This window comes from Rhinolophus ferrumequinum, chromosome X (genome assembly GCF_004115265.2).
Source record: "Rhinolophus ferrumequinum isolate MPI-CBG mRhiFer1 chromosome X, mRhiFer1_v1.p, whole genome shotgun sequence".
Classification (NCBI taxonomy): Eukaryota; Metazoa; Chordata; class Mammalia; order Chiroptera; family Rhinolophidae; genus Rhinolophus; species Rhinolophus ferrumequinum.
The window spans coordinates 20,813,001-20,873,948 of record NC_046284.1 but is presented as its reverse complement, the minus strand read 5'-3'; the positions used below and the strand labels follow the sequence as shown (position 1 = coordinate 20,873,948).

General features: G+C 38.9%; 1 protein-coding gene across 4 annotated transcripts; it reads right to left on the bottom strand.

Annotated features, from left to right (window-relative positions):
• Positions 1 to 15,415: 15,415 nt before the first annotated feature.
• MOSPD1 (motile sperm domain containing 1) lies at positions 15,416 to 35,538 on the bottom strand. Of its 4 annotated transcripts, XM_033119213.1 has the most exons (7): positions 35,399 to 35,479; positions 30,180 to 30,284; positions 26,724 to 26,978; positions 26,533 to 26,608; positions 24,854 to 25,071; positions 18,918 to 19,079; positions 15,416 to 17,296 (listed from the first exon to the last, which is right to left on the bottom strand). In XM_033119213.1, the coding sequence occupies exons 3-7, from the start codon at positions 26,875 to 26,877 to the stop codon at positions 17,265 to 17,267; spliced, it is 642 nt and encodes a 213-aa protein (XP_032975104.1). In that variant the 5' UTR covers positions 26,878 to 26,978; positions 30,180 to 30,284; positions 35,399 to 35,479; the 3' UTR covers positions 15,416 to 17,264. The 4 variants fall into 4 exon arrangements, with proteins under 4 accessions (XP_032975104.1, XP_032975111.1, XP_032975095.1 ...); XM_033119220.1 differs by lacking the exons at positions 30,180 to 30,284; positions 35,399 to 35,479 and adding an exon at positions 35,236 to 35,373; XM_033119204.1 differs by lacking the exon at positions 30,180 to 30,284 and having other exon boundaries at positions 15,725 to 17,296; positions 35,399 to 35,538.
• Positions 35,539 to 60,948: the final 25,410 nt, after the last annotated feature.

Sequence of the window (60,948 nt, the reverse complement as noted above, 5' to 3'; positions counted from 1 at the left end):
GCAGGAAAATGCGCATGATAAAAGGGCAAAGATAGCATTAAAATAACTCCTACCTGATAGAGGGCAATTTGGCAATATCAAAGTTACAAATGCACATTCCCTTTCATCCAGCAGCCTGGCTTTGAGGAGTTTCTCCTACTGATATACTTACTTGCTTTTGTGTAACATGAATGTGTAAGGTGAGTCACTGCAGCATTTTCTGTAATGGCAACAGATTGGAAACAGCCTAAAAGTCCATCAATAGTGATTTTATTAGTTCAATAAAGTGTGGCTCAAAAAATGAAATCCTAGGTAGCTGGAAAAAAAGGAGGGAGCTCTTCATGTGATGATATGGAATGATCTCCAAAATGTTTTGTTAAGTGAAAGAAGGAAGGTACATGCAGATCAACATGACTAGTTTGCAATCTATTTGCTGACTTAGTGCCTAAAACATCTCCAGAAGGATACATAAAAAACTGTTGCCACCGAGGAGGGAGAGCTACTGACTAGGTGACAAGGTTTGGAGGATGACTTTTCACTTGTCCTTTTGTTTTGTACCTTTTCTTTTTACTTTATGGAAGTATATTGACAAATAAAAACTGTATACATTAAATGTGTACACCATGACGTGCCTTTTGAATTTTGAGCCATGTAAATACATGAGTTACTGAGAAAACAAAGTAAAACATATATATGTATGTATATTATATAATTTGAATCTCTTTTATAAATATTAAATCATGAAACAAAAGCACAACAAAAACTCCCACGATGATTTGCTTTAAACCAGCCTGGTGGGGATTTGGATGGCGTTAAATTGACCATGTGTCAATAATTGCTGAAGCTTGGTGATGGGTTTATGGGGGTTTATTTGCATTTGAAACATGAAATTGGCATTTTTATAGGTCAAAAATGCATATTGGCAGTTTCATGTGATGTAAGCTAATGCTGTTCTCATTATTTTTGTACAATTTCCATAATATCAAAGTTTCAAAGAAAGGGAAAAAAATGAGCTCCTACCAGGCCCTTGCTAGGAACATTCGTATACTTTCTCATCGTGGCTCTTGTATTTCCTAATTGAGTGGAAATTCCCATTCCCCAATTGACTTCTCAGACAGCAGTACCGCCTCACTGATTTCCCTTTATTATGGAACCCGGTACTGTTCTCAGAATTTTTCCTATTAACAACAGTCTCTCCCCATCCTGTTGTGTGTTAATTGGGTACTACCTTATCCTTATTGCTGGTGAAGCTCATCCTGTTCTTGATAAATAACTTCTTTAGTTTCTTATGATCACCTGATGCTCTCTTCCTACCTCACAGTCTATTATTAGCAATCCTAACTAATTTGGGGTCATGTCCTTATCCAAGTTACTTATATTTATCAATCTGGGGGCTGATGTCTCTGAGGCATTCAGTATACAGCACCACCAAGTTCCTCCCTAGCCATCAGTAAAGCACACTTGTGTTCAACCTTTCAGCCTCCAGTTGTTTTGCTTATGTCTGTGCTTCTTATGTTACCTTAGAGGCTATGGTGGCATTGGCCTGGCCCCTGACACTTGCTAATGCATGCCTTTTTGTGTGTGCCCCGGAGGCAGGTGGCTTCCTCTTCCTGCCTACAGGCCCCGGGCATTATCTCTATATCCCATAGTCTGTTGGTCAGCTGTGTCTGCACGTCCCACTGGTACCCCAAACTTAATTAGTTCCCCCAACTTTAAGCCTCCCCTTTACCTCATCTGTAAAGAGCCTCCTCTGATCCCCTTCCCCTGGCAACTCTGAGTGTAGCATACGGCCTCTGTGCTCTCCCAGCATCCTTTATCACACTGAATTGTGCCGACCTCTTTATTTGTCCTGCCCATGCCAGGCTGTGAACTCGTGGGTTAAGGACAGAGACCGTGTCTTCTCCCTTGAATGTCTCACACCACGCATGACATCGGGCACATGGTTAAATGCTCAAAATAATCTATTTTTAAAATTTTAATTTCAAATACATTCAATTTATAGAAATTATATACAGAAGTAGCAAAATAATACCCTTTATCAAGATTCATCTGTTAGCATTTTGTTACATCTCTCTCTCTTTGTGTCTCGCTCTCTCACCACACACACACACACACACACACACACATTTCTTTTGTGAAACACTTGAGAGTAGCTTATAGACATCATTTCCCTTTGCCCTTTAAAACTTCAATGTGTGTTCCCTAAGAACAGGGACATTCTGTTATATAAACACAGTAAAGTTAGCAAATTCAAGAAATATAACATTGTTACAGCATACTATAATATATGGGTCATATTCAAATTTTGTTAGTTGTCCCAATAATGTCTTTCATAGCTAATTTTTTTTCTTATCCATGATCATACTCTAGGATCACACATTGTATTTAGTTGTCATTTCTCTTAATTCTCTGAAGTCTCTTTAAATCTGGAACAGTCCTCAACCTTTCTTTGATATTTTAGAAGAGCACATGCCAGTTATTTTGTAGAATGTCCCACAATTTGGGTTTGCCTGATGTGTCCTCATGATAAGAGGTTATGCATCTCTGGCAGGAGTAAAACATAAAAAGACACATAATTGTTGGTCATATTAACTTTGATTACTTGTTTAAGATGACGTCTGCCAGGTCTGTCCACTGTAAAGATACTATTTTTCATTTGTACTTAATCACTAATGTATGAGAAGATACTTTGAGACTACATAAATAATATGTTTCTCATAAAATTTTCCCTACTAGTTTTAGGATCCATTTATGACTCTTGCCTGAATCAGTTATTACTATGGTGGTTGCCAAATAGCAGATTTTCAGAATAATACATATACATTGATTAAATGAATCACTCATTTGTCCTACAGAAGGGATGCCTCCTTCACTAGGACAGCAGCTTCTGGTTGGCTGCAAGAGACAAGTCTAGGCAGAGAAGAGCTGGCAGCTTGGTTCTAAAGCACAATGATATTTTGCAGTGCTTGAAAACCTTAGATGAGGTCGGTTCTGCAAGCCCTGCTGGCCTTTATCGGGACCCAAAATGGACTCCATGGCTTTCCCAAGATAGTCTCCATGCTGAGGACTAGCAGCAGTGGCTGGTTGCTCGGTAGGCCCCATGCCTGCCTGCTCTTATTATTTTCCATCAAATTTCAGAGCAGAGGGTGTAAAGGAGGTGGGACACTCTTGCCTTCCATTTTGACTTATTTGAAAAACATAAAATGGAATTCATTATTCCACATAAGCTCCTTTGCCATTCTAGAGACCCACATTTTTAGGCATTGGGATCAGGGCATCATTTTTTGTGTGTATCCGTGTATAGAAAAGGAGGGGATGCTGTGACTACATGAAGGGCAGAGTACGTGGTGGGACTGTTTCTGTTTGGGGACTGTATTAGTTTCCTTGGGCTGCCAATAACAAATTACCACCAACTGTGTGGCTCAAAACAACAGAAATTTATTCTGTCACAGTTCCAGAAACTAGGAGTTTGAAATCAAGGTGTGGCAGGGCCATGCTCCCTCTGAAGCCTCTTAAGGGAGGGTCCTTCCTTGACTCTTCCAGCTTCTGGTAGCCCCAGGCATTCCTTGGCTTGTGGTTGCATAACTCCAATCTCTGCCTCCATCTTCACGTGGCCTTTCTTCTCTGTGTCTCTCTGTGTGTGTGTATGTGTCTGTGTCCAAATTTCCCTGTTCTTATAAGGACATCCGTCATATTGGATTAGGGCCCACCCTAATGACCTCATCTTAACCTATTTCCAAATCAGGTCATATTCACAGGTACCTGGGGCTACGACTTCAATATATCTATTTGAGGGACCGATTCAACCCCTAACAGGAGCCATGTCTGAAATCCAACCCATTTGAGAACACAAGGTAGAGTGCCATTTCCTACAGTACCTCAGCCCAATGTAACAAAGCCCTCTGTCCCTCCTGCTCATTGCAGTCTTGATTCTCTTGCCAACATGTAAGGAAGGAAAATAAGGCAGGCAGAACATGCTCAGGCCCCTTGAAATAGACTTTGGACATAATTTTCAAATGATCACAAGCTATTCATTACAGACAGGACAATAATAGAGAACAATCCACAGGCTGTAAGGCTCTGGCCCCTGCATTCCTCATAGAATTCTCATAATTATGATATAAATAGATTTGTCACCATTTGACAGATGGGGAGCATGAGACCCAGAGAGGTGAAGTGACTCCCCACAGGTCACACTGATAGGAAATTCCATGCAGAGCAGTGTCAGGTCTGTGAAGCACAGAGCTGGCTCTGTGGTAGGCGCTCAGTAAATATTTGTTGGCTGAATGAGTAAATGAATGACTACATCTGGGACCGTAGCTCTGGTCTTCATTTCCTGATCCATTACTCCTTCCACAGTACCCTACAAATGACTGTACACTGAGGTATGGTCTTAAGACAATGACTGGAGCACAGATGTGACTGGGTCATTTTCAGATTCCTTTGCTATATATGATAACCTTCTGAATTCTGTGGTAATGAGCATACCAGTCTGTAATTGTTTTTTTTTTCTGCTCCACACCTGATATACTGATCAAGAAGCCATTTTGTCAAGATACTTAAGCCATTGACTTTCATTTTACTTGAGCTACATAGTATTTGTCTAAAATTGTATTTGTACCCAAAACAGGACTTATCACATGGAAAGTTTTATTATAATAATGTATCAAGGAAGTAAAGAATTCCGCAGATTACATTCATATCTTTGAAATGGAATGTTGATGTTCCTTATGCCCATTTCTCGGTCTTCATGAACATCACTGAGACAGCCAGGAAAGCTCCATTTAGCCTAGCCAATAAGGACTCATTAACAACATGCTGTGTGCCCAACCCTATGCTAAGTACTGCAGGGAAAAATATAAGAAAGAAGCTCTCTCAAGGAGCTTCCAGGCTAGTGAGCGATATGGCATCCACATGGCAAACAATAAACAAAGAGAAAGGTAACATTTGCTAAGCATCTGTGAGGTGCCAGACATTTTACATACAATAATACTTAGGTATTATTCCCATTTAACAGATGAAAAAAGGAGCATAAAGGTTAAGACAACTTGCCCAAGATCACATAGCTAGTAGGTGGTCGAACTAGGATTTGAACCCAGGCCCCTGTGACTCAAGAGAAAAATATGAGACAGCTATAGTCAGGTGCTCGGATGCATGAGCTGGATGAGATATACTGAAGAAGTTTCAGTGAGATGCATGGAATCCACGAAGGTCTCTGGGAGATGGTGTTGGTGCTCCCATCCCAAATCCCTTTATAACTTGCCCATTCCCACCATCTGTCCCCACTGAAGGCTCAGGTTCTGTCTGTCTCCTCTTCTGGTGTACTCGGGGAGGTGGGGTTCCCATTTCCACATTCAACTCAAACTAACCCCTCTCGGAAGCTAGCTGAATTGTTATTCTTCCAAGAGCCAGACCTCCTAGGGCAATTTCTCCACGTTTCTTAACCCTAGAAGCACAGCTCCCTGAGCTGAAATGAGTCTCTGCTTTGTGTGGTAGCCCAATGCCTCTTCAGAACCACAAGACCCCACACCCTCCTGGCCTACCTCTCCCTCCTTCTTACCCTTTTGCTTCTATTCACATGAATAGCATGAAAGGAATTTAACATGTTTCTGCTTTTTTTTTTTTTTTTTTACAGAGAGAAGAGCTAGCTTAGTCAGATATAGAATCTTCCCAATCTGCTCAAGGTATTTACCAATCAAATAGCTCCATCTGAATCAGCAATCTATATATTAAAATAAAAGAACACATTCATTCTCTGACTTTTTTCCCCAATGAAGAAATTAAGATAGAGAAGGAAAATTTTGTTCCTAAGTCTAGTTCTAACTCAAGAATCAGGGAGTTGTGGTATGTGTAGGGGTAGGGAGGTGGGGGTAGAGTTCTCTCAAAAGAAAAATTAGATAAGTGAAGGGTTTTGTAGGGCATTTAAAAGAAATGCAAGATTGTGCTTGATTTTTTTAAACTTTTCATTTTGAAATAATTATAGAGTTACAGGAAGTTGCCCTTCACCCAGTCTCCCTCAGTGATTACATCGCACATAATTATAGTACCATATAAAGGCCAGAAAACTGACCTCGGTACAATGTGTGTATGTAGTTCTATACTATTTTATTGCATGTATAGATTCGTGGAACCACTATCACAATCAAGATACAAAACTATTCTGTCACCACCCACCCCAACACTCCCACCATCCCTAACCTCTGGTAACCATTAATTTGTTCTCCATCTCTATAATTTTTTACTTCAAAAAGTACAGTCTATTTAAGAAAGTAGATTGGCACCTCTAGTTTTCACAGAATCTCAGGCTCAAGGGAGTGAATTCTCCAGCCCAGTCTTCTGTCTCATGCCCAAATTCCCTCTACAACATCTCTTCTAAGTGTCCATCCAGCCCCTACCACAGACCAGAACCTTCTCCAGGATTTAGAAGTGTTGAGGTATTTGATACAAAAATTTTAGAGTACGGACATTGTTTCCTTGCATACACTTACTCATTAATTAGCAAAACTCTGACCTTTAGAGTGAACATTACAAAATGCCCTCTCATGTGTCGATTTTCCCACCACAATTGTTCTGTCCCAAACAGGCATCTTCCTATTCCATTCCTTTTACCTAGTGAGAGGGATGAGATAAAGGAAATCTGGAAGGCTCACAGAAAATCCCAGAAATTCCTTCCTTAACTATAGATTAAATAGTCGCCTTCAGCAATTCGGGCCTTTCAAATGCAAGTGGTTCATGTGTGGAATTTATTTCCTAGGCTGATTGTGAGTGTGTTATCTACAAGATAATCTGGAGCCCAACTCCCCTAGGTCCAACTCCCAGGATTCCCTTGTGGGTAAGAGAGCTTTACAGGGCACTCTATAGCCCATAACATCAAAGAAGAATGACTCAAAGTCATGCTAAGACCAGAAGGGGCTTGCAGAAGTGAAGCCATGGGGGTTCCATGGCTGGGGTTAATTTGACTTCCCCACCTCCTCTCCCCTGGACTGTTTTGCAACCTTTCCACTTTGCACAAACTTAACATGCTCTTCACAAAGAGCACCGTATTCTCCTCAACTGGACAGCAGCACCTGTATAAATCCAGACTCAGACCCATTAAGACGTGCTTTTTGGAAGACATGACTTCAAACTAATGGTTCCCTCCACAGCCGGCCCCAGAGGTAGAGGTAGGGCAGGTGTCTGACTTTGGGTCAGGAGACACTGCAGTCCAGTGAATGTCCTCTTCCTTCTTGAAGTTGGGGCAATAGTGCCCCAGCTCCCTACTTTCTGAGAGTAGGGGTGCCTGCCTTCCAGAAGACTCATCACTCCCCCTTAGGTGAGGAGAGGGTAGTGAGCAGTGAGGGAGGGAAGTAGAGAATGCAGCTAACTACGCCCCCTACTCCAAGTGCTCTTGTTCTCAGTCCACATCACAGCTTACAACCTAAAGGCCTCCGGCTCGCACAATGAATGCAGCTACTCATATCTCAGTGTTTTCCCCTCATCACATAACCCATGGGTGTAATTTGTCATTTGCAAAGTGAAAGGGTATTTCCAACTGATTTAATAATCCTGAGATGTTCTCAGCTGCCTTGGTTGTTTTTTTTTTTTTTTTTTTAGGGGATACTTTTGTGGCTACTCTTGTGTCATCCTTTTCTTCAACTTGTGCTAAGTGGAAAGAAGACAGGGCCAGCTCATGGTCTGGATGTTGATTTTGGCTCTGCCCCTGCCTCACTGTGAGGCCTTCTTGTGGACAGCAAGTAACTTCAACTTTCAGAGCCTCAGTTTCTTCATATGAAAAGAGGGATAAATAATAACTGCCCTCTTAACCTTACAAAGGTGGTCATTTAGATAAACAGATCTTAGAAAAGTCCTTGTGAAAGTTTCAGATGGGAAGTACAGTGACTAAAGCATTCAAATACAATATTAAAAATACTCTGTTTTAAAATGGTTAGAAAAACGTTCTTAAAATAACTTAAAATATTATCTATTTTACCTTAGATGGCTTTGGGGGCCTATTTTGACTAAATTCTTAGTATTGCTCATTATATTTTTTAGCTTGAGGGTAAGGATGGCCATAAAGTGATATGAAATCCATGTTAAAAAACTTCCACGGCTGAAAGCTTTTTTAAAAGAAAGGGTTTAGTGAGCCATACACTATCCAGAAAAGTGCCAGGGCCGGCAACAGCAGGGCTAGGTGGAGAGGCAACATATCCGCCGTCCTGGAGTTGACGGGCAATTTTTATACATTATGTTTTGGGAAAGAAAGAGGTAAGTTATTTGGAAAGAATTTACATTAACTACAGATTAGAGGGGTGGGAAAAGGTGAGGCGGACCGTCTAGAATAGGTGCACAGCCTACTACTTTTGATTGGTTACTGGCAGCAGTCCTGAAAATTCTTGCACATGCAGGATGCAGAGGCATCTAGTGGTCTGCTAATAGATGCCTGGAGGTAAGGTTTCCGGGGTGGGGGTGGGGATTCCCGCCCGTTCTCAGGAATTGTTTTCGCTTTCCCATTCCCGAATCCCGAGAAAAGTTGGTAGGGAAATCGGGAAAATTGGCTCCTTGAACCCAGGTGGTTGGTAGTATCGGCCGTCACTTTGTGGAAATGATTCATCATGGAGAACAGGAAACAGTTTATATCTCGGGATTCGGGAACGGGAAAGCGAAAAAAATTCCTGAGAACAGGCGGGAATTCCCGCCTGGAAACCCTACCTGGAGGTTGATTGAGGCTTCAACAAGCATTCAAGAACGTGAGCAGTCTTTTGTTAGTTGGCCCATGGCTATTAACTACTTAACTATCCCTGTCTTTTTCTCTCACTATGGCTGCTGTAATTTAATTTAGAACACCTCAGAATTTTTCCCTTGTCATCCATTGTAATGTGGGATTTGAAAAAAGAGTGTGGGATAAAGTGATCCAAATAGTTATTTATAAGGCAGAGGAGATACACTAGAAATTTGATTTCATGCGTAAAGACAATTAGCTTTGTTGAGCCAATAGGTTTACTACTTTTCAGTGGGATTACTGTTTCACAACAGCAAGTTGTGACCAAGTCATCTGGTTGCAAAGTAGAAAGTCTGTCATAACCCCTGCAGTGGCCTTATCACCAGCCAGTTTGCGTGCCTTTTCACCTCGTGTGTGTGCGCGCGCGCACGCGCGTGCACACACGCAGATTTTCCTGAACTGGAGCCCTGGGGCTTCGAGCTGAGAACTTCATCAGATTTGTACTAGAGGCTAATTAATCATCAGATCAGTTCACTGCAAAACCAAGTAGCCATGCTGATCCATTAATGCAGGTCCCCAGAGTCATTAGGGCATCAGAAAGAGAAGGAAACGGCTTAATCTCTCGGGATTAGAGGGGAGAAGTTCCTGAAATCTAATGAGTCCCTGCTAATCTGGGGGTATGCTTCAGGAATTATGATTTTTGTACCTTTCCCTGTAACATTCCTTCCAAAAAGCTACCCAGAAAACAAAAGGGCTTATTGCATTGGCCAGCAGTGCTCAGCCATTTGAGGCTCCCTTCTCCATGTAAGGCTTAGACCTACCGACTGGTTGGAAAGTGAAAGAGCAGTCAGCTACCTGCCCTTCCTGTTTATATGTTGTCAAACTGGTCTGATTTTGTTTAATGCACTTACCAGTTATTTTGGTTTACAACAAATCTTTTTGTTCTGGAAGAGCTTGTAACCAGTTTGCAGTTTGGTTCATATTTGGGTCAACTGTCACTTTCAAGGGGGAGTAACTTTGATAATTGCTCCAGTTTTTGTTTTGGTTTTGGTTTCTTACTGACTGCTTTGAAATATTTAGCTGTCTACATGATACCATATTAACTGGTTGAAAAGTGAAAAGGTCTCTCAGTGAAGCAAGTGATTGCTTGCATGACAGCAGTTTGGCTTTCTGTTGTTGTCGTCATCAAATGACTGGTTGTTTTGTGTTATGTAAATACATACTATCTCCTTTTCTGTCTTTTTTTTTCCTTACTGAGTTGCCCCAAAAGTGAACCCCCTAGCTGGGAGACAGCATGCTGTAAATTGTAAAATCCTAAACTCTGAAGCCAGAAAGATCTAAGTTTATTAGCTGTGAGACCTTGTAAAGGCCATATAATAAATATCTCTGAGCTTCAGTTTTCTCATCTATAAATTGGGCATGATACTATCTGCTTTGAAGTGTTGCAGGACTGTTAGGCTATTTGAAGTGTCTACTCTGGGACAGGCAGTCTGTGCTTCCTAACTTTTAATGCACGTATAGATTGCTTGGGGATCTTGTTAAACTGCTGACCCTAATTCAGTAAGTCTATGGTGGGGCTAGAGAGTCTTCATCACCAATAAGCTCCCAAGCGATGCCCCCGCTTCTGATCCACGGGCCACACTTGGAGTCGCAAGGGCCTAGACATCAATTGCAAAGTGCCTAGCACAGTTAGTGCTTAACACATGGTCAACACAAAATAATTCACTCACTTAAAAATTACTGGGAAGAAACCCTTTTTCCACAAAAGTAATACCAGTGTGCCTGGAGGTGTGTTCCCATAGCCTTTGCAAAAATGTCTCATTGAGACTGGCCATGGTTGGTATTTTCTGAAGGTAGATGATGGATACATGGGAGAGCCTCGTTATACTATTCTGTCTGCTTTTGTACATGTTTAACATTTTCCATAATAAATTTTTTAAGTTAAAAAAGAAAACCCCAACAGAGGATTTTTAGGGCAGCGAAACTGTGCTGTATAATATTATGATGGTGGATACATGCCATCATACATTTGTCAAAACCCACTGAATGTACAACACCAAGACTGAAGCCTCATGTATATACGATGGACTTTAGGGGATAATAATGTATCAGTGTAGGTTCATCCATTGTAACAAATGCACCAGTTCAGAATGTGGATAGTGGGGGAGGCTATGCATGTGTTGGGGGGCAGAGGGTATATGGGAACTTTCTGCTCAATTGTGCTGTGAACCCAAAACTTCTCTAAATAATAAAGTATTAAGAAAAACCCCACAAACAGAAAACAGCTGTTTGCTAACAGCCTGAGAACAGCAGAAGATACAGGTTACCTAATATATAGTGAACAACTCCAAACACATGTTCATTAGGAGAGAGAGCTTTCAATTCTCTAAATAAACCCATTCCAAACCTTGCCTCCCATGACACAATTCTGCAAAAGTAATTTACCCATCAATCCCAGGGTTTAACAAATTTTCCCCCTTAACATTAGCACAGTTCACACTTCATTTTGTCAAGATGGATTTTGCATTTTCTTTACCTTGGCGGAGCAAACTCCGTCTACATCCTCGAAATCATTTCATTTATTGAATCAGGGCTTTCCCCAACCTGCCTGGATCGTGTCCTAAACTGCCCAGCTTGTGGGTTCATTAAGTGAATGATTCACAAAGCAATTGCTCAACTAATTGGAAAATGCATTTAGTGAGCTGGACATTCCCCATCATCATCTTCCTTTAACTGGGCCCAGTTTTTATTAGGTACTGAGCTGACAGCCCAGTGTATGTGTCACTTTAAATTTTTGGACATCTTTTGATTAATCAAGTGGCAGGGGCAAATGAGAGAGAAACTAAATGAACAAAATAAAACAACCAGCTTGAGTTTGGTCTCTTTGCCTTTCTTTATTCTTTTGGTCATATAAATCCTCTCCAAACCAGTGTCCTAATTGATTCCTCTTTTTTCCTGCCTATGGCTTACTTAAAGGGTCTTTGATGTGGTAACTGGACAAGGCCTCATCCCAATGGCTGGGTAAGTTCTTTGTCATTTTGTTTGGTATTTAGTCCTGGCAACTGACGTTCCGCTCTGGTATGTTGTTTATCACTTCCAGATTATAGGTGTAGCAAATATTTTCCTAATGAAATAATCACTGACTTGACATTCTGCTACTAGAATAACACAGCTAGGCTCTGCGGGGAATCTTCTGGTGTAGCTATATGGTCTGAGCCCCACCACGTCCACTTTATACAAATTTTTAAAATAGTTTAAATTTTATTTAAATTGTTCCTTTTAGGCAAGTGCTCTCAAATGTCAGGGCTTTAGGTGCCAGTTGAAATCTTCAATCTCTTTCACAATAGCAAAGTTTTGAAACCTCAGCTTTCTATTTCCGTGTTCATGTTAAAACCCTGTAGGTGTCTCCTGGGCAGCTGCTACATGGTTTTTCCACTCAGTTGTTTAGTGAATGAAAATATCTAGGAGATACTCGTTTCCAGAATCCCTTCTAGAGACCTGAAACTTTCCATGCTTACTTTGTACAACTCCTTTAGACGTGAACTCGGGTGGCAGAACTGTGCTGGCCTAACGATTCTGAGGTGGCAAAAACACCTGCAGTGACAGATAATTACAGCTATCACCAGGACTCTTGCTGTGCATTTCCTGTTTGCTGGCTGCTTTTTAGAATGAATCATATTTGTTTTCATGATGACAACTACTTCTTTATCTTGTCCTTGATTAAACTTTGTAATACTTGTGGCCTCTTAGTACCGTGTTCCCCAAAAATAAGACCTAGCCGGATAATCAGCTCTAATACGTCTTTTGGAGCAAAAATTAATATAAGACCCAGTCTTACATTATATTATGTAAGACCCGGTCTTATATAATTATGGTAAAATAAGACCCGGTCTTATATTAATTTTTGCTCCAAAAGATGCATTAGAGCTGATTGTCTGGCTAGGTCTTATTTTGGGGGAAACACGGTAAGCTTGTTCTTTCCTCACCACCCTATATTCAGCCCCTTTAATCATGGCAGGAAAATGTTTTCTTCGTGGTAGACAGGTAATAATGGCATACACATCAATACACATCACAGTCTCAAATATCTCCCTGGAAACTTTCAAAACATCTCCCTTACCTTGTGGCACACTCATCCTTGCCTTTTCTTGTAAACAAAACTGATTTCCGTGTATGAATCAAGCCTAGCCTTTAAGAGACAGCTCAGGTCCCCGCATCTCCTGCAGCATTTGTGGAATATGCAACACACTTGAGCACGGAATTGGATCAAAGGCTGCTTGAGGTCGATTTTCTTTCCCACCCTTACCCCATGCCACCACACACTCAAATGCCGACTGCAAATCCAGACAGTGCAGACACAGTGTATGATCACCTGCCAGGCAGCCAGTTCTCACTGATTGCAGCCTGTCAAAATGCAGCAAGTTTTGAATTAAATGGGGAGACTTGACTTGAATTAAGTAATCTCTAATAAGCAAGACCCAACTGTTTTATGGTTCTGGGAATCTACTTTGGAAATTAAATTTTGTGGGTTTCCTCTTACAAAACTGGGACATTACACTGAGGTGGGGAGGGATACAACTGCCAAGGGAAGACATTGGTTACAAATTTAGTCCTGAGTCATCAAAAATTAACCCCTCCCAAGATTATAAAGGAATTAATTCTCAACATTAATGTTGTTGTCTAGCAACTTTATGGTTTCATTTTTTTACATTTAAATTTTTGATCCATTTGGAGTTTATCCTGGTGAAATGCATCAATCCAACTTCATTTTTTTTTCTAGATGGCTATCCAGTTTTTTTCATGCCATTGATCAACAAATGTTTTTTTCTCTACAGTTTTGAAATGACACCTCTATCATATACTAAATTCCTGGATATACTTGGGTCTGTTTCTGTACTTCCAGTTCTTTTCCATTGGTCTATTCATGAGCCAGTGCTACACTGTTGAAATTATTGGGATTATATGTTTTATTTCTGGGGGAAAAATTCTCCCTTTACTCCTCTTTTGAAGTTTTCCTAGCTGTGCCTAGTTCTCCATATGAACTCTAGAATCAACTTGCCTAGGTTAAAAAAAAAAAAAGATACCAAAAATTTGGTATCCTTATTGGAATCAGGTTAAATTTATGTAACTTATGAAAAAGGGGAATCATTTTTTAAGAGTTTCAAATGGAATATTTTATTCACGTTAGTTATCTTTTTAAACAAAGGTAAATCTTTATGTCAGGAATGCACCCACACACAAGAATATTCCAGATTCTTTCCATTTGTTCAAGTCTAATTTTGTGTTTATCAGGACTGTCTTATAAAGGTTTGGGGACGTTATTAAAAGTTGAAGCCTAGGGTTTTTTAGTTTAATTTTTTGCTATTGTATCATTAAATGTCCTAATTGATGTTTATATTGTGTATGTATGTATATATATATATATATATATATATATATATATATCCATGATTTGTAACCTTGGGGTGGGGTAGGGTTTTCTAAGCTATGATTTAAAACCCAGAGGCTATAAAAGATTAATAAATTCCACTATCCCAGAATAAATTTGACATGCTAAACACATTATAAGCCAAGTCAAGAGAAAAATGATAAACTGAAACATTTGCAACTCATATCATAAACAGCTCCTATAAGTCAATAAGAAAAAACCCACCCACCCACCAGAAAGAGGGGGGTGGTGTCAAAGGATGTGAATAAATAGTTCTATGAAAAGATGCTCAACCTCACTTATAAGTTAATAAAAATTAAAACTACACTGAGATACCATTTCTCATCTATCAGATTGGCAAAACACATGGCTGATGAGACTGCGGAAGAACACACACTCATGCATTGCTGAAAGAACTGGTCGGGAAGGGCCTGGTAAAATGAATTATGGTACACGCTCCACAAGAAAATGCTGTGCAGCTGTAACAAAAAGAATGAAGATACTCTTCATTAATATACAAAGTTCTCCTGGATATAGTGTTAAGCAGAAAAAAAGCTAGGTGCAGTATAATATATAACATGTTACCATTTTTCTATAAAAGCATAAAAAATAAGGTTCCCCCCACTATCCTATTCTTATTTTTATGCTTTTATAAGGAATTGCATCCCTATGAAACTTTTCATAAGCTGAAATGGTGTAAAGCAAAGAAGCAATTACCTTAGGACACATCTTGCTAATGGATACAAGATAAAGCACACATGTTCACAGACACAATTCAAACCTATGGCAGCTTGAGTGTAGTTCCCGGGGAAGGAGCTTGGTGGGGCCTTTCGCTGCTCGGAGTACATGCTGCAAAAGAAACATTGAACGCTATGTTTGCTTTTTGCCTTTTTTCATAAAAGCGAAAATTCTCTTTGGATTTCTTTCGGTTAGGAAAAACATGTACTAAGTAAGCCTTAAATGTGAAGTGGCATAAAGCGAACTTTCAAAAAGCAGGGGATACCTGTATATATGCATTTGGATACAGAAACAATAGAAGCATATTTGATAAAAGTGGCTGAGTGGGTAGGTAACGGGTAGACAGGGATGGACAGCAGTAATTTTTCACTGTATAACTTTTTATTTCCAATGCACTTTTATTTTTTTATAATCATTTTTATTAGTTTCAGGTTTACAAAACAATATAGTGATTAGACATTTCTATACCTCACAAAGTGGTCACCCCAATAAGTCTATTACCCATCTGACACTGTACAGTTATTACAATATTATTGAATATATTCCCTATGCTGTACTTTATATCTCCATGACTATTTTTTTAAAATTATAGTTGACATTCAATATTATTTTATATTAGTTTCAGGTGTACAGCATAGTAGTAAGACTTTACATACCTTTTTATAGTTTTGATTTTTGAAGCATGTGACTGTTACCTATTCAATAAGTTAAAAAGGAACAAATTAACTCCCTTGGTAAATTAAGACATTTCAGACATTTTAACTCACAAATTTCACTTCTTATTTTTCCGATTTAACTCACAGGAACAGGAGACAGCTTCAGGAATTAGGAGAGCTAAAACTTTGAGTTCTTCAGAGCAACACAAAAAGTGTATATCAATGTGAATCTTGGGTTTCCATTCTTTTATTTTTTTTAAGTAATTTCTTTACAATGTGTTTTCACACACACATACACACACATGCGTGCACTTGCACACACACACAACTTGAGATGGACAGAGAAACAAGGATAGCCTCCAAACATAAGATTTTTCTACAAAGTTCAAAATAGATTACATTAATATTTATGTGCTTTTCACTCACTACAGTGTACAGACATGATCCGTTTAATGATTTATGCTCCCCAAATGGTTAAACAATGAGGATTTTCTTTTAAAGAGTGTATGTAAAAGCTTTTAGTTTAGAAGCAAAGTATAGTTTCCTGCAAAAACCAACCTCAAGCATATATTTTGTGTTTACATATATTCCTTGAGAATACTACAGTAGCAGTGCATAAATTCATTCTGTAAAAAGATCTTAAAGATGATTTTCAAGAGACTCTTAATACATTGTGCTCTCAGATAAAAATCTTAAGTCAAAAGATCAATTACTATGACAATAACAGTGAAAACTGCATATATAGGTTAGAGATTAGAAGAGGCTATAACGAAATGTAAATAGTTGTGCTTCGGGGACTTTTTTGGTAAAGTTGTTTTAATAATAAATACAAACTTAAAAAATGTCTCAGTGACTGATACAAAATAGACACAGATATCAAGGATTTTCTATACGTGGCTTAGGGTTTAAAGGTGAAAAAAAATCTCCACATAAACCATCCGGCATTAAGTAATCCCAGTCTGGGCTACTCCCTTACAGTTAGGCAAGAGGCTGGGGAAAAAAGATAAAGTGATTTTTCCTCCTATTAACATGAAGCGTTATCCAGAGGTAAAGCCAGGGTGGACCAACTAACTAAACACATGCCTACTTTCCTTTAGAATTCTTAGACCAAAGGGAGGTCACCCTACTTTTATGAGGTTTAAAAAAACCCACATGCTTGGTATCTGGACCAGAACCTATTCTGTAATTCAGAAGATGAATTATATAGTCCTATCTTCTGTGAGCCCTAGGATAAGCATGATACCTCAGTACTTTATGCATTTTTTAAAAACTCTCTACATATTAACTGTAAAATTCTTATAAACACCATGGCAACTGTTTATAATAATAGAGGACAAGGCGCAATTTACATAGTAACGTTGATGTTCCTAGCTAGGAAATAAATATAATTTTATTTTTAGGCTGGTCAGTTTGGTCTTTTAGGCCTTTAACTTTGAAGGACACATGACCTTAACAAAGTAAATTAGAAAAAAGATGAGAAAATAACAAATGTTTTAAATAAAGACTTTTGCATAATAGGTTTAGATATAAAAAGAATTCCTTCAAATAATTTCCTAGGTGTCACTCAGAAGCATCCTGCTGTCTGTAACATAATGTGCTGGAGTCCTTTGAATAAAATTATAGAGTAATTTAAAATATACATTTATAATTATTGTAAATCATTCAATAGTTTGTAGCATATTAATGGAGTGAAATAAAGATAAAAGGCAGTCCACATTCATATTTTCAAGGTAAATTTACTTCAGAAGTCAATTGGGTTCCCTGCTCATGTTCTAAGTATAGCCATCGTGATAAGACCTGAAAGAAAAAAAGAATGGAGAACAATTAAAGACATGCATTTTACAAAATTTTCCATTCAATATGCAATTGTTTAGCCCTCAATGAGCAAATAAAATACAGCACATAGGCAAACACTCTACCAAGAACTCCAAGTCAATTCAAATTTAGTTCATGTTATACAGAAGAAATCCAATTTACAGCAATGGGCAGTAACTGAATAGATTTAATTAAATCATTAACATCTGGCCATAGCTAATTTTTTAACCATCAAATATACCTCCCACTTTATCCAGTCACATCAGCTATAATAGCAGACATGCTATTTGAAAGTGTCAGTAAAGTCAGTTGACTTCATCAACAAAAACACTTGGAGCCCATTTGTATCCCAGGGCCACAAAGAGGCAGTAGTATAGTATTCCTCCTTGGCTTGTCTCTTTTGAAGAGATTCCATACATAAAACCATAAAAAATTTAATATGCTCTGTCCTAAATGTTTTCAAAAAGTGAGTGATAAAGTACAGAAAAGGAAAATAATCACGTAGGACCGGGACAGTCAGCAAGGATACCCTGAAAGGTAAAGCTGAAATAAGCCTAAAAGATGGACAGGAAAGACAGAGAACAATGAGATGGGCAGGCATTCAGGTGAGGGAAGAGCAAGGACATGGAGGTAGGACTGGGACTCTAGATGAGCTTTTTGGGGATCAATAAATAATCTCACAGCTCTAATCAAGGATTTATGTAGGGCAACAGCTAGACAAGAGTCGCTCAGAGAGGTCTCAAACAGTATGGAGAGTCTTAAATGCCAAACTATGGAATTATACTTCATTCTATGAACTACGGGAAATAACTGAATGTTTTTGAGTACAGAGTGGTGGCGGTGAAACCAAAACAATGGAAATCAATCTGACAGCAATATGATAGATGGTTTTGGGGGAAAAGCAATAGGGGCACAGAAATAGGAAGAGAAGGGACACAGACAGAAGGTAGGGAGGCAATTTAAAAGACAATTTTGAAATTAGCAAAAGAGAGAGCACCAAGAATTACTGGGAGAGAATACAGAAAAGAGTTGGCATCTCAGAAGAGGTGAGAGGAGACTAGGAGAGTCATTCATCATCAGAACCCTAATCCTTGACACATGCTAGGCATTGGACAAATGTGTGTTCAGTTGAACTATTTAAATCTAAGATTTCTAGTCAGAATGACTGATACAATAACTTAACAGGAAGCAAAGGAACTGGTTTGAAGAAAGGTTCACCGTATTAAACAAGGCTGCCTTGTTCATCTTTATCACTATATGCCTTTGTCTAAGTGTTTCCCTAGGATCAATTCCTAGAAGTAGAGATGCCATGTCATGGAATATATGCATTATACACGTTATACCACTGTAAGTCAGCAAAAGGAAAATAATTGAATAAATACAGTATTAGGTATTAGATAAATTAGCTGAGGATTAAATGTGAGCCAAAAAATAAATCTTAAAATGCACTTTTGCTCACCATGCTTTTAAAGCAATCTTTTGTTTTTCTAAAAAATAGTAAACCACCACCATCACCCTATACACACATAAGACCACCACTACCACCTCCAAGCCATAAAAATTGCCTACACATACGCCCCAAGTGCATCTTTAAAACACTTACCTAAGATATAAGCAGCCACTAATTTTTGATTCACACTTAAGTGGAGGTAGAGAGGCACCAGCGATTCCACATCCCCCATTGTAGGAAGCATCAGAGCTGCAATGCACACCACTCCCAGGAAGACAGTTAGTAAACTAGGTCCTGAGGAGACAGTTCTGTTTTCTGTAAGAAGTCAAAAATCCCTCAGCTTGCTTCGAAAAACAACTTACACAAAAGTTTGTTCACATACACTGTTCACCACTCACCAGGATTCCGGTTTTGTCTAACTTCTCTGACTCTTTCCCCATCATGCCCATCATGCCCATAACGCCATGAGGACTTATCTACTGAATTTATCTGGAAGCCCATAACTTCTGAGTTATTATAGAATGGAATGTTGAAATGGCATTGTGAGGTAGGGAGTTCCTACTGAAAGGTAACCATCCTCCCCCCTCCACACACACACACACCTCACCGTAATCAGTAGAAAGTGTTTGAGCAGGTATCATCTGTGTATGTTTATAAATTATATGCATGAATACTGTCCTATTAAGCTTAATATAAAACATACACATAGAATTTTAAAAGAAAGGGCTAAAAGTAGATAGACATTGAAGTTTTGATATTATTTTCCTATACCCCCATGGATTGCTTGTGTGTATGCCATTCTGGCGCCCACTGTACTAGAGCTATGCTACTTTCTGGAAGTATCTCAGATAGGCATCCAGACAGGTTTGGTCATAAAACTGCAGCATCCTGCTACCATTTTTGAACATGTTAAGGCAGCAAAAAGGCACTACTTGAGTGTTTTAAAGCTGCATATGAAAACTCTTGCCCTCTGCTCTACCCCCATTAGCAAAGAAGAAAGCAGCAGAAACAATATTTCACAAATATTATGCTAAGTGAAACAAACCAGTCACAGAAGTACAAACACTGCATGATTTCACTTATATGAGGAATGTAAAATAGTCATACTCATAGAATCAGAGAGTAAAATGGTGGTTGCCAGGGGTTGGGGGTGGTAGGAGATGGCAGTTGCTATTCAACAGGCGTAAAGTCTCAATTATGCAAGATGAATACGTTCTAGAGATCTGTACAACATTGCGTGCCTACAGTTAACATACTGCATTGCACACTGAAATATTTGTGAACAGGGTAAATCTCATGTTGTATTCTTACCACAATAAAAGAAAATTAAAAAAAAAACATGTATTACCAGGCCTGCTATTCTACAGTTCTGGGTATATGTGTACAATATTCATATCCATATTTTTAAGAAACCCAATAACAGCATTTTCTGTCATATGGCTTTTCCTACTACCCTTCCTTTCATTAAAAGGAATAGCCAACAGCAACACAATCTTTGTGTTTTATTAATGAAATAACACTGTTCATTTTATTAAATGCAGCTTTTCTAAATTATTAATACCTTAGCTGTTGTGCAAAGTTTAGTTGAGCCTCGCCAAAACCAGATAGGTGAAAACAAATTCAAATTTTATAGTGATTCTTGCTTGACATGAAACAATAGCATAAATACCTAAAAACAAGTCTTATTTTAGTTAATAAATGAAGTAGCCTTACATTTATATTTGTTGCAATGATAAGTTTTCAAGGAAAGCATTTATTTACAACAATTATGCTGCTCACTGCAAATCCACAATAATGTCAAGGAATTTTTCCTATTTAGAGAAATTCTAAAAACATTTGTATAAATGCTTGAAATTTTTCAAAATGGGAAGAGCTCTTTTTCTGATTGTAAAATTTTTATACAGATACAGAAAACATAAAGGTTCCTATGTAATCCCATCTTCCTGGAAATAACGCTGTTAACAGCTTGGTATAGATCCTTTCAGATTTTAATGCCCGTATAAGCATGTAAAATATTTTTTTACATAATGAGACCATATTATACATAATGTTCTACAGCTTTTTTTCCTCCCCTCACTTAGCAATATATTTGAACCTCTTTCCTGTCAATATACAACCATCTGTCATTCTAGCAGATCCATGTAAATGCCTGCCTGGCATCCCATCTTACAAATACTCATAATTTAAGCAACCCCCATCGATAGACTTTTAGGTAATTTTCAAACTTTTATTATTATAAATAGTAAAAGGACAATTTTCTTAAGCCAGAGAGCACTGACTCAAACACTGCATAGACATAGCAGTTCATTAGTAATGTAATTAAGACAAACCCACTAAGATTCAGCTTCGTCTTTTTAAAACATCTTTTTAATAACCTGGCCTTTGGTATTTTGTAAAAATATGCTTTGTAGGTTTGTCTTAAATTTCTATTAAATGAAAATATATATACATATATATAAATTATATTTATGTGCCTAGGTAAGATCTGGAAAGTAACATGGAACATTTATATAAGCAGATTTGTTAAATGTATGAGATTATATGTGCTGTTTCTTTTTTAATTTATTGCTTTTTTTATACAATAAACTTAAGAAATTTCTCATTCTTATTGCCTTTTTTTAAAGATTTTATTGGGGAAGGGGAACAGGACTTTATTGGGGAACAGTGTGCACTTCCGGCACCTCTCCAAGTCAAGCTGTTGTCCCCCAAATCCTAGTTGTGGAGCGTGCAGCTCAAATCCAGGTCCAGTTGCTGCTGTTAGCTGCAGGGGGCGCAGCCCACCATTCCTTGCTGGAGTCGAGGAGTCGAACCAGCATCCCTGTGGCCGAGAGCCCGCACTCCAACCAACTGAGTCATCTGGCCACCCGGGAGCTGAACGGTAGCTCACCGACCCCTGTCTAGTTGGGGAGGGCGCAGCCCGCCAGCTCATGTGGGAACCGAATCCACTGCCCAGAGCTCGCACTCCAACCAAGTGAGCCACCCGTCCGCCCCCCTTATTGCCTTTTGATACATTTTAAAATCCAAATCTTTCAATGATAGAGCCTTCAACCATTTTCCAGCTAACTCAAAGAGCCTCACAACATTGTTGCACTTGTAATATATCTAATAAACACTTTCTAAGCTAAAGACATGAAAAAATAATGCCATTTCAAAACCTGCCAAAAACCAATCTCAATTTATTTCAATATTTTAGTCCAGAGAAACTTAACAGGCACAGGTAGTGCCTTTTTGCTGTCTTAAACAATATTTTAGTTCAGAAAAACCTTTGAAATCTATATACTATTAGGTTGGTACAAAAGTAATTGTGGTTTAAAAGGTTAAAAATAATTGCAAAACTCTCAATTACTTTTGCACCAACCTAATAGAAAGCACACATGATTTACTACAGTCATGTAGTAAATGACATTTTGGTCAACTACAGATGGCACAGACAACTGTGGTCCCGTAAGATTATAATGGAGCTGAACAATTCCCATTGACTAGTAACATAGTAGCTGTCATGCTGTCGTCACAGCGCAACACATTACTCACATGTTTGTGGTGATGCTGGTATAAACAAATTTGTGCTACCAGTCATATAAAAGTATAGCACCTACACGTATATATAGCATGTAATACTTGATAATGATAACAAATGACTGTTACTGGTTTCTGTATTTACTATATTATACTTTTTATCATTATTTTAGAGTCTACTCTTTCTACTTATAAAAAAAAGTTTGCTGTTAAACAGGATGCCGTGTTACACCAGCAGCAGCCTCATACATCTCATGTTTACTGCATCTCTTGATGGCATCATTTTCTCTTGTGCTCAATTTAATCTCGTGTTGTTTTGTAGAGTAACATGCTGTACAGGCTTGTAGCCTAGGAGCAATAGGCCACACCATATGGCCTAGGTGTGTAATAGGCCGTACCAACTAGGTTTGTGGAAGTGCACTCGATGATGTTCACACAATGACAAAATTGTGTAATGACACATTTCTCAGAACGTATCCCAGTCATTAAGTGGTGCATAACTGTATTAATTTAATAAACAGAAGTGAAAAAGGTCACTTTGTCAACATAGACTAAATTTAACTCAATTAACTCATCTTTAATTGAGTTAGAGATGAGAACTTTACTCAATTTCCTGCCATATTATTGGAAACATAGGAGTAACTACCCACAAACAGGGCATGTTGGCCAAGACTCTATATGGGACTCCCGTGGTATGGCCCTTGCTCTAAAGAGTGGCAATAGCAGTGGAAACCTTGTAAGACAAAGAAAACCAACCCAACAGCCCCTACCAGATAAGTCCAGCCTTCCCAGTGTAGTCCATGCGCACATTTCCTGTGTAACTACAGTCAGCCCTTCATATACTCGGGTTCCGCATCCGCAGATTCAACCAACCATTGATCTGCAGTTGGTTGAACCCAAGGATGCAGAACCCATCCATGGGTACGGAGGGTCAAATAAGGGACTTGAGCATCCGCAGATTTTGCTATCAGACGGGGGGTCCTGGAACCAATCCCCCTCAGACACCAAGGGAGGATTATACTCTGTGCTGAGGACATAATGGTGAACAAGACAAATAAGGTGCCTGCTTTCATTGCGCTTCCTGACATGGATAGCTTAGTTTTTTGTTTTTTTTTTCCTCAAAACAGATCACGTTATTCCAATACCACCTATCTTCATTCATCTGCCTATTCCAATTTTACAATTAGAAGAGTACTTTAATATACTTCAGATACCAAAGGTTCATTATAAAAAGAAGAATAAATGCTCAATACACATTGTAATTATTTAGCCCTTTAGGATGATTTTTTCACCTGAATTCTAATAAATTGAAAAATAAAAGGAAAAATGTATAACTAAACTTTTAACACTTATTTTTCTTGGCTATTAAACTGGTCTGTTAAATACAAAAATGAGCTCCAACACACTTTACTTTAAATTATGAATTTAACATCAAAAAACAAATACTCATTATATGGCCTTTCTTGTCCTAGAGAAAGGATTTTAAAAGGGGAATCTCACCTTTGATAAATATAAGTCAGCTTCATATTGATCTGAGATCTCAAAGTGACATTTGACAGAGGGTCTCTTTCAGCTTCAAAAGATGAAAAGCTGGTCTTGTCAGTCAATAATAGTCGCTGAGAAGAAAACAATCTACTAGCTACTACCCACCCAGTCTCTCGTCTCAGTATCACCAGAAAATCTGGGCACTCCCTACATGGACTGGGAAGCCTCTTGGCTACAGGAAATCAAAGCATTACTCCCCGTGTTATCAAAATAAACATGCTAAGATGAACAAACTGATGGGGATCTATGAATTAATACAATGACAAGTAGACTTTTTAAATTCCTCATATATAAAGTGGCGATTTCAAGGACAGCTGCTATCACATTCACATATCACTATCAAAAAGTTTCCATGTTTTTATATGGAAAATTTTATCTTCCTCCTCTTAGGGTTGGAAGAAGATAATGAGAAGTTAAGAGGGAGGGGGAATGACGTCCAAAGAGTTGAAGATGAGGATAGTGTCAATGTTGAAAGAATATATCATAACACTTCTGAATATCTAAGCTGGAAGGAAATGAGGAATGGAGAGGGAGTCAATTAATGGCCCACAGGGGATATTACAATCTACTTAGTTTAATTAACTTCAACTTTAATGAGATTTTTTTTCAAAATAATATGAACAGTGCACCAAGCGTGGCCTATTGCCAAACACAATCTCTCTCTCCTTCTTTGAACTAATTAAATGAGAAAGGATATAGGAAAGTCACAGAAATGAAAGTATATAATTGCCAAATTGTGCTAGCATTATAAAGTACAGTGCCTGCATCCTCAGGCTTTATAGATTTAAAAAGTTATGGCAACATTAGCCCTCTCCTTACAGCCTCCTCTAGTCTTTTCTCCTCTGAAAGTCCAGCTCTAGGCCAGGGGCTTGACTTTAGGCATCTGATCTCTAGGTTCAGTTTTGAAGTCGTTGATTAGGTTTAAAGCAACAAATTATTTTTCTAGTAATTATTATTAGCTCCCTGAATATTTTAAAGTTAGAAATGCATAAGACCTCACTAGGACTTTAAAAACAACCCAAAATTACCTGGTTGAAATGACTGCTCAAAAAATAAACTTTCACTTAAATGTTCCTTTATTCTTTTTTCCTCTTCTTCCTTTTGTTGCTCTTTTGCAGAAGGGAGAAGAGTAGCCACAACCTCTTTTCTTCCCAAAGCCTTCCTCTGGCTTTGCTCGGAAACTTGGAGACGGAATTTGTCTATTACACCATAGTGACAGGATCGAACATCTCTATGACGAATCACACTGAAAACATTCAAAATAACAAATGCTGTTTAGGCTTCTAGGGCCTGTCAAACAGAATTCAGCAACAGACTTAATACAGTAAAACAATATTAATGGACTACAACCAAATATTCAAATACAGAAATTTGCTAATGATGCTAAAACATAAAAATCACGGTATAACCCCCAAAAATGGCTAATTCTAAAATATTTGATGAAAACACATACTCTAAAACATAGAATAAAAGTCTTAAGTAAAAAAATGATAAAGAAAATTCCTTTGGGCAATGGCATTTTTTTTTCTGGATATCTATGTGCAGCAATACTTACTAAATTAGATATATAAAACTGTTTCTTCCCCACAAAGGTCTCATAAATTTCTTTTGCCACTTATTGCTCAAAGTAACAAACCTTACCCTAGACTTAAAATTGAAGTCCATGCACACAGGTGAAAATAATCAATTGCATTAAGTAAGTAAGCCAGTATGACCAATCCAACAGAAGGCTAACAATACACTTCCGTATCTCTCTGAAGAGAAAAGAGTCTAAAAGCACTTTAGTTTTTATGAGACCTATTCACAATTCCATTTACTTGGTTCTTAGAACACAGAACAAACAGGTCAAAGGTAACGCATTTGTTTAGCAAGAGACTCCATTTCTTTGGAAAATAAGTCCTTGCTTATTTTGTACTGAATGAAAAAAGAAATGGACAAAAGCACATCCTCAGACATACAGCATTTAAGGCTTTGGGATGATGAGAGTGTATTCCAAAAGAGAAGACTTCTGCTTCTCCTTCTCATGGAGGACTTAAACAAATACAGTGTGCTTGGTGGCTTAAATTAAGGGCTGGTCAATGGATCCATCTGGTCACCACCAGTTCTAAAGTGAAAATTAAATATGAACAGCTTGAACAAACAATCATTTATCTGACACTCGAAGACGAAATTATCTGGAAGAGCTCAGATAACCTTTTACAGATGAGTAGTTACACACTTACTTCCTGTTTGTATAGATTAACTTCCAAGTTTATCAGCTGAATCATTTCAGATGAACTTATATTACCATTGTTCTGAGAGTGTAGTATTATTAGTTTCCCAAATGTCACTATAATAGCAAGATGTTCCAAAGAAAGCTAAATTCCCTATTATAGAGAAATTTAAAGGAATAAGTTAGAACTTTAACCTTCATAAATGTCCCTGTTATGATGACTAAAAGCACAACAATGAGGAAATGTTCGTGGAAATATTAACACACACATCAGTTCCAGCATAATGAAATATTAAGTCTTTGGTCGACCTGTTTAGAATCTTTCAGAAACTTCTTAACAAGAATTTTGATCGACTAAAACTTTCAGCAAAAGTTCAACATATACATATAATAAACGCCTATGTGGGGACAGCTTCAAGAAAAGACCTTTTTCAAGTTAAACACATAAATATTAACACACTTAAAACATGTTACCAGGAAGTGATTGGGACTTACATATCCATACAACACTGAGGCTTTACTGCACCTGCAGCATCAACGACAACATACTTATTTGGAGTAGTACACAAAACTGAAAGAAAAAGTCACAACGGCCATTAGTGTTTTTTTTTTTTAAAATTAGTTTCTACAAGTAAAAAATTAGTAGGAACTAGTTAAAATCTATCAAATGGACCTAGGAGACTCACCTTTGAACTTTAAGGCAAACTCATAGGGATTATATAGAGTCAACACTTGCTTATGTGTTGACTGATCATCTGCATAAAATATTAGTTCCGTGGGAAACACAAAAACAGGAAGATTTCCTTCCACTAACTCTGGCTGTCTTTTTTGTTGATGCATTGGCACAAAATCCCCCTTGCTGCAGCTTCTGGTTTTACAGTCTCAAATGTATTTTGGACTTTTCTTAAAGTCAGTTAAAAACTCCAAAGCATTTTGGCAATCTAGAAAGAGAAGAAAAGAGAAAGAAAACTGAACGATACTTGTTTTCATTTGTTGTCCAACCACAAAAACACATGTTCAGCATACATTAAAATGGGTCCCCCAATCATTTAAACGTGCCTTTTGACTTTTCCTCTTGGCTTACTTACACAGCTTTTACCAAACTACACAAAGAAATGTATACATGCTCCTTTCACAGTCAAGATTTCAACCTATGATAAATAATATAAATACTTGAATGAAGGAATAAAGGAGGTTTTCTACCTCAAATTAATCACCCCCTTTCAAAGAGGTGAGATCAAAGCGACATCACTTTTTAAACTTCAGATTTTTTTAAAACGTAGAATTAAGTATTGTCACAATAATTTTGTGAGCCAATCAGAATACTTAAAAACTGAAAAAAATAAAACAAAGTAAGTTTCCATGATTTATGAGAGAAAAACATGAGAATCATTTTTACACTCATTTCAACAATGCTTTAGTTAGTGCCTCCTGGCATCATGGGTGGGAGAGTTCTTTTAATCTTTTTTTCTCCTACCGAAACCCAAGATAAGCAAAAATGTCTGGAAGGGAAGCTGACTATCCGAACGTGCTAAGCAGTCCGTGGAGTTTTCTATGAAAATTCAAAGTCGGTAAGTAGGCCTTGGCATTCCAGTGGCACTGTGCCTCCCCTCCTACGTCAAGTACACAGGCTTCATGAGAACGTTTCCTTCCAACTTCAAAGACCTTTTTTGGATTCCTTCTGGGGTTTTTGAATATGTTCCAGATAGCTGTAACTGGCAGAAGTCTGAGTGTCTGATAAGTGCTATGGTTCTGTATTTATTTCCTAATCTAATTTTAAGCAACAACATTCTCATTTAGCTAGCACCCTAAGTGTGACTTTTTAAAATTCAGCAAAAGCTAAAACATGCAATCACAGAAAATGTCTGATTTTCACCCTGTAGATCACACCTTTAAAATAGGCCATAAAGCATTTAATACTTTGTGTTCGGGTTCTAATACATCCAAAGAAAAATATAACAAATGATTAAACTTGTTTGATTTTACCAGCTATCGGGGCGCATGTGCTGATTCTGATTGAAGGCTTTCCACCTTTTATCAAATCGGATAGTTTCTGTCATGTATGCAAATCTTTATTCTTTTCTTTCAGCTGAGTGCCTGTTACAGGCCTGGAACTATGTCAGGAATTGCACAGAGATACAAAGATGAATAATACACAGGCACTGTCCTCAAGCAACTCAAGTCTCATTGATGAAACAAAATAAATATTTATACTATCCCTGTTGTAATGCATACTGTTGTACATGAAGTACTAGGGAACCAGGAGACTACATGAATAATTTTACCTGGAAGAGTGGCCAGGCATTTGTCGTAGTCCTTAACCTTTTGACTGCATTAACTGATTTCAAGTTTGTTGTCCAAAATGTATCAAAAATCCACAGAAGATAATTACAGTATTTATATTTTTAAGTAAATACAGTTAAGGTGTTACATCTTATTAAAATAAATGATTACTTTAAAGTATAAAAATTTCCTATTGTTATTCATTCTTGAAAAACACAAAAATATAGAAAAATGTACATCTGCTTTCCTAAACTTCCTTTCTGGAACACTGAGCTTGTGGGGTCAAGTCTAACGCCACAGTCAACGGCATGGAAATATCATTCGACTACAGACGAACGTCGCAGCGAAGATGTTAAAAGAAGGGTACACACTTCTATGCTGGGGGTAGGGGAGTGTAGGAACGCAGAAACGTGAAGGGAGAACACTGAGAAGGTTGTAATCCACAGGCTGTCCCAGATCATCATGCTACTTTATATCCATATGTTTTATAGCATGCATGTAGCTCATAACAGTATTTTTTTTTTCTGAGCTGAAAGGGCCTATTGACATTTTTATTTGTAATAGTATTTAGCATTTGTATAATTCATAACAGATTACAAATTTCTCATTAATTACATATAGTGAATGAATTAATATATATAAAGCTTTTAGCACTTACTGCAGGCCAGACAATGTTTTAAGTGTTTCTTGTCATTAAATTAGGAAGAGATCAGACTGAGACAAAAAATATCAGCAGGCCTTCTGCTTCCTAGTCTAGTATCCTTTCCACTATACCAAAGTAACTGTCCGTTTCAATAAAAGAATGTCTAATCATTGTTGTTTTGTACACCTGAAACCAGTAATAAAAAATACTAAATGTAGTCAATAAATCACATTATTGGCAGTACCTGCAATGTTATCACCAATGGAAAGCAAAGATGTTTTCACATCAAGTTACAGTTGTTGCATCTATATCAAAATATCATTTATACTCATAACTACTTCAAACGTATGGTAGTTATTAAACCTTCCCCTCTATCTTATTATTTAACAGTGGATTAATAAAGAAGTATGTATATTAAATTAAAAAAAATAAAAGTAAGATTATTCTGAAAAGCACCTGATTAAATAATTCTAATTTTGACTTTTTATTTGCCACGAATTTCTTTCTTTTCCTAAGAGCCACATACATTTGTATTTGGATAATGTGCTCTCAGAAGTTTGGTATCATTTATTTCAATAGAAAATAATAAACTCTATAATTACTTTCTCAGTAAGCTTGGCTATCAGGAATAGAACATCCAAATTTGGCATCACTAAATAATATTCAACTTCTCATTCTAAAACTGTTAGGATGGATTTATAGAAGCTAGTTTAGTCAATAAATATGGATAAAACTGGATATCCATCTAGGAAAAAAACAGTTGAATTCATCCCTCATTCCTTATAAAATTCCAACATTTTATTATGGTAAATTCCAAATGGATCAAAGATTTAAAGGTAAAGAAATAAAATCATAAAACACTAGAAACCATGGAAAATCTTTTTTTATAATCTTAGGCTTTCTAACAACCAGAAACCAAAAAATATTCATACATTCAATTATATAAAAACTTTTAAAATTCTGCATGGCAAAAAACTTTTTAAGCAAAGCCAAAAGAATATTTTCAATTCACATCATAGGCAATATCTAATTTCCCTACTGTGTATAGAGGACCTACAAATCATTACAAAAAGACAACCCAGTATAAAAATGAGCAAACACTATAATATTTTATAGAAAAGAACATACAGATTGTTTTTAAACTTACAAAAGGTTATGTGACTTCACTCACAAGAGATATACAAACTAAAGCCATACTGAAATAAATGTTTTTCACCTGTCAGATTGGCAAAAAATGAAGAGTTTGATAGCACATGGTGGGAGCAATCAGGCATGTTCTTCACATTGCTGGCAGGGAGCTAAATTGACACATCCAATTTACCTACCAAAATTAAACACACATACCCTCAGATCTAGAGATTCTATTTCTAGGAATTTATCTGATATAAATATTCCCCTATGTGAAATCATGTGTGTGAAAGGTTTTTTTTTTGTTTTTGCTTTTTTTTTCAGCACTGAGAATTAAAATAATGTATGTGAAGCACATGGAACAAAGCTTGGCACTCAGTAAGAGCTAGTTTTTGTCAATAGCAAAAGAATGGAAACAACCCAACTGTCCACTAATAGTGGATTCATTAAATAAAGTATGATATAGCCATTCACTGGGATACCAGGTATCTGGCAAGAAGAGGAAGCTCTTTGTACGGTGTGGATTTGGACTGATGTTCAAGTGTAGCGTTAAGCGAGAAAAGTAAGGTCCAGTGCAGAGTACAGAGTATGCTGCCATTTGCGTGGAAAAGGAAGGTAAGAGAATATTTTGTAAACATATTTTCTTGGATATGGGTATAATATCTCTGAAAGGGCTTCCCCTGGAGAGACAATCTGAGTGGCCGGGGACAGGCGTGCGAGGAGAGTTTTCTCCGGACACTCTTCTGTATCTTTTGAACTTGTTCAAAAGTTTTTTGTTTTTTAAAGGTCGAATTAAACAACTCTGCTAGGGCCTAATTTGGAAAAGATGCCAGTTTTGAAACACAAGCAGGAATTTAGAAACAATGTGTGAAAAATCTGTTACTTGCATTTCCCAATTTATGAATCCTTAATAACATTGAAACCTTTAAACTATGTGTAAAATAGAATGATTTCAATTATTTAAAATAATTGTACGTGCAACAGAAACTCATTACAATGAGAAAAAACAAAGGTTCACTTAAGATGACTTGCAAACTTAGGGAAATATAAAACTTTTTGTTATAAAGGAACGTGAGATGGTTTATAAATCTGACTAGGAAGTCAGAATTAACCACACAAAACAAGTGCCAAACTCTTGGTTCCAACCTTAAGGAGAAGATAGTCATCACAGGTCAGAGTAGAAATTTTACTAGTTTTATATATTGACTTAGTAGGAATTCTTATTCTTTTAACTTTGAAGCTTTCTCTTTATGAGTTGAATATGTACACATTTTCCCACAAATTGTGAATTAAGCGGTCTATCCCCTGGTCATCATAAGTGCTTAATCATTTATGAAGTTTATTATTTCATTTCAGATCCCTGTCCCCATTTCTCACTTATCTTGGCTAAGATACAAATTGCCTCCTTAAGTTCAACCAGTGGAAATTAGGGAGGAATTTGCACCAGGTCACCAGGGCATTATTAGAGACTGCCAACAAACCTAATGACGCCAACACCTGCCTTTAATTGATGGTTTTCCAGAGACTAACACTTTCTCCCTGCTCCAGTCCATATTGCAAAATGATAAGGTGCAAAAACTTCTGGTAAGAGATTATAAACTAAGCCAGTAAAGCCATACTGAAAATTGGTTTATAAGGTTGCTTTCCAAAAGTCAAGCATGCAGAGTCAAAGAATCTTAGCTCCCAACTCTTCTCATTTTACTGCTGAGGAAATCAGGCCCAGGGTGGTTGAAGGATTTACCAGGGTATTCGGTGGAAGGACTCTGGTGTCCAGACTCTCACTTCCCTATCATCTCCTCTGTATCTCAATTCAAAAGTCCTGCCTCCCTGATGCTGACTGCCACACATCTCTCGAAAATGTCCCTGCTTTTCCAGAGTTCTCAAAGGATGATCCAAAATTCAAGTCTTGATACAGGTGTTTCCTTTTCAGTTTTATAAAGAAAAAAAATCAAGAGACAAATCCACTTACTGAGATGTGCACAATTTCTTTTCCTGATTATGAAATAGCTGTGGCTGTCAGGAACTCGTCATTAGGGCATTAATAACCAAGGTTTATCTTCTTCATCCTCTCTGGACACCAAAATGTTCCCCATTCTTCAAAGCTTAGTTCAAATGTCCCCTCTCCTGGCAGCCTTCCTATACTACTCTGATCTATATGGATCTCACTAATTACGTTATTTTTAATGTACTTACTGTATGGATTGACTATTTTGACATTTGTTTGGTGTGGATTAGTTATGACTCCCCAGACTTCAGGCATAATGCTACACTGTTTTCCTGTTTTTGTGTTTTTTTCTTTTTCTGCATCCTTCATAGACCCAAGCTCAGTGTCAGGCACTGAGCAGGTACTGAGCTTATCAATTAACCTACAGGTGTCTCCTAATAATTGTCTCCTTTATCAAGGAACACTCACTTCCCCGTGGTAGCTGGACACAATTTGTCTGAAGACAAGCAAAGGAATCCAATTAGAGGAACAGTAAATCTATAGTGGCTATTTGCCATGGGTTGGGATAAGAACAGACAATAGTACTCCCAGCTGCCTCACCCCCAGCCCTCCCTCTCTGCCTCCCTTCTCCCTCCCATCATCTCCTCAGTGCCCAACTGGGCCAGCAGTGTTTAGAAAGCCAAGGCTCCAACATACCACCATAGCCACAACCTTAACAGGGAGACAGTGCAGCTGGGAGCGGGTGCTATAGGAAACTACCTTGTCTTTTCCCTCCGTACTAAAGGCACAGAAATGCAATCCTTAATGAAATTGGAAAGAAAACCTTATGTGCATACACCACCTTGTGACCAGTTTGCAAACTACTCTCCCACCAAAAAAAAAAAAAAAAGAAAAGCCTAAACACACAAATCCTCATAGACACTTTCCACCATCAGTCCAGGGAAACCAGTACCCAAAGTGGGATTATTTTTCTGTTTCCCTCACTTTGGATTGACCAGAGGAAGGAAAAGGTGAGACTTGGAGATAAACGGGAGTTTCAATATCTTATACCACCATAGATTCAAAATTTGGAGACTGTTAAAGACCATAGAAACCACTTTAACAGCATATTGTCCTCCCCCCCCTTTTTATGAGAAGAGGAAGCTGCAAGAAAAATCAAATGAAACAAGTGAAACTTAGGTATTCCTGTACTGAAGTAGTTCAAAGTTTGAAACAGCTAATGATGATTCTAAGTACAGACTTCCCCAGAAAACTAGTGACCTATCTGCTGGGCTTCAGAGCACCAGCCACTTACTACCTGTCTCTGGTTCTTGTGTTTACTCTGATTAGGATTCCTAACTCCACCTCCAGGCAACCTCCCTTTTATCTAGGCACAGAGGCTATCTCCTTCCTCCATACTTGGTGCAGTCCTTGCCAATAGCCAACTAAATACGAAATAGTGAAGAGCAATTCTTTTGCTTTACTCTCAATGATATTAAAACCTCTCTTTCCTTCCCATTTCATAAACTCAGGTCTCTTCTTTGAATTTCCAGTATTGTCTCTATTAGGAATTTTAATGGCTGCTATGTTCCTAAGGTCAACTCTTTCACAAGCGGTATTATAATATTCACTTTATATTTTTAAATGGTTCAATGATCAGCATTAGGCAATTTTGTTTTTATACATTCCATAGGGTTTTTGGTATAATTTGATATCTCACTAATGGGATTGCTGCTATAAATAATGTGTAGTGACAGGCTATTACATATTCAAGGTGTAAAATTTGAGTAGTGTATACTTGAAGCATTTACAAAAATGAGGATGCCCTCCATTAATGTCTTTTTAAAACATTTCTTTTAAACTAGTTATTCCCAACCTGCGTTACAATATCCCAGTGTCTTCAGTTATTTCAAGATGTATGTGCAATTCCCAAAGCCAAATCCATATGAATTCATTATATGAAATATGTACTCATATGTTGTTACACATAGCATTCTCAGCAGTTTTAGAGTCACAAATTCATTCAACAAACATTTGCTGAGCACTTATTATATGCCAGGAACTGTGCTAAGGAATATGGAGAAAAGATGAAAACATTGTCTCAGCCCTCCAAAAACTACAGCTAGCAAAAAATACATACACACATAGTTAGGATAGGATGTGGCAAATGTTAAAATGCTAGTAGATACAAAATGCTCTGGGAGCATAAGCAAAGTGATGGTGTGCCTTAAATAGTTTTCAGTAGGTGTGGAGAGGAAACGTCCACAAGATTTTCATCATCAAGAATATATTAAACCCCATGCATGCCTTGCCTGAAAAAGTTGAGTTTTCCTTTTGTCTGGAATTCACATTAAGAATGCAATGCATTCTGAAAGAACAGGACTGCTTTTTAGGCAAGATCCAAAGGACCCAATTTTTTAGGTTTGCGTGATCTGTTATTTCCCTGAAAGGTCAAAAATCCGGGACTGTTTTCATCTAATATTTGCCCTCTCGCTCCCCGACAGAGGTCTCTTTGAGTCTACTGGGGCAGAAATGCTACTACAGTCCGGACTGGACATCTGTCAGTTACTTTGTCCAGAGGGGAAACCGCAGAACATAGATCAAGGGCCGGAGGGCAGGAGAGGGAGTATCAAACAGTCCGTCCTAGGACTTCAGCTCCACCTGATTGGGCCCAGCCCAGCCTTTCCAGCCCTAGTCCCCACGCCGGCCGGCTCCATGTGAAACCGGTCATGTGAGCCTGTTTACAGCCGAGCAGCTGGTGCAACCATCAGGATCCGTGCGGAGGTCCAGGAAGGGGGAAGCATACAGGCCACATACCCCCTACACCTTCCACCATTATTGCAAGAATGAGTTCGCTCTCCCTCCCTGCCTCTCCACCCCAATTTCATCCCCCTCCAGCCATCCCAGGACGCCTCGCTCCAGCCTGCCGATTTCTTTCCATTTACTTGCTGCGGGCTGGAGAAAGGGCGAGGACGTTGTCACCCTAAAGAGGGAGTCAATCTCCCTCCCCAGCCCTCCTCAAAACATCCGCGGAAGAGTTGTCCCCGGAGTCGCATCCCCGGGGCAACCGAACTCTGCCGGGCAGGCACCGGGAGGATCCCGAGCCTACTGCCTCCGCCCGGGCACAACACACACACAGACACACGGGCCACCCAGACCCGGAGCTGGGATCTGCAGGCTGATGGGGCAAGAAGGACCCCATCTGATTCCTTCTCCCTACCTCCCACCCGCATCCCGGCGCCGCGAAGCCCTGCTGTCAGTCAACCAGCCAAGCTCGGGGTTTGGCGACTGCTCATTCTTTCCACGGGGTCTCTCGGCAACGTAACTTCCACGTTTTCCCGAAGTCAGAGGAAGTGGGTGACGGGACAGTGGGGGACTCTCACCTCGGCAACACCGGCTCCTCGGAAAGCAGCTGCGACTGCTCCTCCGGTCCTTTGTCAGCGTCTCTAGGCTGCACTGCCTGCTGGGATACCGGAGGACTCAAATGCCACCTCTCTCCGCCCTCGAGGATGAGCTGTGGTTGTGGGGTGGGTGGGAAAAGGCAGAAGAGGTGGAGCCGGGGGCGGGGCTTCGTTACTGCCACCTGGCCTCTCGGGTTTCTTACTCTTCTGTGCTCCAAAACTTCTTCCTTCTCTGTCTCTGACCTGGTCCTTGCCTCCCCTCCCCTTCCTTCCCGCCGTCCCTGAGGAGACTAGAGACTCTTAGAGAGGTGCTGTCTCCCTTTGCACTTATTAAGCAACCACCCTTGACTCCTCCCCTTTCTTACTTCCCTACATACTCACATCCAGTGAGTACCCAAGGCTAGTTGATTCTACCTGAGACATGTCTTACTGACCATCTTTCTCCACTCCATCCTCACTACTACAGGCTCTGTTCAGGCCCCATTACCTTTTGCTTGGGTAGCCTCTGGATGGACTCTCTCCTTCCACACTTGCCTTTGTCTACACCATCTCCCAGACAACAACCAGAGGGATTTATCTAAGATGTATAGGTGACTGTGTTACTCTTCTGCTGAAAACCTTTCAATGTCTCAGCAGTACCTACAACCCCTTAGCATGGTATATAAGGCCCTCTGTAATCCTTTTCTGATGCACCCAATACTCTAGCCCAATAAAATGGCCATCCGTGGAAGACACCGGGGCCTAGAACAACTCAACCGCACTGGCTGCCCCAAATCCTCTCTCTTGAAAGGAGTTCACACAGTCACTAACGTCATAGGCCCCTTGAAATATCATTAAAGATAGAATTTTCAAAATTAAATTTTAATGATTGTCATGCAGGGTCTCAGCTCCCACTCCCTGCAGAAGATCACAGGATATAGTGAGGCCAAAAAGGAACACCCACGGAGCCATGGATAGGGGGTTCATACCACTATATTCTCACTGGCAGCTGGGTTGGAGACACAGGAAGCAGGAGCCATACAATCCGCAATCCGCCCTGTGCTTCTCTGCCAACGCCCGCCAGCATAGCCACGGCAGTTATATCAATGGCTAATGGCTAACCAGTAATAGCTGATGGCCAACTAGTTACAGCTGATGGCCATCTAATAACCGAGCCAGCACCTTTCCACGTGAGGCTGAGAGCCTGGGAACTGTTCTCTGGGACTCCGTCCCTACAATGATGTTCAGAACGGAACAGTAAGATGCAGCTGCCCAGGTCCTCTTCCCATAAGTATAAGGCCCAAAGAATTCTCCCAAGTTGCCCACCTAAGCAGTGGGCTGCCAGCAGATCTCCCTTGGGCTCAGGCTTGTGATGCCTTTGCTCACATATTGCCTCTATTTATAATGCCCTTCTGTCTTTGGAATATACCTACCTATATTTCAAGGCCCAGTGGAAATGCCATGTCTTCCAATAAACCTTCCAGAATTTCCCATGAGGTTAAATTTATTTTTTTTTAATTTAAATATACTCGGTATACAATATTATATTAGTTATATTAGTTTCAGGTGTACAATATTGTGATTCAATGTTTTTATACCTTACAATGTGATCACCCCACTAATTCTAGGAATCATCTGTCACCATGCAAACTTATCACAATATTATTGAGTATATTCCCTGTCACGCAGGGTGGCATGAGGGGTCTCGGGTCCCACTCCCCACACAAGAACACAGGATATGGTGAGGCCAAAAAGGAACACCCATGGAGCCATAGGTAGGGGAGTCATACCACCATAGTCTCGCTGGAGGCTGGGTTTACACGACATGCGACCTGCTGTCCGCTTTGCTGCCAACCGACCGACTCTCCTCCACTCTCCTTCAGTCTCCTCTTCTCTCCTCCACTTCCCTCCGTAGCCGCAGCAGTTATATTAGTGGCCAATGGCTCAATGGTTACAGCTGACGGCCAACTAGCCACAGCTGATGGCTATCTACTACCTGAGCCAGCACCTTTCCACATGAGGCCGAGAGCCTGGAAACTGCTCTCTGGGGCTCTGTCCCCACATTCCCCTTCTCCTTTTTCACCCATTCCTCCCCACCTTCTCCCCTCTGGCAACCATCCCTACGGTCTCTGTTTCTATGAGTCTGTTTTTGTTTTATTTTGTTTTTGTTTTTTTTTTAATTCTACACATAAGTGAAACCATACTGTATTTATCTTTCTCAGTCTGACTTATTTCACTTAGCATAATACTCTCTAGGTCCATCCATGTTGTCACACATGGCAAGATTTCATTCTTTTTTAAATATTATTTTATATTAGTTTCAAGTGTACAGCATAGTGGTTAGCCATTTATATAATTTATGAAGTGATCCTCCAATTAGTCTAGTACCCACCTGGCACTATACATGGTTATTACAATATTATTGACTATATTCCCGATGCTGTACTTTACATCCTCATGACTATTCTGTAACTACCAATTTGTACTTCTTAGTACCTTCCCCTTTTTCACCCAACCCCCTCCCATCTGGCAACCATCAGTTTTTTCTCTGTTATCTCTGAGACTATTTCTGATTAGTTTGCTCATTTATTCAGTTCTTTAGATTCCACAAATAAGTGAGATCATATGGTATTTGTCTTTCTCTGATTTATTTCACTTAGCATAATACCTTCTAGGTCCATTTATGTTGTTACAAATAGTAAGATTTCATTCCTTTTTATGGCTGCATAAAATTGTAAATAATGCTGCAATGAACATAGGGGTGCATGTATCTTTTCGAATTATTGTTTTTGTTTTCTTCAGATAAATACCCAGAAGTGGAATTGCTGGGTTGTATGGTAGATCAATTTTTAGTATTTTGAGGAAGCTCCATACTGTTTTCCATAGCGGCTACACCAATTTGCAGTCCCACCAACAGTGCACAAGGGTTCCCTTTTCTCCACATCCTTGCCAATACGTTATTTGTTGACTTTTTGATAATAGCCATTCTGACACATGTGAGGTGATATCTCATTGTGGTTTTGATTTGTATTTCCCTGATGATTTGATGTTGAGCACCTTTTCACATGCCTGTTGGCCATCTGTATGTCTTCTTTGGAGAAATGTCTCTTCATGTCCTCCGCCCGTTTTTGGATTGGGTTGTTGTTGTTGTTGTTGTTGAGTTGTATGAGTTCCTTTTATATTTTGGACATCAACCCCTTATTGGATATATCATTTGCAAATATATTCTCCCATTCAGTAGGTTGTGGTTTTGGGAAAACTGGACAGATACATGCAAAAAATATCAAACTGGATCACTCTTCTTACACCATATACAAAAATAAACTCAAAATAAATTAAAGACTTAAATGTAAGGCCTGAAACTGTAAAACCCCTAGGAAAAAAAATAGGTAGTAAACTATTTGACTGAGTCTGAGTAATAGCTCTTTGGATATGCCCCTTTGAGAAGGGAAACAAAAGCAAAAATAAGCAAATGGGACTTCCACGAGCACTATTAATTCCTGCTCCAACAGCACAGAACATTGCTTATTCTGTTTTGCAATTCTTCCTGACTTAGGTAATCACTAGTCCCATATATGTCTTCCTTTCTCTCCTACTTCGACTATGAATGCCTCAAAGCTGACACACAGCTGCCAGCACCAATGCCTGATCCAGAAAAGACTTCAATACAATTGGATGAAATGAAATCCTTCAACTCCACAGCATCTGAAGGCCTAAGCAGACCCAGAAAAGACCCTGGGCAAGGCCTCGTACAACAACAACCCTCCCTTCAGTAGGTCATCTCCATCTTCACCCAGCCCCGTGTCATTTTGCAAACACAAACTGGTTAGGCAGCAGAGCATTGCAAAAAGACCAAAGCTTGTACTTCCCTTGCAGGTCGGACTGGTTTGTGGTACAGTATGTGGTTGTGGAAAATACAACTGGTACAGTGCACATGAGAATCCAGTGTAGAAAAATTTCCTGGTGCCATAGAAAATAACTGAGTCTCCAATGCAGACATTATCTCCTACCTTTGGGAGGCTTTGGACTCCCTTTTGCTTCAGGCTACCCTTGGGCTCCATAGCCCTTCAGACCTTGTATTCTGTGTTATAAAGCATTCTTTTACAAAAATAGGCATCTTGCTTTGTGTTGTCCTTGCATCATTTAATGCGTATTTATTTGCTCTCCAATTATATTACAAGATACACTCTGGCAGAGTTTCTTCATCCCTATCATAGAGACAAGAATCCTCGGCCTACCCAGTTTACCAGGCTATTAGGAAGTTCTAATGTGGCAATATTTATAGCATATGTGATAATGTAACTATACGATGCTCTTCAAATGTAAGGTCTGTTTTATTATTACACTTTGTGTATGTGTGTTTGAGATTCCACACTGGGAATTCAAAGCCTTTATTGCAAATTCCTGGGCATGCTTTAAATCATGGCTTCTAAATTTGCCAGAAGATCAGACTCACCAGGAGCCCTTGTTAAAAACACATTCCCAGAACCTACCCCCGTCCTTCTGAATAAATATTTCCAAGTAAGATTCTGCTCCAACAATTCTAAAGTATGGGTTTAAAACAAACAAACAAACAAAACAACAACAAAGTGTGGGCTTGTCCACACCACCAACAAATTCTCTGACACCAGCTGGGTATCCTATAATTCAACTCAATTTTGACAGTATCTACCCGGAGATAACCTCACATCCCACAGGTAAAGGGTTCAGTCCCACAAGACTACCCTCTACTTCGGATGCCAGTTGCAAGACCAGATTGTTATCTGTGCTGTACTTCTGAATTACTGGCTATAAATCAGAGGTTCCCACAACTACCTCCTTGGGTTCGATTACCTTGCTGGAGTGGCTCACAGGACTCAGGAAACCAGCTTACTCACTAGATTACCAGTTATTACAAAGGATATTAAAGGATACAAATCAGCAGCCTGAGGAAGAGACATATAAGGCAAGGTCCCAAACAAAGGAGCTTCTGTCCCCATGAGTTTGAGGCCTAGCATGATGGCACATTGAAGAATTCTTGTTCACCTACTTGGAAGCTCTCTGAACTGTGTCTTTTTTGGTTTTTATGGAGGCTTTATTATATAGGCAGGATTGATTAAGTCATTGACCACTGGCGATTCAACCTCCAGCCCCTTACCCCTCCCCAGAGGTCCGGGGAGGTGGGACTAGAAATTCTAACCCTCCAATTACATGGTTGGTTCAACTGGGGGTTGGCAACCAGCCCCTCATCCTTAGGTGGGGTACAGAAGTCATCACATTAACATAAACTCAGGTGTGGTTGAAAGGATTATGAATATCAAGACACCTTTTTCTGCTCTCATCACTTAGGAAATTCCAAGGGTCTTAGGAGCTCTGTGCCAGAGACAGGAAGAAGACCAAAACTATATTTCTTATTATAAATCACAATATCACACCAGGAGTAAAAGAAGGCCAACAGTACAATTAGGAATGACACTGGATGATTCATATCCTCAGGCAAGTCTGGGAGACACTGCTATAATAAGTTATTCACATATCAGGAAGAATTAATTTAGGATTCTTTCTGGGAAAGGCCTTTCAGATAAGGAGAAAAATAAAAAATGGAACAGAACTTGGGAGGAGGCTCCAGAAGGGAGAACAAACTTCAGTCTGCATCACAATTGTGCATGCAATTAGTACAGGCAAAACCTTCCCCTTGAATTTCCTTGTCCTTGCCCCAAGCTCTCAGAAACTGGATTGAAGCTATGTGGCTTGCAGCTAATCTGATTTACCAGCGAAAAGGTTAAACAGGGGCCTTTACTGCCTCAATCCAACTGATGGTTTCCCAGGATTTTCTCAGTGCCACCATGGTTTTGAAACCAACACTCCCTTTAGATCCCTCTCTTCAGAGTTTCTCCAATTTCCCAGGCCGACCTCTTTCAAAGATGTTAAACACTGTCTCATCATTGTCTTCCTGTTTTTCTCTGAGGTGGTGAGGGCTGGCCTTGGTCTTATTTACCCTTGCGTCCCCAGGATGGGGCCTTGTGCCTGATGTCTTGTAGGTTCTGTTGCTGAGCTGCCCTGTGATATTGTCTGTGCTGGGTGCTTCACCTACTTGACTGGCAGCTCACTGAGGGCAGCCACAGTAAAACTTTGTATCCTCATATCCTAGCCTCGTGCCATGCAGAGTCATTGGTCAGCAAATGTTTGCTGAAGAGTGAATGTTCTCCCTTTTGGGAGAGCCCACATTTGCTACTTCCGGAGAGATGCTAGGCATTGGCACTGCCGGTCTTAGGGTTGGGGTTCAGGGAGAACCTATGGCTTATAGCCTTTACGCATATAGCAAAGGCATGCTACTTTGGACCTGAGCTTAGTTTGAGGACAGCCTTCTGAGAGGTATGGGGAATATTGTCTAGTTCTCCTATTACCTCGAGGCAAGGGCTGGGACTGGAAGATGTGCCTAAAACAGGGCTGAACACCAACAAGGCGTCAGCTGCGATCTCATTCACTGACAATCCAGACACACAGCAAATCCAGGCGTACAAAGGTATTAAAGGCCATATCTTTAATTCTAGACTGTTCAGACATATTGCATTGCCATTCCATTTTGGAAGCCTTTGCCCAGAGCTTCTCTCCTGTTCATTCTTGCCATAGCTCATTTTGGAAAAAATTAAGAAATAAGAATCATAATTGAAGGCAGTTGGTGGCAGAGGAAACAATAGAGGTAGTTTTAATTGCCTGGAGTACTTTTTAGCAAAAGTAGAAACTGATTTCCATTGTCCAGCTAGTTAGCTGTATGACCTTTCTCCATCCACCTGTACAATGAGGTTGCTGGACTACAAGTCTGTGCCAGGCCTGGCCAAAAATTTATGTTCAAGTTCTCAGAAATAGACTTTCTCTTGTCCCGATTCCCCACCCAAACTTATCGAATGAACCACAAAAAAATTGTTCTATACTTTTCCCCCCTCCATGACCCATATTATAACTAAAAATTACTTAATTAACAGTCAAGAACATTTATTGAATTGCCTGCTAGATGTCAACACTATGTATGAATGATTTTGTTTTATTCTTTAAGTAGTGGGAGCATTCCCACATTCTAAGAGCTTGAGTTAGCCTTATTGACGCCAATAGGAGCATATGACTTAGTGACCCTGTGACCAGAGCTATAGATGTTTTTTACCTTCTGTTGGGGCACCTAGGGCACCTGTACTCTTTGCACCTGTCAGGTTACAACACTGTTACACAAGGCTCTCTATTCACTATGCTACAGAAAATTGACTAAGACAAGGAAATGGTCTTAAGCATAGTATTAAGGGGAAATAAACAAAAGTCAGGAATTCCTTTTGAATATAGAAGACAACTGTGGAATAAAGTATGTGAGGCAGTGTGGTTTACTAGAAGCATGGAGTCCTGAGCTAGGGAAACTGGGGTATGTTGCTTAACTTCTCTGAGCTTAGATTCTTCATCTGTAAAACGTTCCTTCAGATGATGGTAACATAATGCATGTTCATAGAGACTAGAACATAGAAGGCACTCAGTACACGTTAGTTATTATTATGAAGAATCTGAGACCTGATGAAGAAAGAAATAAAGGCCATGGGCCACTGAGACTACCGTGTTTCCTGAAAATAAGACCTAGCTGGACCATCAGCTCTAATGCGTCTTTTGGAGCAAAACATTAATATAAAACCCGGTCTTATTGTAATATAAGACCAGGTCTAATATAATATAATATGATATATCATAATATAATAATATAATATAGTAATATAATATAATAATATAATATAATAATATAATATAATATAATGTAATATAACATGTGACCCAACCCTTCATGCTTAGCTCCTTGGCTTTTCTCATAAATGGCAGACCAAGATGGATTTTCTATCTAGTAATCTGGTAGGTGCTCAATAAAATATATTTATATGGAAAGCTTAAAACTGCACTAAGACTTTTGGGACATCTTGTTGAGGGAATTTGCCAAAGGGAAGTACTAAAATTTCATGAAGCAAGACGTCATCAAAATGGCGGTGTGAGGTGAGCCTCTGTAAAGCTCCCCTGGAATTTAAAACTAATCGAACAACAACACCTCCACAAAGGACTCACTGCACAGCAGACAAGAAAGACGAAGAGGCCCACTACTGACTTCACCTATAGGTGGGCGAATCACGTGAGCAGGGGAGGAGGGAAGGGAGAAGTGTGGAGACAGAGCCCTGGGGGTGCAGGACGCAGACCTAGCTCAGTGCTCCGAGCTCGCTGCATCCCGGAACTACCTCAGCTGCGTGAGAGGGTAGAACTCGGACTGCTAGGGTTCTGCTTATGGCCCACAGGGCTGAGGGGGCAGCACATAACACGGCTGAACCCAACGCTCATGGCAGAGACCTTGGAGCAAAGACTGAGGGAAGAAGGCTGAAAACAGTGGTTTAAGCCCTCACTGCCAAGCAGAGATCGGAAGCCTTAGGCTCTGAGACTAGCCGCCCCTTTCCTACCCTCCCAGAGCTCGCCCCGCCCCCACCTGCCCGGTGCTAGAAGCGGAACAGTAGCAGTGTCAGATCAAAAGAACAGAATATTTGCTGTTCTGAGAACTGTGGACCACAGACACAGATTCGCAGCCCAACTAGTTCCGGCAAAGGTGAGGGAGCAGTGGAAGCAGGACCGGCTGTTGTGGTGGTCACCGCCATTGCACTGGGCCACCTCTCACAACTCACCCCGCCCCTGGCCCCACCTATCTGGGCAGATACCTGCAGGACTCAACAGAACTGCTGAGACATACGGGCTCTGAATCTGGTGCAGGAAGAGCTTTGGAACTTCAAAAGCTCTCCGCATACCCACACGGACACTGCGCCCTGTGACGCAGGCGAACTATTAACAGAGGAGAAGACGGTCTCCCAGGGAATCCCCCCATTGTGTGAGAAGCTGGAATAGTGCAGAGAAAACATAGCACTACCGTGTGAGAGAGAGAAAAAAGGCTACAGTCAGAGAGAAAAATAAAACATTCTAACAACAAGTACTGGAAAACAAAAGAAAGACCTCTTCCTATCAACCTGTTGCAGAAGCCAACCCTGTAGATGTCTAGGAAGAGAAATAATAAATCAGTAATTGCCATGAATAACCAAGGCAACAAGACAGCTCAGAAAGAAAGTGAAAAGTCTCCAGAAAAGGAACTTAAAGATATGGAAATATGTGACTTAAATGACAGAGAATTCAAGATTGCAGTTCTGAAAAACCTCAACAAGATGCAAGAAAACACAGACAGGCAGTTTAATGAACTCAGAAACTCAATCAAAGAACAACACGAGCATTTTACGAAAGAGATTGAAATTTTCAAAAAGAAACAAATAGAATTTCTGGAGATTAAGAACTCAATAGAAGAAATTAAGAATGAAATAACCAGTTTAGGTAGTAGAGTTGACCAGATGGAGGAAAGAATCAGTGACATCGAAGATAAAAACCTGGAAATTACACAGATGGAAGAAGAAAGAGACTTGAGACTTAAAAGAAATGAAAGAACTCTACAAGAACTTTCTGACTCCATCAGAAAGAGCAATATAAGAATAGTGGGCATACCAGAAGCAAAAGAAAGAGACAAGGGAACAGAGAATATATTCAAACAAATCATTGATGAGAACTTCCCAAACTTGTGGACAGAACTGGATCCTCAAATCCAAGCAGCAAATAGAACATCTAATTACCTCAATCCCAACAGGCCTTCTCCAAGGCACACTGCATTGAAGCAGTCTAAAATCAACGACAAAGAAAGAATCCTCAAGGCAGCCAGGGAAAAGAAGATGGTAACCTACAAAGGAAAGCCCGTTAGATTATCATCCGATTTTTCAGCAGAAACTACAAGCCAGGAGGGAGTGGAACCAAATATTCAAACTATTGAAAGAGAAAAACTATGAGCCAAGAATAATATACCCAGCAAAGATATCCTATAGATATGAAGGAGGAATAAAGACCTTTCCAGACATACAGAAGCTGAGGGAATTTTCTAGTACACGACCTGCACTACAAGAAATACTAAAGGAGGCTATTCGACCACCATCAACAGGGACAATTTGTGGCAACCAAAACATAAAAAGGGGGAGAGTAAAGGCCTGAACCGGAATATGGGAATGGAGAAAGTAAGTGTGCTGAAGAAAATGGAGTACTCTAAATATCAAACTTTCTTTTACATAAACTTAAGGGTAACCACTCAAAAAAAAATCCAGAACTGAAATGTATACTGTAATAAAAGAAGAAACAGAGGGAAATATCATAGAATACCACCACACAGAAATAATAGACAACAACAAAAAGGCAAAGAAACAATGGAGACACAGCCTTACCAGAAAACTAAAGATAGAATGACAGGAAATCCTCACATATCAATAATCACCCTAAATGTAAATGACCTGAACTCACCAATAAAAAGGCACAGAGTAGCAGATTGGATCAAAAAACTAAACCCAACCATACGCTGTCTCCAAGAGACACATCTCAGCTACAAGGACAAGCATAGACTCAAAGTGAAAGGGTGGAAATTGACACTCAGAGCAAACGGTACCCAGAGAAAATCAGGTGTAGCCACAATGATATCAGATGAAACAGACTTCAGGGTGAAAAAGATAACAAGAGACAAAGATGTACATTTCATAATGGTAAAGGGGACTATACAACAAGAAGACATAACAGTCATCAATATTTATGCCCCCAATCAAGGAGCACCGAAATATACCAAGCAACTACTAACAGAACTAAAGGGAGAAATTGACCAAAACACAATTATACTAGGGGACTTAAATACATCATTGATAGCTATGGATAGATCATCCAAACAGAAAATAAATAACGAAATAGCAGCCCTAAATGACACATTAGATGAAATGGACATAATTGACATATATAGAGCACTTCATCCTAAAACATCAGACTATACATTCTTTTCTAGTGTACATGGAACATTCTCAAGGATAGACCATATATTGGGAGATAAAATCAGCCTCAGCAAATTTAAGAAGATTGAAATCATACCAAGCATATTCTCTGATCACAAGGCTTTCAAATTGGATATCAACTGCAAAAAGAAACCCGGAAAAAACACAGATACATGGAGATTAAACAACATACTTTTAAAGAACGACTGGGTCACAGAAGAAATGAGGAGAGATCAAAAGATACATAGAAACAAATGACAATGAAAATACATCCTATCAAAATGTTTGGGATGCAGCAAAAGCAGTTTCAAGAGGGAAATTTATGTCATTACAGGCCTATCTCAAGAAACAAGAAAAATCCCAAATAAATAACCTCCTGTTACACCTTAAAAAACTAGAAAAACAAGAACACGTGAAACCCAAGGTCAGCAGAAAAAAGGAAATAACAAAAATCAGAGCAGAACTAAATGAAATAGAGAACAAAACGACAATAGACAAAATTAATGTGACAGACAGCTGGTTCTTTGAAAGATTAACAAACTTGACAAACCCTTGGCTAGACTCACTAAGATAAAAAAAGAGAAGACGCTAATAAACAAAATCAGAAATGAAAAAGGGGAAGTTATCACGCACAACACAGAAATACAAAGGATGATCCAAGAATACTATGAAGGACTGTATGCCACCAAATTCAATAACCTAGAACAAATGGACAAGTTCTTAGAAACATATAGCCTTCTTAGGCTGAACCATGAAGAACTGGAAAATCAAAACAGACCGATCACCAGTAATGAAATTGAATCAGTCATCCAAAACCTTCCCAAAAGCAAAAGTCCGGGACCAGATGGCTTCACTAGTGAATTCTACCAAACATTCAAAGAGGATCTAATACCAATCCTGCTCAAACTCTTCCAAAAAATTGAAGAAGAGACAGTTCTCCCTAACTCATTTTATGAGGCCAACATTACTCTGATACCAAAACTTGGTAAGGACAATACAAAAAAAAAAACTACAGACCAATATCTCTGATGAATACAGATGCAAAAATCCTAAACAAAATTCTAACAAATGGAATACAACAATGCATTAAAAAGATCATTCATCACGACCAAGTGGGGTTCATCCCTGGGGCACAAGGATGGTTCAACATCCGCAAATCCATCAATGTGATACATCACATAAACAAAATAAAGGACAAAAATCATATGATTATATCAATTGATGCAGAAAAAGCATTCGACAAGATACAACATCCATTTATGATTAAAACACTTAATAAAATAGGTATAGAAGGAAAATACCTTAACATAATAAAGGCCATATATGACAAACCCTCAGCTAATCTCATTATTAATGGTGAAAAACTGAAGCCCTTTGCTCTACGTTCAGGAACACGACAGGGCTGTCCCCTATCACCTCTGCTTTTCAACATAGTGTTGGAAGTCCTTGCCAGCGCAATCAGGAAAGAGAAAGAAATAAAAGGCATCCACATTGGGAATGAAGAAGTTAAATTATCACTCTTTGCAGATGACATGATGCTATACATAGAAAACCCTAAAGACTCCACCAAAAAGCTATTAGAAACAATCAACGAATACAGTGAAGCTGCTGGCTACAAAATCAACGTACAAAAGTCCATTGCATTCCTGTATACTAACAATGAAATCTCAGAAAAAGAAATACAAAAAAACAATTCCTTTTGCAATTGCAGCAAAAAGAATAAAATACCTAGGAATAAACTTAACCAAGGATGTGAAGGACCTATATGCTAAAAACTATAAGACATTTTTGAAAGAAACTGAAGAAGACACAAAGAAATGGAAAGACATTCCGTGCTCATGGATTGGAAGAATCAACATAGTTAAAATGGCCATATTACCCAAAGCAATATACAGATTTAATGCAATCCCCATCAAAATCCCAATGGCATTTTTTAAAGAAATAGAACAAAAAATCATCAGATTTGTTTGGAACCACCAAAGACCCCAAATAGCCAAAGCAGTCTTAAGAGAAAAACAACAATACTGGACGTATCACACTCCCTGACTTTAGCTTGTACTACAGGGCTACAATAATCAAAACAGCATGGTATTGGCAGAAAAACAGACACATAGACCAATGGAATAGAATTGAGAACCCAGAAATAAAACCACATAAATATGGATAGATAAGTTTTGATAAACAAGCAAAAAACATACAATGGAGAAAAAACAGCCCTTCAATAAACGGTGCTGACAGAATTGGAAAGCCATGTGCAAAAGAATGAAACTGGACTGCTATCTGTCACCGTGTACCAAAATTAATTCAAAATAGATCAAAGACTTAAGCATAAGACCTGACACAATAAACTGCATAGAAGAAAACATAGGTACTAAACTTATGGACCTTGGGTTCAAAGAGCATTTTATGAATTTGACTCCAAAGGCAACGGAAGTAAAAGCTAAAATAAATGAATGGGACTATATGAAACTTAAAAGCTTCTGCACAGCAAAAGAAACCATCGACAAAATAAAGAGGCGACCAACTGAATGGGAGAAGATTTTTGCAAACAGTGCCTCCAATAAGGGGCTAATATCCAAAATATACAAGGAACTCATGAAACTCAACAACAAAAAAACAAACAACCCAATTGAAAAATGGGCAGAGGACCTGAAGAGACATTTCTCCAAAGAGGACATGCAAATGGCAAATAGACATATGAAAAAATGCTCAACATCACTAATCATCAGAGACATGCAAATAAAAACCACAATGAGATATCACCTCACCCCAGTCAGAATGGCTATCATCAAGACAAATAGTAACAAGTGTTAGAGAGGCTGTGGAGAAAAAGAAACCCTCATACACTGTTGGTGGGAATGCTGACTGGTGCAGCCGTTATGGAAGGCAGTGTGGATGTTCCTCATAAACTTACGAATAGAATTACCATATGACCCAGCAATCACTCTCCTGGGTATCTACCCAAAATAATCTGAAAACATTTATCCATAAAGACACGAGTGCTCCAATGTTCATTGCAGCTTTGTTTACGGTGGCCAAGACATGGAAACAACCAAAATGTCTTTTGATAGATGAATGGATAAAGAAGTTGTGGTATATATACACAATGCAATACTATTCGGCGGTAAGAAAAGATGATATAGGAACATCTGTGACAACCTGGATGGATCTTGAGAGTATAATGCTAAGCGAAATAAGTCAGACAGAAAAAGCAGAAAACCATAGGATTTCACTGATACGTGGTATATAAACCAAAAACAACAAAAGAACAAGACAAACAAATGAGAAACAAAAACTCATAGACACAAACAATAGTTTAGTGGTCACCAGAGGGTAAGGGGGGGTGCGGGGTGGGAGATGAGGGTAAGGGGGATCAAATATATGGTGGTGGAAGGAGAACTGACTCTGGGTGGTGAACACACAATGGGATTTATAGATGATGTAACACAGAATTGTATACCTGAAATCTATGTAATTTTACTAACAATTGTCACCCCAATAAATTAAAAAAAATTTTCATTAAGCATCCAAGATACACAACTTAGTACACTCACCTACTGATCTACTCACTTCATGGGCACATTTCGAAGGCAGACTGAATTACCTAGAAAAAATGTGCTTAAGGTAAGCATGCACATGCCACACCACATCTGGGAATGTTTCATCACAGAGGCACAGATGATTTTAATGATTGGGATGAGCAAGCCAACGCAGGGAGATCCTGCAATAACACATACTTAAGATGTAGCTTGTATATAATTATACTTCACTTCAGCCCATGTGATTTTGTACTTCAAAAATGACCAGCAGTATAATCCAGTTTTAAGTATTTTCCCAAATGGCCACTGGAGAAGTCAGGTATACTATATTGCAGTGCAGTAATTTCAGAGCATGCGTAAGAGGTATTCAGATCTGGGCAAAAACCTGATCTTTGACGTTTATTAGCTGTGTGTGACCTTGAGCAAGTTTCTCTCTTGTAGCCTCAGTTTTTATCTTGTATTTGTAAAATGGGAATGACTGTATAAACATTGAGGTTCTCTGTATAACTCTACAAAATGCATTTTTAATATTGGCATTTGGAGTTAAATCAGAGTCTAGATATATTAATATATTTAGAATCAGTAACTTTACTAAATGAATGAAATCCAGCATTTCAAATACCTAAACTCCATGTTTAAGAAGCCAATTCTAGTTTAATTTGGTTACTCACACTGAAACAAGCTCATAGACTTTGAAGGAAAATCCCCAATAAAACCATATTTAACCAATAAAAACTAAGTTACAAATGATTATGTCATCAAAATATACTTTGATTGGCCAGTGGTATTTTAAACTGCGATATTTGAGCTTGTGTAACTGTATATTCTCAGCAATGATGGAAAGCCCATGACAGCCTGTTCCTTTGTGATTGCACAGGACCAAGGAGTTTTGGGTCCAATGATACTCTTCTGTGGCTACATTAGCAAGCCTCTGAAAATAGGCAAACAAACAAACAACACTGCTTCAGTAACTCAAACTGCTTCCTTGCCTTAATCATCTTCAAGTGCTGCAGTATTTTAGGTAAAATTGACCACAATGGAAATGATTCGCTGTAGTCATATTACCTTAAAAAAAAAAAAAAAAAAAGCATGACAAACTAAGAGACTATTCAAATTAAAACTGTAGAATTTATTTAAGTATAGGTAACAAATCCCTTTATTTTGTTTGGTTGGAGCAGTATCTTAAAATATTTAAACCAAAAATAATCTTGGCTCTTTTTCGTCCCATTGAGAATAATAATTTCAGTTTTTTTCTTTTTAAAACTAAGTGTTTGTTCTGTTTACAGCACTTAATACTGATTTGTTGTAATTGATTAGGTGCTCTGGTAAAAAGCCCCTACAACTTTTTTTTTTAATTGGGGAATATTGGAGAATAGTGTGTTTTCCCAGGACCCATCAGCTCCATGTCAAGTCGTTGTTTTCAATCTAGTTGTGGAGAGTGCAGCTCAGCTCCAAGTCATGGGCACAGCTCACTGGCCTATGTGGGAATCGAACCAGCGACCTTGGTCTTATGAGCACTGCGCTCTAACCAACTGAGCCAACTGGCCACCCATGGCCCCTACAACTTTAAATGACTCTGATGGTTAGAAAATGCAGAAGTTTTACAGCTGCAGTCATTTCCGCCTTTTAAGAGATTTGGATGTGCACACTTCTGTGTGGCAGACATTCCTTTCTTCTGAAAAAACTGCCTGATGTGGTACACATATACAATGCAATATTGCTTTGCCATAAAAAGAATAAAATCTTACCATTTGAGACAACATGGGTAGACCTGGAAGGTATTATGCTAAGTGAAATATGTCAGACTGAGAAAGACAAATACCATATGATCTCACTTACGTGTGGAATCTAAAAAGCAAAATAAATGAACAAACAAACCAAAACCAGATTCATAGATACAGAGGACAAACTGATGGTTTGCAGATGAAGGGGGGTTGGGCAGCTGGGTGAAAACGGTGAAAAGATTAAGAAATACAAATTAGCAGTTACAAAATAGTCACAGGGATACAAAGTACAGCATAGAGAATATAGTCAATAATATTGTATTAACTATATATAGTGCCAGGTGGGTACTAGACAAATTGAGGGGATCACCTCATAAGTTATATAAATTCTAATCACTATGCTGTATACCTGAAATTAATGTAAAATAACATTGAATGTCAACTGTAATTGAAAAATAAAAATGAGAAAAGAAACTGCCTGAGGTGTCTTTTAGTCTAACAAAATACAAGACCATCAGTTCCTACCCACTCCACCTCATCCCATCCCCAGTATCCTCAGGACATGATACCTCATGACCTTTTTTTTCAAACCTTAGCTGAATTTTGGAGGTCTGAGTCTGATCCTCCCAGAGGCCAGCAGAACTAAGTCTAGGGTAGCTTACAGACTATTTTCAGAGGTGTTTTCCCAATTCTAAGCCCCTCTATTCATAGAGTCCCTTCATCTCTAGCTCCCAAGTATACTTCTCACCATAATACTCTGTTTCTTCTCTTGTTACCCAACGTTCCACTCTTCTTTCAGCAAACAAATACTTCCATCATGCCTTTTCTGGAATGGCTGCTACATAGCTATCACAATCCTTTATATCCTCAATACTTTCTCTGAGCATTTTTTCCACCTCCTTACCTTGATAGAAATCTGATTTTCCTCTGAGAACACTTTTCTTTACAGCCCTCTTGCATGGTGCCTACTTCATTTCTCAACACCCCTCATTCCATAGTCTGGGAGGTGGGGTTGGTATTCTCCACATTGGGGAATGCCACTTTCAACCCATTACTTCCTCCTTTGAGGTCCATTCTGTTTAGCTGTGTTAACTCCTTCCCATCTTGTAACTCCATCCCTCTTATCTACTGAACTGGTCACTCTTCTGTATCCACTGGAGACCGTACCAACTAGCTTTTAGTCTTCCTTTCTACCACAAGCGCTGCTGCCATCATCCTGGGAGCCTTCAGTGTCTACATGGCCAACCCATCCTTTGCCCTGGCCATTGTACCCCTTGACCTCCTGGTTTCCAATGACCCTCTCCTCCCCTCAGCCACCACTCCAACATTTACACTCTAGATTACCCTTGTAATTAACAGAAATTTATCTTAATTCAAAATTCTGCTTTCTGAGCAAACCTACCATTATGCCATTTTCCCCTTAATTATTCGAACTACACCTGTTTTTGTTTCAATGAAAAGACATTTGGTGTCTATCAACACTGATTCTCTTCCTCTTCTATGCTAACAGAGCCCCACTTTTTTTCACTATTCACGTCTCAGGGAATGTGACTTTATTCCACTAGCTTGTGGATAAATCCTGTTTAACCTAAAAGGATGATTTTCAAATTGTGGTTCCTGGAGGTCAAAACTATTTGTATAATAATACTCATTATTTGGGTGTGGATTTTTTTTTTCTGTGTGGACATTTTCACTGATGGAACAAAAGCAATGGTGGGTAAAACTGCTGGTACCCTGGCACAACTCAAGGCAGTGGTATCAGACTGCACTAATCAGACTGCATTGTACTTTTCATCACCACACACTTGAAGAAAGAAAAGTGAAATCCAATTTTACCTGAGGAAGCAGTAAGAAGCATTAATTTTATGAAATCTCAACCCTTGAGTCTTCTTAATAGTCTGTGTGACAAAATAGGAAGTATGCATAAAGCACTTCTACATAAAAAATATGGTGGTCGTCTCAAAAAAAATAACTTGCTCAGTGAGTTACAAACTGAACTAGCTGCTTTTTTCATGAAATTCCATTTTAATTTGAAAGAATGATTGACAGACAATCTAAGGTTATTTGGTCTTGAGTATTTGGCCATAAATGGATGGCACTTTAAGAGAGAAACCTTTGTTCTCAAATGCTCTCACCTGTTACAAATGCTCCTGAGTTATCAAGGAGAATAAAGATGAGAATCAAAAAATTTAGTAACATAAAGTTCCTTCCAACTTTCTTGAAAGATTTCAGTGGATGGTGGGATGGAATACAGATTAAAATAAATCTGGAAGTGAGTGGGAAGTGAAAAAATGGAGGCAATAGGAATAGACAATTATTGGGAGAAGTTTCATAATGAAGAGAAAAAGATAGAATCATAGCTGGAAGGAAAAGTGGGGCCAAGGAAACTTGTTCTAAATATATGAAAGTCTTGACCAGGTATAAATGATGATGGGATAGAGAAAATAAAGAGGGAGTGACTGAAGGCACGAAAAGAGGAACCAGTGGACAAGATTTAGGAGAAGAGGTTGGGAGCTGGAGCTCAGTTGATGATGGTGATGGTAGTGGTGCTGTGTATGTTTATGTGTTGGTTGAGTAGAGGTGGTAGAAGTTTTTAAAAAGATGGAGAAAGTGTGAAATTGTCACTGCATAAAGTGGGCAAGCAAACTTATGAGAGAAACAAAGTAGTCTTGCCAGGCATTGTTGATCTCATTTATTCCCATTGCTTGTACCATTTTATGTTGCTCATTCCCAGATTTGTATCTCTAGTCCATGCATTTTATTTTACCTCCAGGCTCACATATCTAATTGGCCATTGGATATCTTCACTTGGCTATCTTACAGGCATTACACACACCACATCCAAAATCAAACTCAAGATCTTCTCTCGCAAACCAGGTCCATGTTTAGTGTTTCTTATCCCAGTGAATGACACCATCTTCCATCTTGTTATGCAAGATAGAATCCCAGGAGTCATCCTTGTTTTCTCCATTTTCCTCACCCTCTACATTCCATCAATCACTAAATCCAATCAATTCAATTTATTTAACATATCTTAAATCTATTCACATGATCCTATTCTCCTACAACCACCCTAGTTCAGGCCAATATGACCTTGCATCTTGACTATTGCATATTCTCCTATCTGCCTTCCCTACTCTTTATTCTATTTTCCATAAGCAGACTGATCTTTTTCTAAAGCAAATAACATGTCACACCTCTGTTTAAAACCCTTCAATAGCTTTTCATTGCCCCCAGAAAAAGAATAAAACTGTAACTCTCCTTCTTTACTTCCATCCCTACCTCCACCTTCTGTCACACAGCTCATATTCTCAATCCCCTCATCCTGCCTTACTTTTTTTTCTCATAGTACTTATCACCTCTAACAGTCCATATACTTTATTATGACTATTGTTTATTCTCTGTCTCACCCTCTAGAACAAGACCCCCTTTTCTTGTTCTAGAGGCAATGCATCTTTCTTTTATTCATGGCTATATTTCTGTTATGGGCTGAACTGTGTCCTCTCCAGAATCCATATGTTGAAGTCCTAACTCCCAATACCACAGAATATGACTGTATTTGGAGGGAGGACCTTTAAAGAGGCAATTAAGTTAAAATGAGGTAATGTGTGTGGACTGTAATCCAATATGACTGGTAACCTTATAAGAAGAGGAAATTAAGACACAGATATGCACAGAGGAAAGACAATGTGAAGACACAGGGAGAAGACAGCCATCTGCAAGCCAAGGAGAAAGGCTTCAGAAAGAACCAACCCTGCCTATACTACCTTGACTTCCAACTTCCAGCCTCCAGAAATGTGACAAATTAAACTTATATTATTTAAGCCCCCCCATCCACCCCAGTCTGTGGTACTTTGTTATGGTAGCCCTAGCAAATGGATACAATTGTAAACACCTAGAACAGCTCCTGCCACATACTACGCACTCAGCAAACATTTACTAAAAGAATGTGAATGTGAGGCCCTGCATGATCTGGCCTCACTGCCCTTTCTTATCTTCTGCTACTTTTCCCTTTGATCTGTCAACTACATTCAAATAGGATTTTTCTGAATTCCTCAAGCATGCCAGTACCCTTTCCTCGCTCAGAAACTTTGCAAATCGTTCTCTGTTCTCTCTACTAGAGTGCTCTCCTGCCCCCTCACGACGCCTCCCCCCACATCAGCACCACAATTTCCCACTGTACCTCCTTCAGTTCTCAAATTCAATTTAAACCATTTTTCAAACAGATTAATTGAGGTATAATGGGTATATAATAAACTGCACATATTTAAAGTGTACAATTTGGTGTTTCAACATATGTATACACCCATGAAACCATCCCCACAATCAAGATAGTAAACATAGGGGCCGGCCCCGTGGCTCAGGCAGTTGGAGCTCCAAGCTCCTAACTCCGAAGACTGCCGGTTCGATTCCCACATGGGCCAGTGGGCTCTCAACCACAAGGTTGCCAGTTCAATTCCTCGACTCCCGCAATGGATGGTGGGCTGCGCCCCCTACAACTAGCAACGGCAACTGGACCTGGAGCTGAGCTGCGCCCTCCACAACTAAGACTGAAAGGACAACAACTTGAAGCTGAACGGCAGAGCCTCCACAACTAAGATTGAAAGAACAACAAGTTGACTTTGAAAAAAGTCCTGGAAGTACACACTGTTCCCCAATAAAAGTCCCGTTCCCCTTCCTCAATAAAATCTTTTAAAAAAAAAAGATAGTGAACATATAAATCACCCCCCAAAATTTCCTCATGATCCTGTTTAGTCCCTGTCTCCCCTCCTTTCCCCACTCTCCAATCAATCCTTGATCTGATATTTGCCACTATTTATTAGTTTGCATTTTAAAAACCACTTTATTGAGATATGATTGACGTACAAAAAGTTATACATATGGTATAAGGATTTTGTAAACTAAAATTATGAAAGAGAGAAGGATATTTTATGTTAGTATCCAAAGAGACCAGTTTTATCTATCAATGCTCTGAATAAACTTGATTTGGCTTCAGGGGCTTTATAATTCTTTTAATTATAAGTGCCTAAGTGATTACCTTTTGTTGATTACATCACTTCATTAAAAATGCTAAATAAAATGCCATTTATTAAAAAAAGTTATACATATTGAATGGATATAGTTTGCATTTTTAGAGTTTTACATAAATCTAATCGTGTAGTATGTCCTTTTTATTTTGATCTGTTTCCTTTGACTCAGCATAATTATTTTGAGATTTATTTATGGTGTATGTATCGATAGTTCATTCCCTTTCTTACTGAGTAGTATTCCATTGTATGGATGGACCACAGGGTGTTTATCCACTCGCCACTTGATGGAGACTTGGGCTGTTTATACTTTGTAGCTATTACAAATAAAGCTGCTATGAGCATTTGTGTACAATTGGCTTTAATCCTATGATTTTCTCCAGGAAATGTTTTGTTTCCCAGGTTAAGTTAGGTCCTCCTGTTCTACTCTCTCATGTATTCATCTCTTTTCTCTCTGTAAGTGTATATTCCCTTAGGATGAATGTTGTGTTGGTTTGGAAGAATGACTTTGATAAACCACACAGGAGAGAGAGTGAGACCCATAGTGAGACAAGAAGAATGAATGTTTGTCTTGAATAGGATGGGAATGAGGAAGGAGAGAACAAAATCTTTGAATTTGTTTGTTATAATTTAATAAATACACAGTATTTGGACAATTTCTAATGTACTGGGCTTTTTGTTTGAAAGATTGATAAGAGATAATAAGATCAATTTTAACTGTACTTACTTTTTAAACAAAGAAAGGGTCTAGTGGTATGATTTCTGTTTATTATGGGCTCCTATCTTTTATACAACTTTCCTACATCCTTTATCCAAATATCCACTTGCTAAGACCTCTACTCAGCCCATCTCCCTGTATTCACCCCCTGAAACAAACAAACCCACCTTCTTTCATTATTCCGATCTGATCCTCTCAGAGCACTCTCTCCTCTTCCATGACTGCCTACTAGATTTGATCTAGCAGCTCAGGAGCTCACAACCTAATGAAGGTGAGAGACCCACCCAGAAGCCTAGCTCAAGTTCCAGGCCTACAGAGCCCTGTTTCCAATCCTGCTCATCCTAAAAATACACCAGCCATTGGCAGGTGGCTAGGCTATTTTCAACCTTGGGGGCCTCAGGAATCAAGGGATTCATGCCAGGCCAGGAAGCTAAAGAGCAAGCCCTTATTGGTGGGCTTCAGATAAAAACAGCTGTCTTGTGGCATGGGTTCAACTGATTCTCAATTTTCTATTTACTGGCATTACCAGTTGTTTCCCTTTCTAGGCTCAATCATATTTTCCATTTCCATACTAAAACATGAACCTGGGACAGCATGTGCCAATATTGGGAGGGTAGGGTGGAAGGCCAGAGAGAAATGGTTGTTTTCAACTTGCCCAACTCCGTGTAGTTCTCAAGTTACAGAGGAGCTCTGAAGTCTCTCTACAGTTTCAAGCTTACATATCATGCATGACTATTAGGGCCTTATTATTCCACAGCAACCTGCGTCCTTGCTACCTTGCTTTGGTATAAGCAGAGTTCTTAGATCTACAAATTTTCTTATAAATGAAAACATTGCAGAAATACCAAAGGAAGCAATGCTTGCATTAGTGATTTATAAACAGCAGCATGGTATCAACATCAATTACTAAAAGTCAACTAATGAGAATTTAAGACTTCTGAAGTATACCTAGTTTCTCATGTGTCTCACTGGGGTGGCTGGAAAGTTTGGGAAAACACAGGCTTTTTTGTTTTGGTCTAGTTCCCATTTCTGATCCAGAGACTGCCGTCTAGCCTCTATTACACCTAAAAGAAGACATTTAACAGAACTATTGAAATTTTTATTGTTTCCTACACTGTATCTGTAAATATTTTCCTTGCTTAGTTTCTGGGTTTCTTTGTCTTCTGATCTTAAAATTTGGTGCAGTTCTTAGGTTGGTATTGCATATTATGGAAATCCATCATTGCATTGAGCGTGCATTATGGTATGTAAGCCTGTGATTGAATCTGTTAAATGGGTACAAGAGCTGGATAATGGAGTTACTATAATTTGTTAAATATCTTTTTTTCATAAAAAAATATTACTTTTACTTTAAGAAAAAGCATCATGCATATCTAGAAACTGGGGCATGGTGCCTGTCTCTGCTGGCAAAGTTAAAGCAATATTATTATCATCCCTGTTTTATACAGGAGGAAACTTGAGGAACAGAGAAGTTAAATAATTTGTCCAACTAGAAAGTGACAAAACCAGAGACAGGTTACAAACTCAGATCTGTCGGACTCCCAAGCTTATGCTCTTAATCTATTAGTAAACATTTCCAAAACTGCGGTCCTCAAGTTTTCTCTCCCAGAATTGTATCAAGTGAATGATCACCTTATGACCAAGTACTGTCATGCAATTTCAACATCAGAATTTGCATTTTTATTTAGAATTATGACAGTACAAAGTGTACTGTTTTGATGGTTTGGGATCCAAAAGAAAAGAACAGAGGTGGACCTAACGCAAAGATGATATATTTGCTCCAAACGAAAGCCGATAATATCATGGTTAATTTAGAAGAAGTGTTTTAATCATGCACATACCAATATTCACAGGGGCAAAAGTGATTTAATTTCAGCAAAACAACATCATCCATCATATTAAATTAATGTTAGTCATTTGAATTTTATTGACTTTGTAGTTTTGTTTGCCTTCAATATGCAAAATCATTTTGGTTTTATAGTTGTTTAACTACTGTAAGTATAAGTAGTGGATGTCTAGTTTTATGTTGGCATATATTTAAATGGTATTATAATAAAACATCAACACTGAGGGTCTGAAGGAATTTTTTCCAATAGAAAGTGCCCACACATTGCTCATATTTGAGAAACTGTTGTGCAGGGCATTGAAAACTGTAAAGAGCTGCATGACTGTCCAGGGATTCCTGTTATTGGAATTTTGTTTTTGTTGCTGTTATTACCTTGGGGATATCTCAAGAGTTCAAGGTGACCCTGGCCTCCCTTCAACCACTGGTGCATGTATGCAATAAAGCTGTGGCTCTTTGGCATTCCTTGACTATTTAGTATAGCTACTATATCTTAGTAATTTGCATTTTATGCCATTGCTAATAGATTGTACAATTTGCTCAGTTGTTTCTCCAAACAAAAATGATGTGGTAGCAGAGCTTGTGGCAAGAAAAGAGGAAAAGAAAGGAAGAGTTCCTAGTTTCTTTCACTTCCTCTAAATTGCACGTTACTTCCTTTCCCTCTACTTCTGTCACCTTTCAAGCTTGGGAGTAGCTATGAAACTAAGCAAATCGTGGTGTGGAATGATTTTCCGCTCCCTACCCTCCTCAAAAAGAAAGAAATGGAATCAAATCAATGCTCCTTAAGAACTGGAAGGGGGTGGCCGGATGGCTCAGTTGGTTAGAGTGCCAGCTCTCAACAACAAGGTTGCCAGTTCAATTCCCACATGGGATGGAGGGCTGCGCCCCCTGCAACTAAGATTGAAAACGGCAACTGGACTTGGAGCTGAGCTGCGCCCTCCACAACTAGATTGAAGGACAACGACTTGGAGCTGATGGGCCCTGGAGACACACACTGTTCCTCAATATTCCCCAATAAATTTTTTTAAAAAAAGAACTGGAAGGCCCCAATCTATCCCCAGAGTAAAGGGAAATGGCCCCGTTCTATCCCCAGAGTAAAGGGAAATGTTTGGGGTAATGAAAACTGGGACTCCAATTCTGGCTTTGCAATTTATATGTTGTATAATCTTGAGCTAATAATAACTTCGCTGAGCCTCAGTTTCCTTATATGTAAAATGCGGATAAGATAATATTATTTCCAACATCATAGAGTTGTAGTGAAGATTAAAGTAAATGAGATCATGGATGAATATCATCTAGGTAGTGCCTATCACAAAAGAGGTGCTCAACTTGGTGCGATGTCAGAGACATAGTGGATGGGGGGCGGGGTGTCCACAGTGTGAGGGATATAAATGATAAACGTCTAAGTAAAAAAAAAAAACACAACAAAAAACAAACAAACAAAAAAACTCATAGATACAGACAATAGTTTAGTGGTTACCAGAAGGTAAGGGGGGTGGGGGGTGGGAGATGAGGGCAAGGGGGATCAAATATATGGTGATGGAAGGAGAACTGACTCTGGGTGGTGAACACACAATGTAATTTATAGATGATGTAATACAGAATTGTACACCTGAAATCTATGTAATTTTACTAACAATTGTCACCCCGATAAATTAAAAATAAATAAATAAATAAATAAATAAATAAAAGAATCTGAAAAAAAAAAGAGGTGCTCAAGAAACAGTCACTATTATCATCTTCTAATCTCTTCCCCAGCAGCACTACACAAATGTTTTACAATTTACTAATTCCTTCTGACCACAGAGCCTATTTTGTTCTC

Excerpts from the sequence above, each read along its gene's own strand:
- MOSPD1 (XM_033119204.1), bottom strand. The coding sequence starts at position 26,877 with ATGCATCAACAAAAAAGACAGCCAGAGTTAGTGGAAGGAAATCTTCCT. Across the intron at positions 26,609-26,723 it reads GTTTGCCTTAAAGTTCAAAG|TTTTGTGTACTACTCCAAAT; the intron begins GTGAGTCTCCTA and ends TTTTTCTTTCAG. Across the intron at positions 17,297-18,917 it reads AGTGGCTGCTTATATCTTAG|GTCTTATCACGATGGCTATA; the intron begins GTAAGTGTTTTA and ends TTTTTCTTTCAG.